Source organism: Podarcis filfolensis (genome assembly GCF_964270895.1).
Source record: "Podarcis filfolensis genome assembly, chromosome: 2".
NCBI lineage: Eukaryota > Metazoa > Chordata > Lepidosauria > Squamata > Lacertidae > Podarcis > Podarcis filfolensis.
In genome coordinates, this window is record NC_139605.1 from 85,446,349 (window position 1) to 85,518,437 (window position 72,089).

Here is a 72,089-nt window from a genome sequence, read left to right on the forward strand (position 1 = left end):
CTAATACCTTAGAAGATAGAATCAGATGACCTCAACAAATTGGAGAACTGGGCCCAAACTAACAAAATGAATTTCAGTAGGGAGAAATGTAAGGTTCTACACTTAGATGGGAATAATCAGATCCACAAATACAGGATGGGGGAGGGCACCTAGCTTGACAGCATGTGAAAAGGATCCAGGGGACTTAGTTGACCACAAGCTTAACATGAATCAACAGTGTGATGCAGCAGCAAAAAAAACAACAAAAAAACCCCCAACCCCTAATGCAATTCTAGGTTGCATCAACTTAGTATATTGTATCTTTATTCTTTTCTCTCTTTTTTGCAAGCCACTTTGAGACATATAGTGAAAAGTAGCACATACTTTTTAATAAACAAATAAATTAGATAACACTGATTAGTAATAAGTATGTATAACCTTGTTGTTGTTTAGTCGTTTAGTCGTGTCCGACTCTTCGTGACCCCATGGACCAGAGCACGCCAGGCACTCCTGCCTTCCACTGCCTCCTGCAATTTGGTCAAACTCATGCTGGTAGCTTCGAGAACACTGTCCGACCATCTCGTCCTCTGTCGTCCCCTTCTCCTTGTGCCCTCCATCTTTCCCAACATCAGGGTCTTTTCCAGGGAGTCTTCTCTTCTCATGAGGTGGCCATGAGGAGGCCATTGAAGCCTCAGCTTCACGATCTGTCCTTCTAGTGAGCACTACTCCTATAACCTACTCTGCATTTAATATTTCAATCCCGGGGGGGCGGGTTGGACAATGAAACAAATATTACAAACGTGCACAAAAAGATAATATACAAAAATTGCAGAATCCATAAAAACAAGCCAGATAAATAATGAACACCTTTGCCCAAGATCTCCACTTGTTAATTTTATTTTATTTTCAAACACAAACTGCCTAGTATAGATAATGGGACGTTTGGCTGGTGTGCCATGTCTGGAAAGAGCAAGTGCCAAACGTGCAGGCATGTGCAAGTGTTTAACAGCTAATGAGCTGCTGGCTTTGGAGCCAAAAGGTGAAGCCAACCCAGAAATGTGTTGGCTACCAGCCATTCTGGCAGCTAATTTTGCCAGAGGGCCACTTTGACAAGCAAGTGGAGAAGGTGGCCCCCTTTCCAAACCCCCAAAATGGCAACCTCACAGTTTCCACTCTCACAGATGCTGCTCCTCCTCTGTGCCCTTCACTCTGAGCTGGTGATTAAGAGGCCAGATGGCATCACCCAAAGAGCTGGATTTGGCCCATGGCTACCAGTTAATGACATCTAATGAATATTAACATTTCCAAAAACTGCAAGCTTCAGGGAGGACGTAATAGTAACTTCTAGCCTGCGTGCTACCTCTTAGTACGCTTTGTCTTCAGTTTCACGGCTACGCTTCACTGGCTTACTGCTGAGTCTATAGTCTCCCTTGTGTCTATTCTCATGGATAGAGTGTTTTCAAATAAAATAGAGATGCAACCAGAAAAGCTGCCCTCCAGAGGTTTTAGGCTACAGCACCTAACATCCTATTGGCCCAGAGGATGTTTTTCAGCCCAAGGGCCTCATGGCGAGTAAGTGACTGAGGCCAGAGGGAAAAGTGGGCGGAGCAAAGCTCAACAACTTTGAGGACAAATGCCCCAAAAGTTTCCGCTGCCACCAATCATCTGGATTTTCACTTCTAGAGATATGGCAAAGTCTTACCTTTGGGTTCAGAAAAATAGGGGTCGTCTCATACATGGGGTCATCATATACACAGAAAAATATTATCAACCAAGAATGTTGAATTTCCCTCCAAAGTAGTATTTATACCAAATACTTTCCTTCAAAATTTTGTAAACGTCAGACATTGCATGGACATATGCTTCAAAGAGGCATTATCATGATTACATCTCCAGTGAAATGTTGTTTGTCAAAAGATAAACAACCTTGACAAAAACAGCTTCAATGAGAACATCTACAAGAGATGCTTAAACTTTTAAATGAAATTTCTTGTGTCTCCATTCATCACACTTGCACACATATATGTTTAAATGATAATACAGGGGGGGGGGTCCTGACAGGGGGTAATGAGGTGCCAGTATTCATATAGTGCTGTGGGCACCAGCACAAAATGGCTCCTATGGGCAGCAAACAAAGAGGGGCTTGTACTCCATTCCATTGAGCTCGCTCTCGCTCTCGCTCTCGCTCTCTCGCTCTCTCTCTCTCTCACACACACACACACACAGAGACAGAGAGAGCCCTGGATGAAAACACTTTTAACATTTTCATGCAACCTCTCCCCCCCACCCCTCTCCAAAGGTTACAACCCCAAAGGAAAATGCAGCAAAATAAAATAAAGAATAATAATGTCTGTCTTTACACCATAGCCTGCTTCCAATAGCAGAAAAATTTATCCCCATCACACCGCTCTAATTAAATACTTTAATTAGATTGATACCAGGGAATATCATTCAGATTTAAAATGTCAGTTTTCCGCATTACATAATGCTTCAATAATTTCCACAGGTTCAAATAAACCCTTCCTCCCTGAAAAAAATAAATGCATTTTTGCTTGCCTTGTGAAATGGCCCAAAAAGTGCCTACCCAGAATGATTTAATGCGCATTATTCTGTGCCTTCCCCCTCCAAAGAAAGTCTGGAATTCATTTCCAGCAGCTGGCAAGAAGTTGTTTTCCCTGCTAGGTTGGTACAAACAGGATTTGTTGGCTTGTTCATCCTTGGGTTTTGGTGACCAACTGTGAAGGCTTGGAAAGCAATTTACAGATTACAAAAAGAAACCCAAAGAATTATGCAGCCAGTCCATAAATATGCCCCTTCAGCATATTTCAGCCCTGGTCTTTTCCAGATGGAAGGGTTGGACTAATATTTACCTGTTCGTTAGATGACATCTTCTGCCTCTATTCCAGATAAGTGAAGTGCCAGCTAAATAAAGGAGGTGCAGATTCAGATTAGGGTCCAACTTGTTTCATTTGGGTTTGCTTTGGAGATGGTAAACCAAGAGGAACACCCTGCCTGATCATAAGTAAATACATTTAATATTTCCCCTGCTCGTGGAAAAATACCAGTTGCCAAACAACAGACCAGCAGAACCAAGCAAAATATAGACACACAAGGCCTGTGTGTTGCACAGAGGAGCCAACCCTCAAAGCGCTTCACTTCCATGAGTGGTTTCATGTTGTGAATTCCCTGCCATGGCAAAGGGAGCAAATGCAATGCAAGCCAGCATGGTGTAGTGGTTAAGAGCAGTAGACTCGTAATCTGGAGAACTGGGTTCGTGTCTCCGCTCCTCCACATGCAGTTGCTGGGTGACCTTGGGCCAGTCACACTTCTTTGAAGTCTCTCAGCCCCACTCACCTCACAGAGTGTTTGTTGTGGGGGAGGAAGGGAAAGGAGAATGTTAGCCACTTTGAGACTCCTTTGGGTAGTGATAAAGCGGGATATCAAATCCAAACTCTTCTTCTTCTTCAAGTCAGGGGGACAACATTTGAGCTAACCTTCAAATGCCTTACTGCATGCTCAGAATTCTCCCAGTGGTCTTGAGCAAGCCCAAAATACATGCTCCACTGTAGAAACCATTTAAAACAAAGCAAAACACTTCACCATATAGGATTGCAAACTAGGCATCACCATTTCACGGCAGGGGTAACCAATGTGGTGCCGTCCCGATAATGCATCCCCTCCAACATTTCTCCGATGAAAATAGGGACATCCTATTCAACAGCAATAGTAGCAGTAATAATTTATACCCCTCCCATCTGACTGTGTTGCCCCAGTCACTCTGGGCAGCTTCCAACATATATACAGTAAAAACATAATAAAACATCAAACATTTTTTTAAAAAACCTTCCCAACAGAGGGCAATACTTCAACTGATGCTATTGTGTGAGTGGCAATTTCAGATCAGTGAAAATCCCAGGGGTAATGACACTGATATGAAATGAAATATTTGTCATTAGGATCAGTCATGAGAGCTGCCATGTTTCCCTGCCCTCACCCTCCCTGACTTTCCAAACCAGCTTTCTCAAGCCTTGGCAAGGGCAAACTGCTTTCCTGTTGTTTCCGAGGTCTGTTTGCAAAGGCCCTGGGTCGATCGGATCCAACAGCTTGATGAAGAACAGCTTGTAGGCACTTCGGCAAAGCGCTGCAGGCTGCATCTAACACTTGAGCGTCTTTCCTTAAACATTCAGTTTTGTTTTAATCAAGCGTCAGGTTTCAAAGTGAGTGAGCAGCCTATTTTGCTGTGCTAACTAACCATCAAATTCTCCCCTTCTGCATCTGCATTCCATTATTAGAGAATGTAAATCTGTTTATAAGGCTTTTAACCTCCTAAAGCAAACACTCCTTGGAAATTATGTTGCTGCAGGGACCATATTAGCGACACAGCCTTCCAACTCCCAACCCAAAGACAAGCAATGTAAAAATATGATGGGAAGGAAGCCAATGTTATAGCAAGACATCTCGACCAAGCAGAGGCTGCACCCTTTGACCCTCAAAGGCCCCCTAAACCCATGTGGTGATGAACATTTATTCTTATGATCTCTCTTCCTATCTAATTAAACATTTTGCCATTTCTTTCTGGATTTCTTTTTTAAAACTTGAGCTGCTTTCATTCCATTCCAAGGGTAGCACCCCCTGAGAGGTCACCTCCTGGGTGCAACGTGCCAATGGAGGCAAGGCCCACTGTGATTCTTACTTTTGTATTTTATATTTCCACCATGCAAAAACCAGAGAGTTCTCTGCACATATATACCTGCACACATCTCTCCATCCCCAATCCAGGAAAGCAAGAGTGTTCAAGGACATCTTCCAGTCAGGCAAAAGCGCTTGGAAAAAGGCACAGAGCAGAGGCCGTGATAGGGTATGGGTTCATTGGAGACCCATCAGAAGATCTTAGAAATTGAATTGAGGCATAAGAGATCACACAGTCTTCAAGGTACTTTGTGTATTAACCTGACCCAAAAGTGAATTGAAAAACTACAGTATCTCCGATGCTGGTGTGCTGGTGTAGCAGAGTAGATGCAAAAAAACCCTAACCCATTCTCAAAGCCAAGAATACTCTTTTTCAGTGGTGGTGAACTCTCCTTCCCTTGAAGTTTTTAAAGCAGAGGTTGGATGCCCATTTGTCTTGGATGCTTTAGTTGAGATTCCTGCATTGCAGGGGGTTGGACTAGATGACCCCAGGGATGCTTCCAACTGTACAATTCTTTGATTCTATGTTTTACCTTCTGTTGCTCAGTTTGAAGGGGGAGTGGTTTCATTTTTATTATTTATTTATGTATTATCATTAACTTTGTTGTTGCTATTAATAATGTTGTTATTATTACTGTCATACCTTATGATATGTTGTACATCACCTTGAAGGGCCAGATGTGCTTTAACGGGCAGTATATATTCAGGTCATATAAATAATGTAGTGGTTAACTCCTCCAGCAAGAATGTCTGAGCATCCTGAGTTATTCCACTTTAATGTTTAGAACATGCTGCACTCCCCCCCCCAACACTGTAGCAAACGTCATCCTTGACTTAAGGAGAAGTAACGAACCGCCACACAGCTATTCCCTGAAACACCTTGTTAAATGAACCTAATTACCGGTAGTCTGGTTGTTGTCTGTTACCTAAAAGCACAGAGAGGAAGTCACCTGAATCTTTGAGTGGACACAAGCTAAAGGCTTCTTTGCACTGACCAACTCCTACCTTTAAGCAGTTGTTGACCCACTTCAGCCATGCATATGGGCCTAGCCAGGATTTATTGGGGGGGGGGACAGGCAGGATTTATTGGGGATGTAGAACCGAGTTGTCTGCGATGCAATTGGTCACTTAAAAAGTAAAGGTAAAGGACCCCTGACAATTAAGTCCAGTCGCAGACAACTCTGGGGTTGCAGCGTTCATCTCGCTTTACTGGCCGAGGGAGCCGGTGTTTTTCCGCAGACAGTATTTCCGGGTCATGTGGCCAGCATGACTAAGCCGCTTCTGGCAAAACCAGAGCAGCGCACGGAAACACCGTTTACCTTCCCGCCGGAGTGGTACCTATTTATCTACTTGCGTTTTTATGTGCTTTCAAACTGCTAGGTTGGCAGGAGCAGGGACCAAGCAACGGGAGCTCACCCCATCACGGGGATTCGAACCGCCGACCTTTTGATCAGCAAGCCCAAGGCTCAGTGGTTTAGACCACAGCACCACCCGTGTCTCTTTTTGTTGCTTCCTTTAGTTGCTTCTAATTTCTTCCGTTATGATGGATTAGTCATGTGGGTGTCTTCAAACAATCAGTGATCACATACTGAAGAGGATGATATCGTGGCTCAATGTAGCAAATCATATTTGGTTATATGATGGCATCAGCAAGGGTAAGCAAAGTCAGCTACAGAAGAAGAAAAGGTAAGTGAAAATAGTGTCCCAAAGAATGCAAAAAAATATTGTCAATGTTTAAACAAAACAAAAAATGCTATGAAAATGTTTAAGGAAACTTATAGCAGTTTCAGCTTAGTGAAGTTTCTTTCTCTTCCTTCAATTCATTTGCTGGAAGGGACCGAACATTTCCCAAAATCTTTCTGAATTATAAGTCACATAAGAGCCAACAGGATTCTTGTCAGCGATCTTTTTTTTAAACAAAAAACAGTATGTATCTCCATCCCAAACTGCCCCAAGTACCTTCGTACTAGCTTTCGACTTAACTGTACTTTATCCTTCTTGGGGTTCTGTGATTTTATAGCTATGGAACAAGCCAGAAACCATTCCGAAAGCTTTTAAAAGGTCTTTTTAAAGATGCCAAACCAATTTATCCTGCTGACTGCCTGAAGGCAAGCAAGGAAGCCTGCATGCTATGTGTGGAGAGAGGCAAGAGAGCCTTCATTAGCATTGGGTTTTGGCATGCAGGTCACTTTAGCCTACTAAGAAAGCCCAGTCGAAACCGCGTTCAAAGCTATTGGCACCATGGAAGAACTGGGTAGCCAAGTCTGAGTGAAATAAAATTGTTTAAAACAACATCTAAAGTGCACATATGACCCGGTGATTTTTTAAGAAATGTACCTTTCTTTCAGCACGTCTTTTTCTTTCTTCCAAGGCCTCATGAATTCTTAGCTGAGCAGTTCTGGAACATTATGACACTGCCTATTCCATCCATGGGAAATGTTCTGGGGAAATTCATTGTTCTTGTTTAGAGCCAGAGCATTAGTTTTTCTTTGAACGATTCAGTAATACTGAACCATTCAGAGACGAATATAAAATGTTTCCACATGTTCAAGCGGATGTGTTTCTCGATGGCACCAAATGCTCAGCATAACTTGTCGCTTCCTCTGTAGGAAACCAAGGGCACTTTTATGGAGCGTTTTAAAAAATCTGTTGATGGAATGACTGGAATACCTATGTCTTGGAGCAGCAAGGTAGTTAAAGTTTAACTGTGGTGTTCTAGGTGTCTCTGGCCAAGTCATCACTCACACACAGCAGGTGCCAATGTGCCTTTCTCTCCCTCATTCCTTCTGTTGATTGACAGCCTCTTTTTAGCCATGGTGGATTTTAATTTCCACACCCATGTCCTGTTCAGTCATTGGAATGGTGGGCTCTTTCAGTCACCCACTTCTCCTAGATGCTATAGCACCATGCAGAACTTAAAGCAGTACCTTGTGCAGCCTTTCTCAAAATTTGCCTTCCATATATCTCGGACTATGGCTACCATCAATCCCAAGCAACACACTAGTGCAGCAATACTGGGCACATTAGTGAACATGCTCACAACATTGCCTAAGACCTTGCTGAGGCCCCATTTCACCACTCACCATAAGCGGTCCATGCTGTTTGCTGCCATTTTCAAATAAGCAGGGAAAGAGGAGTGCTCACATTGAGGTGCTATGATCAGTCCAGAGATTAGGTGGGTAGCAACTGGAAAGGCAGCCTTTTCAGTGGTGGCACCCTATTTGTGGAATCCCCTCCCTACCTGACAAATTGCAGAGGTACTTGCGTTAGAATTGTTTAGATGCCAGTCAAGGCAGTTATGCTCACAGGATGCCCTTTTAAAAAGATCTCTCAAGAGCAGAATGCACAGCAAGGGTTTATGTACATGTGGGCACACTCATATAAATATCCAGGTCAGACTTTGGTGTCAGGGCAAGAAGAATGTGAGTCTTGCTCTCCTCTCCTGCTTCTGCCTCCTCCTCATGCTGCTATACACAGTCTTGCCTTACTCCCTGGTCTTCAGAGGAGGCTCTGACAGCAGGGCCACAACCAGGCATTCTAGACAACTGGAATGAGCATTGTTACTAGTGCTACTGATGCGCAAGCATCATTGGATTAGGGCCATTGCACTGAAATGTGCAAGTTGACTCCACCTAACAATGGAAATCACTACAGAAGTTCAGCTTTGCAGAACATCTTACGGAATGCCCTAATTTTGAACCAAACGAAGGAAGCACCTGAACATTTTTTCCGGGGGGAACAGTGGTTTAAGCATATTTCTGTGTTCACTCAGAAAGGTGTTCCTTTTCCAGAAACACTAGCCTTTTCTGTAGCAGCAGCTACTCTAGATATCTGCTCAGAAGCAAGTCCCATTTAGTTCAGCATGACTTACCCCCAGGTAAATGGGTTGCAGCCTTGATTATTTAGCTTTACTTTCTGTTTGAAATAAATCTGCTTTTCCAATAGCTACCTACATTGTGTCAATGGAATAGATTGAATAAGATGCAGATTTAAAGAAACAGAATTTTGGAGATCAAGTAGGATTAGAGTGCTTAACCGTAGACCTTTCTGAAACACTTTTTCTGATTTTTCTGGAAGTGCATTGCATTTACAGCAAACACAGCATTAGACACGTGGACATGTATGTGCAAGTATGATGATTCTTCTTGCCCAAGTAGTTTGCTAAGCCCAAGTAGTTTGCTAAGGATCACTAGCAAGCAGCTGACCCTTTAGGCTTTCTCCTCTTAGTCAAACATTAATCCTCAGGAAGTGCCCAATAGCTCACTGGTAATTACTTATGTAAACTTCCGCTCCAACATGTGTGAGGTGAAGATTATCTGCCCCCCTTCTCTGACATGCACCAATAAAGTTTTATTTAAGGTAGGATAACATTGGCTTTATGTGTACAGAGATGACTTCCACCTGATTAAACAATAAGGAAACATCATCCATGGATGGATGACTCTACCCCCCAAAAATGTCCTTTGTTTATCCTTATTTCCAAGTCTATGAAACACAGAGGAATTGTCTCCAAGTACATGGAGCACAAGCAAAGCTGAGGATGGGAAACAGCCTGTAACTGCCGTCTGAGTACCCTTGCAATGCTCTGTATACCATTTTTTCTCATAACTCAGGGCATTTCCATGTTCACCACACAAAGCAATTTGTTAGGCAAATACTATTTCTACAAAAACCAAGTCACAAACCCAGCAAGAGAGCAGACATCCCATTTCCACCACCAGTAAACAATTTAGTCAAAGGCCTAAGCAAATGGATGTGTTTTTACCTGGTGCTAAAGAAACTCATTAGGGTTGAGTTATGACTTCCATCAAATATCATTGGTAGTATGTCCAGGGTGGACAAAGGCAACTTACAATTAACTTCTGGAGTTCAATACAACAAGATAAAGTTTTTGCCTCAATGACGCTTAGTTCTATGGTTTTTAACAGATTTGAAGATTATGTATTATTATTATTATTATTATTATTATTATTATTATTATTATTTCCCCAGCCACTCTGGGCGGCTTCCAACAGAATATTAAAATACAATAGTCTATTAAACATTAAAAGCTTCCCTAAACAGGGCTGCCTTCAGATGTCTTCTAAAAGTCTGGTAGTTGTTTCTCTCTTTGACATCTGGTGGGAGGGCATTCCACAGGGTGGGTGCCACTGCCGAGAAGGCCCTCTGCCTGGTTCCCTTGTAACTTGGCTTCTCGCAGCGAGGGAACCGCCAGAAGGCCCTCAGCGCTGGACCTCAGTGTCCGGGCAGAACGATGGGGTGGAGACGCTCCTTCAGGTATACTGGATTGAGGCCATTTAGGGCTTTAAAGGTCAGCACCAACACTTTGAATTGTGCTCAAAAATGTACTGGAAGCTAATGTAGGTCTTTCAAGACCGGTGTTATGTGGTCTCGGCGGCTTCTCCCAGTCACCAGTCTAGCTGCTGCATTCTGGATTAGTTGTAGTTAGCATTGCAGTAGTCCAAGCGAGAGATAACCAGAGCATGCACCACTCTGGTGAGACAGTCTGTGGGCAGGTAGGGTCTCAGCCTACATACTAGATGGAGCTGATAAACAGCTGCCCTGGACACAGAATTGACCTGCACCTCCATTGACAGCTGTGAGTCCAAAATGACTCCCAGGCTGCAAACCTGGTCCTTCAGGGGCACAGTTACCCCATTCAGAGTCCTCCACACCTGCCCACCTCCTGTCCCCCCAAAACAGTACTTCTGTCTTGTCAGGATTCAACTTCAGTCCATTAGCCACCATCCATCCTCCAACCGCCTCCAGACACTCACACAGGACCTTCACCGCCTTCACTGGTTCTGATTTGAAAGAGGTAGAGCTGGGTATCATCCGCATACTGATAAACACCCAGCCCAAACCCCCTGATGATCTCTCCCAGCAGCTGCATGTAGATGTTGAAAAGCATGGGGGAGAGGACAGAACCCTGAGGCACCCCACAAGTGAGAGCCCAGGGGTCTGAACACTCATCTCCCCCCCCCCCCACTTTCTGAACACAGCTCAGGAAGAAGGAGCAGAACCACTGTATAACAGTGTTCCCAACTCCCAGCCCCTCAAGACGGTCCAGAAGGATGTTATGGTTGATGGTGTCAAAAGCCGCTGAGAGATCCAGCAGAACTAGGAAACAGCTCTCACCTTTGTCCCTAGCTCACCAGAGATCATCGACCAGTGCAACCAAGGCAGTTTCAGTCCCATGATGAGGCCTGAATCCCAACTGGAAGGGATCCAAATGGTCCGCTTCTTCCAGGCGTGCCTGGAGTTGTTCAGCAACCACTCACTTAATCACCTTGCCCAAGAATGGAAGATTTGAGACTGGGTGATAGTTGGCCATATTGGCCGCATCTAAAGATGGTTTTTTTTAAGAAGTGGTTTGATAACAACCTCATTCAGCAGATCTGGGAAGGCTCCCTCACAGAGAGAAGCATTCACCACCCCACAAAGCCCATTGCCCACCCCTCTGTGTTCTGAATATCAGGTGTTGAGGACAAAAAAATTAGGAGGCCTTACCTGTAAGATTTCCAGAGGAAGCTGACTAGCCACTACCAGAAGTAACATGTTGGATGAAATGAACCTTTGGTCTGATTGCACAGGGCTCCTCTTATGTATGTCATCCAGCCTATCCAATACTCAGATTCTACTGCATATCAGCCATATTATCACAGCCCCCCTCCCCCAAACTTGACATATGAGTATATATTCCCCTGTATTCAGGACGCCTCTGTTGCAGACATATTTCATGTTCCGTAAGGCTCTCAGATAAAAGGATGCTATAAATCTCTTCTTCACCTCATCTTTGTTTAATTCACTGCAGTAACATCAACATAAATCAAAGCAGATGTTTAGGGTATCACATGGACCACAGATATAGAAACTATGGCTCAACCACAAGTAACATAATCCCAGATTCACAAATGCTGAATAACAGAATGTGAATTCACAAATCGCATAGCGACAAGACCCCTTTGTGAACTTTGAAAGAGGAGTTCCTAAATGTGAAGATAATTTGAAATTCAAATGTGCACCAGTGATTTGGAGCACATTCAAATGTTGTTCCAAATATTTGCTTCAGCTGTAGAAACAACAGAATTTGACTTGGACAAAGATCTACATAGTGGGCAAAGCCATTAGGAAAGGGAGCAAAAGGCAGTGAGTTCATCATATGAAAATCTTACGCCTACAAAAGAGCTAAGGTCGGGATTTCTAAAAACAACACAGACATTTCCAAATAGCCTAGTTTACTAATCAAAATTGCTTGGAATTCAGTCACTTTATCACCCCTTCTAATATGCCAATCTTTTTTTTATTATTCCACAATGCCATGGAGGCAAATTCTAGACCCATATGTACTGGGCAGGGAGGACCCACAAAGAGACTAGATTTCTGGCCCCACCTTCTCAGGGATTGCTTTATTTTGCTAGCAAACTTTTTTGTTAAAGGTGTGAGTTGATTTTCTCAGTTCTGTTCCTTTATTGTTCCTTTGCTTTGTTCTGTCCTGTCACTCCTCTAGAATTGCAGTTCAACTAGGAGAATATCTAGGGTTAGTTCCAGAATTGAAGAATGAGCAGTTTGCTACATTAAGCAGATCCCCAATCTCAAAAGATGGTTTACTCCATGATGGAGTTGTTTCTCATGTACAGAAGGAACCTCATTTTATTGTAGGACATACTGTGACTAGATCTGGTTTTAACACTGAGGGCCATGTCATAGGCTGGGAGGCCACTGTTGATTTGAATACTTTAGTTGTGTGGTGATGGTAAAAGCATATATGACACCTACCTTGTTCCAAATGAATGGAAGCATGTACACAGTGCATTCTTATATGATGCTTGGCCTGATATTTCTGCATTTCTGTAAGGTTCACAAGGTCAAGCTGTATATTACCCCACAGGAAGTTCAAGGGAGGGTTTGTAACCTCCAAATGCTGACATTTAGCACAACGATTTGACCTTTACACCTCTCCAATGGAAATGGTACCATGCTGCCCTGAGCTTTACATCTGCAATATGTCAGTCAGTGAAACCAGAATGGAAAACTTTAAACCTAATAGTCCAAGCAGGGACTGCTAATCACCTCAGCTCCCTAAACAAACTTGCCCTGAAGAGGGGAACTGCCTGCCAATGAGTGTGGATTAGTTAAAAGCACTGAACTCTGTAATAGTTATTCCTTGTAGTTTCATAATATATTGTGACATCCAGGATACCCAAGTAACTGAGTAGCTTGGTGCGCTCTTACACACACACACACACACAAAACCTCCTTTTTCTACTACTCTATTTTCCACAGGCTACATTATGTGTAATGCGCACTCTTTTCAGAGGCTCAAAAACTTCTCAGAATGCAAGCCTGGGTCCACACTTACCTGGGATTGAATCCTCTGGATGGTCTACCAAAGATCACACAACAGAGAGATTGCCAGAGGAGTGCTGGTTCTTTTGAGGTGAAGGAAGTTCGCAATCCACTTTAGGCATGTGAAAAAGAAGTTGGCCCTCACCTTGTATTCCCGAAAGCTATGGATGCATGGGGGAGGGGAGGCAAAAACACCACCCAAGGTCCCAATATGGATGCCAACTGGGATGGAACTTGGCACCATCCTTAACACTAGGGAAGGGAAATAAAACACTGACATGACACATATGGGCATCTGGAAGAAATACAACCGGCTTCCCCATTTTTCAAAGGCAACCGTATTTTCTCTGATTCTCTTGCCTCTTCAAAGGGAATGAAGCAAATCAATTAACACTGCCCTTATTATATTCCTCTGCTGTGCATATATCATGTTGAGAAAGGATATGAATGATACCTCTAAGAGCTGCAGATCCCACTATGTCTGTCTGCCAGTGTATGTCTCTTTAAACAGCAAGGGGCTTAAGATCTGAAATTCAGAGCCTATGAGAAGAATGTCACAGGTGGATCGTAATTGTTAGGCTGGTTATTCTGGGGATTGTTCTTTTTTGTTAATAAAAACTATGCATTGAGAATATTAAAAAAAAACAGCTATAGGAATAGGAAGATGTGACACATGGGAAGCAAGAATAAAAACCAAGCTTAATTTGGAACATTGCAGGATATAGATCATGTTTCATTAAGGTGGCCAATAACTCTTTTTCTCCCTCCTGCACAGTCCTGGAAGCAGATGGAACTCACAGTGCATCTGAATATGTGGGCCATGTCTGAAATCATATTTAATAAGGGAATTACTTTATATTTTTGAAGTACCAACTGATTATTAAAAGCACATTTACTGAGGTTGGACCACAGAGTTATACATGCCTACCTCTCGCATAGCTGCTAAACCCCAGTAAATAGTGATTATTAAAAACACATTTATCGAGGCTTAACAGTGCCATAAGATGCATATCGCTTACAGGATTCAAAAAGCCTGATCAGCACATGCCTAATCCATATTTATTGAGGGTTTATAGCTCTGCACAATATCTACATATCTTCAAGTGGGTCGTTAAACCCCATTGAGTGTCCACATAATCCTTGATGGATAAGTAAATCAAATTAATAAGTATGAAAATACATACTGAATAGAGCTTTGTGCAGATGCTTAGGGCACTAGAGTATATCACTGAGTGTTGCAAACTGGAGACTCACAGCTGAAAGGCTGTCACCACGTTACCCAACTAAAATGGCTGTCACCACGTTACCCAACTATAAAATGTGGCTTAATCTATGTGGCTAAAGAAATCAAACATGCCCTAACCATATCACTCCCTTATGCAACTTATGCTATGTACGTGATGAAGCCTGAAGGACTGAAAAGAGGTGATGGGTGGAACTTCGCTTTGGAACAGTTGATGGATGAGCTTCAGACTTGATGCCAACAAAAAGCAGAGAAGGAGTCTTGAAAAGCACAAAGAGGTAAAGGAGGAAGTGGGAAAGAGCAACACTCTTCTAACTTTCTCCTTCAGCTCTATGTAGTCTTCAAGGAAGAAATGGCAACCACTCTCAACACCACCTGACCAACAGAGACTTAGTGGGCACCAGGGTAAGACCTCAAAGGAACTGCTGCACCCATGAGCACCACATTGACAACCACTGATATACGTACACATATTTTGGCCAATGACTTTTTCTGGAACTAAATGCTCCAAGCATCTAAGAAAATAAGAACATAAGAAAAGTTCTGCTGCATCAGGTCAAAGACCCAACTAATCCAGCACTTTGTTCTTGCAACGGCCAACAAGGAGCCTATGAGAAGCTTGCAAGCAGGACATGAGTTCAACAGCACCCTCTTGGGTGACAATGTATTTTTTTGACCTACATACCACAAAATAAGAAGTCTAATCTGCAAAGCTGAAAGAGGAGGGGACTTTGACAACTACTCCATTGAAAGCTCTGCTTGTCAGTACTTAACCACAATCAAAACTGTAGTGAGAATGAAAATTGTGATGAAACTGACAATTAATTAGAGGCCATTGCAAAGCAGCCAGATTACATCAGTGTCAGCTGCAAGCAGGGTTGCCAGATGTCTCTGTTTTGAAGGCCTGTCCCTTATTCCAGAATGTCACAAACTCACAGAACACAAGCTCCATTGAATACCATACAACAGAACTAGATTTCAGAAGCATATTTTTTTTTTGAAAATATCTTCAGACAATTCCAGTGCCAAGCAAAGATGGAGGATTTAACTATAGGCAAAAAGAACGAGTCCATGGAAAATGCTCCACACATGCACCACCAATAGATGAAGAAAACAACAATGCACAAATCATGTGTGCCAGAACCTCATCTTGTATGGAGAACATTACATATATTTGTGTGATGGAAGAAAAAAGGAGATGATTCCTGCACAGAAAACCTGCACATTCACCAGAAAGAGATATTACACAAAATTTTACAAGAAGGCAAAGCAGAAATTATTCTGATCTGTAATGTAAAAGAGGGTAATTCAACCCAATTAGGGGGAAAAAAGGTCTAAAGAGCCTAAAGAGTATTAAACTGTTATATAATAATACCTGCAAGATCTTTTCACCCTTTATATATTCAAGGAGAGAGCAGATACCATCTTACCCACAGGTTGGTTTTGCATAATGCAAGAACCAGGCCTATAGTGTCGTGGCACCTACCCTTTGGAATTCCCACCCGCTGTTGTCTTTTTGGTACCTTCTGAAAACCTTCCAACAAAGCTTTTTAAGTATAGCTCTTTCCCAGCCTGACAGGGCATTCTGCATGCCACTGAGCGCCACTAGAGGCTGCCACGCACTGCTGTGACTTACTACAAAAGAAGTCATGCAAACGTGTGAATAAATTGATTTGTCAAACAGAACCAGGGACGGAGTGAACAACTCATTATCAGACTCCTTATTATACAGCTCAGTGTCCCTTACACACCCCAAGCCTCAGGATGTTCTCCTAGCTCTGACATATGTAGCTGAGAGCTGACACGTCATATTTAGCTTCTAACAGGCACCATGGTCAGTATTACTCTCTTTGGCAGCTCTGTAGATAGCCTGCATTTTTAATTAACATAATGAATAGGATCTGCTCAACAGTGACTGTTGAACAATCCCCTTGAGAAATTCATTTCCTGACAGTGGACAATCAGATTGGTAATTGGATAATCCATTCGTTTTGTCACATACAACATTTTCCTGGGCTGTGTTCAGTGTGCTGGTGGGACGCTCAGTGCTGAATAAGCTCGGTTCATAGGCTAGGGTCTTTCAAAGCTCTGATGGAGCCGCTTTGCCTTACCTGAAAAATAACATTTTTAGCTGTGATCTGAGTGGGAGTCCTACATTTCCAGCTTCCATATTTATAAGGGCTCTAGATTAATGCTACACAAGTGACTGAACTTTTCATATTTGTTTCCCATTTCTCTGCACTACTCCCTGAGTGTACCTTTAATGGAGTTTTACACCCACTGAGGAAGAGATAAAAAAAATAATAACCACGCTATTATCAATTATCGTAAAGATCAAACATTGTTTCCCTTCCAGGAATTCAGCTTGAATGGAACTCTTTAGAGCAAATAAAAAGAAGCCACTGGAAGTGGAAATGCGGCTGTACATGTAAACTCTGCAACAGAATGATGGGGTGGGGGGCAGCACATACTCCTTTTGGAGAATTGTTCCAAAGAAAAGTGTCGCATCCAGAAGAATGGGAAGAAGGTCTGTGTTCAAGGAAAAGAGAAGTATTTTATTAAAGACTAGCAGCAAGATAGTGATGTATGGAAGTGAGAGCTGGACCATAAAGAAGGCTGTTCACCGAAGAATTGATGCTTTTGAATTATGGTGCTGAAGGAGACTCTTGAGAGTCCCATGGACTGCAAGAAGATCAAACCTATCCATTCTGAAGGAAATCAGCCCTGAGTGCTCACTGGAAGGACAGATCATGAAGCTGAGGCTCCGATACTTTGGCCACCTCATGAGAAGACAAGACTCCCTGGAAAAGATGGGGGAAAGATGGAGGGCACAAGGAGAAGAGGACGACAGAGGACGAGATGGTTGGACAGTGTTCTCGAAGCTACCAGCATGAGTTTGACCAAACTGCGGGAGGCAGTGGAAGACAGGAGTGCCTGGCGTGCTCTGGCCCATGGGGTCACGAAGAGTCAGACACGACTAAACAACAGCAGCAGCAAGACCAGGGGTAGGCAACCTAAGGCCTGGGGGGCCGGATGCAGCCCAATCACCTTCTCAATCTGGCCCACAGACAGTCCAGGAATCAGCGTGTTTTTACATGAGTAGAATGTTTTATCTAAAGTGCATCTCTGGGTTATTCGTGGGGCCTGCCTGGTGTTTTTACATGAGTAGAAATATGTGTGCTTTTATTTAAAATGCATCTCTGGGTTATTTGTGGGGCACAGGAATTCATTCATTCTTTTTTTCAAAATATAGTCTGGCCCACAACATGGTCTGAGGGACGGTGGACCAGCCCACGACTGAAAAAGGTTGCTGACCCCTGAGCAAGACTATGGTGTCCTTTCATGGAAACAGGAGTGCAGCCTCTATCATAGGTTGCTTCCATGCTGAGGCCCTTCAGCACTGCTGGAGCACTGTTTTTCTGCAGTCAGTTTGAAGCGAAATTAAAATGGCAGTTCCTTGTAACAGTCAACATAGTGACATGGTCACTTAAAAAACAAAAAAGAATGCTCATCCCCAAGTCTTGAATTCTGGGTGCTTTCTTGACTTTTTTTTTTTCGTCTGCAGCTCCTCAAAGCAACCTGGGGCAGGAGGATTTCCCCATCCAATATCACTCTGGAAACAATTTGGAATAAACAGGTCAGTTTTCAAATCTGCCAAAAAATTATCTGGACTCTGGATTAGGTCTGGATCAGGTTTCCAGGTCCTGGCACATGGCCTCCAGTATTATTTGTTCTTCTTGCAGCCTTCATTTTTGCCTACAAATGCCTGTACCCTATTTGCCATTCCAGAGAGCAGCTGCAGTGCTCCTCTACTTATTTGAAATCACTCTTCTGTCACTTCAGTAGGCAACTATGGCGATACTCAGCTCCACCAACAGGAACCAAGGTTGCAATCCTACATGCACTCATTTGGGACTATGCCTCATTGAACTCAATAGAACCTCTGAGAAAATAAGCACTGGGATTTCACTGTGAGTTACAATTCTCTTTTAGTCCACACATTCAGAAATGATAAACAGGAAAAAGCTCTTTTTCACTAAGTCTCTTACTCTTCTTTTTTAAGAAGAGAGAGAGAAACTAAAAAAATAAAGATTGTTCTTCCAATTTTTGAATCCAATTATAGAGTGGATCGTATTAACATGTGATTGAATTAAGTAGCAGGCCCATTGTTTCCAACTGTATGAGAAATATGTGTCATTTTATAACTGCTAAAAATAAACCAGAAATGAATTGAAATGGAAAACAGACACACTGCTCATGCCAGTGCCACTGTGGAAAGAAATATCCAACTTTCTGTATAGGAAGCCTGGCTGATTCTCCAGCATATTGAAAGGGAGCAAATTCCTGCCTTACTTTTAACATATTGCTGCAAAGTCTTTGCAGCAGAAATAACAAGGGGTGAGAATTCAATGTGTGAAAGGGAAACTGGATTAAACTGAAACTTAAGGTCCAATTCATACAAAATTTTTGACATGGTGCTAAGATGAGTTCAGTTGCGGGACAAAGGGACTGCTCTTTAAGGATATACGAATCAGTTTCACTTGGCCTGCATCATTTATCCATGTGTTCATCCTTAAATCCATTCCATTATGTTTCCACATTAATCCATGAATTGCTTTTTTAAAGAAAAAAATAAATTAGATATACTACATTTAAACATTTCTAAACATATTTTCTCTCAAAATGCACATTTTAAATCTATTTTGAGATGTTATTATAACGATTAGTCAAGAACTATGTTGGAACATTTAAAAAGTGCAAAATCTAATAGCTAAATTCTCTCACATTAGTCCAGGAGATGCAGATCAAGCATCTTTGTGAGAATTCACAAAGATTTAATTCTTCAGCCCCTCCTTACTGATCATGCTGCAGCACATTGGCCTGGTTTGCACACCATAGTAAGCCAAACTATGTTTCCTGCTTCTTTGCTGCACCTTGCTGTTAGTGAGGAAAGAGATTTACAATGAATCCAGGATCGGATGACACTCTAAACAAAATCTTGGCTTAGCTGAACAACACGGGGAGGAGCAAAGCCTGGTCAGGCCATGTTTGCCTGATAATAAAAAATAAAATAAATCATAAATTTTATTTGTACCCCGCCCTCCCCGGCCAGAGCCAGGCTCAGAGCAGCTAACATCATATAAATAACACAGTATACATAAAAGCAGGCATCAGTTAAATAAAATACATCTTAAAATTAATTCAGAGACAAATGGCAGTTATCAGGTTAAGACTGAGAGCGGTTAATACTTGCCAGGACCAACTGTTTTCACTGATCATATAAGGACCTGTGAACAGGCTGGGAGACTTCCTTCATGCTTGTTCTTATACAAAGGAAAATAGGCCTGGCAGAACAGCTCCGTCTTGCAGCCCCTGAGGAAAGATGTCAAATCCCTCAGGGCCCTAGTCTCTTGTGAGAGAGCGTTCCACCAGGCCGGGGCCATGGCCGAGAAGGCCCTGGCTCTGGTCGAGGCCAGTCTCATTTCCCCGGGGCCCAGGATCTTCAGAGTGTTGTTGTTTGCAGACCGTAAGGTCTTCTGTGGGGTATACCAGGAGAGGTGGTCCCATAAGTATGAGGGTCCTGGGCCGTATAATGTAGTGTGCACCCACCCGGCCAGTGTGTCTTTACCTCCTGCAGCAGTTCAGATTTTGATGGATGCCAAAATACAGTGAACCTCAACATTGCCACACGTGGACTATATGTTAAAGCATTCAAAAGACTAGTCGATACCACTCACAAAAGTTAGTGCAGAGCCACTTCAGCCCATAACAATGGCTATATGAAGCAACTTTCTAAGTGGCTTCCTTTTCTTCTCATAGCCCCAAAGAGCGTCTAAGAAGGAAGGTGCAATCCAGTGGGTGCTGTTGCATCACTTTGTGACATGCAACGATCAATTTCTAGGAGTTTGCACAAGGTTTCCATGGAAATGAATGGAGTTTGCATACCAAGGATGGGCACTTCCTGGCCTTCCAGATGTTGCTGGAATCCAATTCCTATTAGCCCCAGCCAGGCTGACCAGTGATCAGGGTTGATGAGAGTTGGAGTCCATCTACAGCAGGCTTCCTCAACCTCAGTCCTCCACATGTTTTGAGACTACAATTCCCATCATCCCTGAGCACTGGTCCTGCTAGCTAGGGATCATGGGAGTTGTAGGCCAAAAACATCTGGAGGACCAAGTTTGAGGAAGCCTGATCTACGGGCTCCCCACTCCTGTTGTGCAGGCACAGTAGCAGAGCCTGCAAGACTGTGCCCTCAGCTTCCAGCCCTAGTGTGTATCTCGCAGCTTGTTTCTCTCCCTTTCCTTCTTTATACATCAAGTTCTGACAATTGCAAGTGGAAGCTTTCCAGGATAAATAACTTTATCTTGACAAAACCCCTGGTGGCACCCCATGGCAATTCATTATTTTTCAATTAAATTTACCATTTGCTGGCAGCTGCCCTGTTTTAATTTTCTGCTGTTTGTTTACCGAACAAGGAAACACATAACATAAAGCTCTATAAAAGTCAGATTGAGTTAATTAAATGAGGTACTGGGAAGCCCTAACTCAACCTCAAGAGGACGTCGATCACTGGATCTCCTGAAAAATGTATCTTTTCTGGGGATTTATTCTTCACATTTGCTGTGCCGTAATTAATTTGGAGTATTGCCCTCCCTTTTCCTCAATGCTGTGCTTGTCTCACATACAGCCTATCTACGAGAGTTTATATAAGAGGATTGTTTTAAAAAAGAAGACAGGCCTCAAAGCTATATAGGAAAAAAATGGAGAGGGGCAAAAGGATTGTGTAATAAACAAAATTGAAGAAAACTCATAGTTTGTGGTAGAGCACATGCTTTGCAATGCATGGGCAAGGCGCTAGATGCTTTCCAGTTAAAAGGATCTCATATAAGCAGAGGCCCTCTGCCTGAGACCCGGAGAACTGCTATCAATCAGAGTGGGCAATACTGGATGCAATGGCTATTGGTTTGACTCAAGCCCAAACTGAATGCAGCACCTTTGACATGGCAGGGATGGTGGCTCAAGGTGTTGTACATAGTGCTGGTAGCAAAGCTAATGCAGTGTAACAGAGTCTTTTGGGGGCAGAACACCTTAATTCTGGAGTAAAAGTATATTTTCTTAAATATCAGCCATTCCACCTTTTAATATGTTGTTGCACTGGGAGGAATTATTTGCGGGTGGTACCTGAGGTACCACTGTATAAGGCAACTTCATATGATGCTTCTTATGAGATGATAAGCTGTCCAGGTCAGCTGCAGTGATGCTGATACTTGGGAGAGCAGCTCTGCAGTGTAGAACCACCCCACCAGCAATGACCACTTACTTCTGCATGGTTCTTGAAGTTACCATAAAGCCAAATTACTAAAGTAATTGTAAAGACAAATCCATGCAATATATGTTCTTCTCCAGAAAGTGGAGAAGGGGGTGTCTCAACAAGCACTCACTTGCTCATTAATATTGTAGAACAGAGATGGATAAATTGTGGACTTGGTTTCAGAACTGAACCACCAAACTTTGATTCAGTTCAAAAGGAGAGTCCTTGAGTATACAGTGGTACCTCGGGTTACATATGATTCAGGTTACATACGCTTCAGGTTACAGACTCTGCTAACCCAGAAATAGTACCTCGGGTTAAGAACTTTGCTTCAGGATGAGAACAGAAATCGGGCTCTGGCGGCACGGCAGCAGTGGGAGGCCCCATTAGCTAAAGTGGTGCTTCAGGTTAAGAACAGTTTCAGGTTAAGAACAGACCTCCGGAACGAATTAAGTACTTAACCCGAGGTACCACTGTATAGGGAGGCAGCCAGGTTCCTCTTAAATCCTTTCAGCCATTAAAAATATATATCATTGCCTGCCAATATTCTAAGTGATATAAGAGCTCCAACTAAACAGTGATGCTGAGGGTCACCCTTATCTTGAATACTTTCTAGTAGTGAGCAGTTGTAGAGCCACTGGTTTTTAAAATTGCATGTATATGCCTTCAGCAGAACCCATTGGATATGCAGGCATTCAGCCCTCCACCCTTCATGGATTGTCTAGACCAGGCATGGCCAAACTTGGCACTCCAGCTATTTTGGGACTGCAATTCCCATCATCCCTGACCACTGGTCCTGTTAGCTAGGGATGATGGGAGTTGTAGTCCCAAAACAGCTGGAGGGCCAAGTTTGGCCATGCCTGGTCTAGACCTAGATCAGGCCATGCCCCTGAAAACAGGATTTGTCATCATTTCAGATCCTCTCTGGTCTATCTCCTGGACCACTTCTCTAGAATCTTGCACAGTTGCCTTTACTGTATAGGGCTTTACAAATGAGCACATGGCATATAACATGGACTCTAAAGCACAATTCTCCAACTTTATGATTGTGCGATGTTTTAGAGTTTAGAACATAATACAATGCTGACACAATGGGTCACGACTTCAGTAGTGTTGGGGCTGCTTGTGCTAGATGTGACATCATGCTTCTTCCTGTTCCTCACACAGGAACAGAGGAGAAGCGCAACTGCAATAAGAACCATATGCATGACCCAGATATTAGTCTGCCCCGTCTTACAATTCTGGTGCACTTCAGCTGGTGTATCCAGATAAGAGGCTGCCAACAAAGAAGCCGAACATGTGAGAGCAATTTGCCCGTGTATTATTTCATGTGGTCAGCTTCACATTTAAACCAGACTCTCAGCTGTTCATGCATGCAACATGAGCATGTCAGTGTGGCACTTGTCCAGGACGCAGAACCCTGGTGAGCTGATTTGGTCTGAACAAGGCACCAGCTGTGTGGAATGCCAGATCGGTAAGTTTGGTTTTGTATGTGCCTGGTGTCATTTTTCAGTTGGGCTAACACTGCAATTTAGACAAGCAGACCCTATTTCCATGCAAGTCAGGGGCTGACATGGAATGGAACACACACACACACACCAAAAGAGGGGTTGTAGAGGGATGTGCTGCTTTCCTCATACTATGCTCCAGTAGGCATGAGGAAGAAGCAACACAATAGCTTTCCATATTTTCCTTTCATTGATGAACATAAATGTTATTAACCATAACTAAATAAGTGCTTCTTATTTTTTTTTCCAGAAGTGAAACTTTTTTTAAAAAAATAAATAAATTAGTTTACAATGTGAAACATACATTACTTGGAATGTATATTTGATTTTAAAAATGTTCTCTTCCATTTTTCTCTACTTTTTAAAGCAACACAGGACAGAAAAGGTATCTGAGAGAAGCTCAAGAGTTACTTGAGCTCAAGAGTTACTTGAGCAGTGAAAGACAGGAGGGCCTGGCGTGCTCTGGTCCATGGGGTCATGAAGAGTTGGACACGACTAAACGACTAAACAACAACAAGAGTTACTTTAATGTGCTAAAAACACACAATTTAAACTTTCTGTTCATTGAACATTCATCCTGATTTGTTTGCACAAAGTTTGTGGGGAGGGTAGATGATGCAAGCTATTTATTGAGTATTCATTCCGATTATTTGGCAGGGAGGATAAGACAGTCTGGAAGCACTCGAAGGTGCCCTGATACTTTCTGTGTACTTGCAACTACAGTCATACCTTGGGTTAAATGTGCTTCAGTTTGAGCGTTTTCAAGTTACGCTCTGCGGTGACCCAGAAGTAACGGAGCGTGTTACTTCCAGGTTTTGCCACTCGCGCATGCGCAGATGCTCAAAATGACGTCACGCACATGCGCAGAAGTGGCAAAATGTGACCCGCGCACATGCAGACGCGCAATCGCATCTTACGTTCTACTCAAGATGCGAACAGGGCTCCGGAACGGATCCCATTCACATCCAGAGGTACCACTGTATAGACCAAAACTGGTATCACAGCTAGAATAATTTTCTAAATCGATTAGTGTTCAGTGTTCAGATATTACATTAGCAGCTGTGTGGAATAAATGCAGTTGCAAATTTTAGAAAGCCGTAATAGGCAAACACATGCACACACGTACACCCACTCTACCCAAAAGCATTCTGCCTGTTCAGTCTGCAGCTCTTTTCCTAACACCTGCCAGAATCTGACACAGCTTCAGTAGTCTCTCCTGTGTCAAGCTGTCAGGTGTTGTGTGGTGTTAGAAAAAGAACATGTCAGAAAGTTCTGCTTTCAAAAGCAGTCTCCTGACTTACTGTTGTGATCCCACATTTGTGCATGTAACAAAACAGCAGTGGAAGTCAACAATATTTTACAGACTTCCTTTATTTAGAACATTTATGAACAGTCTTTCTGAGCACACGCAATGTGTGCAATTCAAAGCTAAAAGCAAACTTTAACGAACAAGCATTTTAAAAGCAGAAGGGAAGTCCACAAAAACATCAACATAAAAATAACCAAAGAGCATGAGCATTTCAAGGTTCACAAAAACACAAGCATTTAAAAACCACCATCAGATTAAGGGTACTTCCAGACTGTGAATATTTTGCAGGAAGGATGGCTTGTGTGTATTGTAAAGTTAGGTTTATGCATTTTTAGTGCTCTGGTTAATGTGCTCTGACACCCTACCTCAACAAATCTACTTTTTTGCAGTTTGGAAAGTGATGGGGAAATGCACTGAAAAGTGTGAGCAAATAATGAGAAGACATGTAAAGACCACACAAGCAAATCAGGATAAGAAGGAGGCTCATTCTCATATAACTGCCTTTGAAACAAATCAGTACAAATAGTCAATAAAGACCACACATTGTCTAACTACCCTGTAAGCTTTATACAAGCAAAATCAGGATGAATGCAGAATAAACAGGTTATCTGGAGAAGCCCCAAAACTAAGCTGCTGACAATAGAGAGATCAATTAAAACACAATTGCTTTCATTTTGTTTCCTGCCATGCTCATAACTATTTCTGGTACAAAAGGGGGAAAACCAAACTTGCTCCTCATATACAAATTCAAGTACTTGTGAGTGTGGACTACTCTGAAGTCATTTGAATAGCGGGGAAGGGGATTAACAGCTAAATAATGCTCAAATGGTAGAAAGCCCCCAAAGGGGAACAACTGGGGTTCCATTTGCAAACCATTCCAAAGGGAGGTCTCGATTACTGAAAATACTCTCTGCTATTTATTCCTGCAGACTTCAACTCCTCAAATGAAGAACTGGGCTTCACTGAGAGAAACACAGGTAGGGTTTGGCACTTAAAGCAGACTATCAAATATAGCCCCAAGATTGAGGCCCGTGGTTCATCTGTGGGGTTTTTTTCTCTAAACAGATGTCCAAGATTTTTGGACAGACCATTCTTCAGCACTGCAAAAACCAAATATATTTTACATTGTAAGAACTGGCTTGATTCACAGTCCTCTGAGCAACTGGGTGTAAAGGTGCACACACAAAGGAAGAATAAGAGTGTTGCATTCAGAATATCAAAAGGCACCGCTGGCCCAAATCTTGTCCAAATGTGTACAGTACTTCATTATAGATAAGAATGCTGTGAAGAGCAGAACATTAGTCATAGGAGCTTGGCTGCAGCTCTGTGCTGCTGGGAGCAAGTAGAAATTGACTCATACTGCTTTGAGGAGCAGGAGGGCTCAATAGGACCTGGCAGAGGAATGGAGGGAAGCACCAAGTTTCATACCTGGGAAGGCGGTAAGAGAATTCAAGCAAATAATGTACTTCCCTTTAGACCTGGAGCAAGGAACCTAGATAACTCCAGGTGTTGTGGGACTACCTGAACATCCTGAACTCACATGTCTTATACACTGAAGAGCTATAATAAACAATTGTGTGGACTTCTTTGGACATGCAGGCAGTAGCTTCCAATCCCTTAGGAAGGCATAGGAACTTCTGAAACTAATTCATCTCATATTGTTCTGAAACTACTTTCCAAACCCCTAGATGCACAGGTGTCTTCCTACCTATGTGGTCCACAGCCTAGGTAAAGTCAAATTTATAATGATGATGATTTATTCAATTTCTATCCCACCCAAAGGAAGACAGGGTGGCAAACAACAAAACAGCACAATAATACCTTTTTAAAAAATCAAAAGCATTTAAACACTAACAGCTCATTTTATCTGGAGAAGAAGAAGAAAAAGAAGAATTGGAGGAAGAGTTTGTATTTGATATCCCGCTTTATCACTACCCTAAGGAGTCTCAAAGCGACTAACAATCTCCTTTCCCTTCCTCCCCCACAACAAACACTCTGTGAGGTGAGTGAGGCTGAGAGACTTCAGAGAAGTGTGACTAGCCCAAGGTCATGCAGTAGCTGCATGGGGAGGGGTGGGGAAGCGAACCCGGTTCACCAGATTACGAGTCCACTGCTCTAAACCACTACACCACACTGACTTACAACACACAGTGCTGGAGCACTGGCTAGAAAGTGCAACAATCTTGTTGAAATTAAGCTCAGGTCTAGTTGAATGGGAGACCACTTGGGAAGCAAATGTACCACCACCTTGAGTTCCATGATGGAAGAAAGAAACACAGAAGTAAGCAAACATCTTGCTTTTGCTTCTGTACATTAAAATATAGGGTATCTAGGATGACCAAAGAATCTTCTGGTACCTGGAATTCCACAAGAGCATGAATTTTTACTAAGTCAAAAGAGCAGAACAGTTTAATTTTGTCGCATGCCAAATATAGAAATAAATACCCGTCAAGCCACAATATCTCTAAACCAGTGGATTAGGTACCAGTACTACCTAGATGTAAATTTGAGTTTTCCTAAGATTGGAGTAAATGGGACTACATACCTGGGATAGGCTATATTTCTTTGGGGCTCTTCCTTTTCTTGAGCCAAGTCCCAATTTTTCATATATATTGCACCTTTCAACCTGGAACTTAAGATCTTATACAAATGGGATCTCTGGAAATTTGTGTACACCGCTTTAAAAAAAACAACTAGGTGAGTTCCATAGTAATTTGTTTAGGACTGCTTTGTTCCCAAGGAAAGGATGTTTAAAATGGTTTTTTAAAAAAGGAGAGCAAAGGAGTCCTGTCCTCTGATCTTCATAGCCACGCTGCAAAGAGTTACAACAGAGCTCCAGAGAGTTGATGATGTATACTCCTAGCACTAACCCACAAGCAATAGTAAAAATTAGTGGTGAGTAAAGATAAGCTCGTGGTTACTCTCCTTCATTCTCTTGTAACTCTTCAGCTGATGCTTTGCATGCAGGAATGTTTCGCTGCTGCCAATTGAAGACATCTTTCAAGCAGAACCCATAACCAGCTTTCAGCGTTCGACAGAGTTGATACTCAATTAACTGATTAACCCAAAGGGAATTGAAAATGAAGGGGCCATCTTTCAACTTCTAAGGCATCTTCCTGTAAATATTCCATGCACATTTAATAAGACAGATTTATACATTATTTAATTATTCATTGATAGTTAAAAGAAGCTGTGTATGGCAAGCAAATCACAAATGGGCAACTGCATCACACCCACTCGTTATATTGAATTCTGACACACCTGATAAGCAAGGGAACATTATATTTATTGAACAACCTCATTCAGGAAAACTAAAAGAGAAAAAGGACATTGACAGTTTTATGGGGCAGTTTTCTACCCCAGTGTAGAAAGAGGAGCATGTGTTTTATGAGAAGAGAACCATTCCCCTGTTTTTTCTGTGGTGTTTTTGTGTGTGTGTATACATATAACTAAGAAAGTGACATAGACAGTTTTGGGCATACAGTATATTTGACCCCATGCTAAATAAAATGCCTCATGGTGGCAACATGTCCCAGAATAAAGGCAAATGTCAGCAAAAAGGGGCTCTTACCTGCTGGTTTTATTGGGATGTTTTACGTTTTAGGCACTTTTAGCTTACAGGAAGAAAACTGTAAATGGTTAAGCGGGTAAAATGTGAGGACATTGTTTGCTGCCATGAATATGACAATAAATGACACAGTCTCCTTCTGTGCAAATTCTGCAGCAGGAAGTGTACCCAAGTTCAGTTTTAATCCTATATTTCATAAGAAAATATTTCAAAGGGAGATCCACTGGATATTAAAAGAAATAGTAAATAAATATGAGTCTAGTTGCTAATGTTTTGCTTCCAGGAGAACCACAAAAACAGATGAAGTGTGGTGTAAGATAAGAGGAGCACCGTATGGTTTGATTTCTGTAGCCGATTTCAGGCAAAAAGCCAGAGCTATTTCCCAACATAAACGTCTTTCATGGCCAAACTTGTCATTACATGCAGATTCGTGTAACATTACCCACTTTTTAAGAAAGAAAAAAATTAGAAAAGCTGTTTCTGGAGGGTTGAATGTGATTGGAGAATCTGCAGAGGGAGGGAATGCTTAAGCCTTTCCCTGGCCACAGATTCTCCACGTTATTTTCTAGTGGACATTCCTCTCACAGATTTAGAGGTGCATGTTTTCCCACATTTGAAACTGAGTGGAAAGGCCACTTGAGGGTGGCGGTGGAACTGCTAGATTGGACATGGAAAGGTTTGTGCATCCCCTCCCTCCTGCCATGTGCTCTCAATTGCCCCCCTTTGAAAGCAGTTCTAAAAGGGCCAGAGGGCAGGGTTACCTGTACTGCACTGCAGGCAAAGTATCATATAACACTGGTCCTGAAAGACCTACGTTTCCAAGCACAATTCAAACTGTTGGTGCTGACCTTTAAAGCCCTAAACAGCCTCAGTCCAGTATACCTGAAGGAATGTCTTTCACCCCCATTGTTCAGCCCCGACACAGGTCCAGCTCCAAGGGCCTTCTGGTGATTCAGTGCGAGAAGTGAGGTTACAGGGAACCAGGCAGAGGGACTTCTCGGTAGTGGCACCCACCCTGTGGAATGCCCTCCCATCAGATGTCAAGGAAATAAACAACTATCTGACTTTTAGAAGACATCTGAAGGCAACCCTGTATCGGAAAATTTTCAGTGTCTAATGTTTTGCAATTTTTTATGTGCTGTAAGCCTCCCAGAGTGGCTGGGGAAACCAAGCCAGGCAGGCGGGGTATAAATAATAATAATAATAATAATAATAATAATAATAATAATAATAATAATAGGCCTGCAGGTATCTTCCTACTCATTCCAAATTCAGCATGAACTGCATTTCCCATTCTCACTATTTTGATGAAATATGGAAGCAAACAGATCAGCAAGGCACACCACATTCTGTTAAATGGCCAATGTTCTGTCTGTTTCCACCATTATCTACCATCTTGCCTCTACCATTTCTGAACATCATGATCTCACCTAGGCTAAAGTATTACACAGTAAAATTCCATGTTTTGTAGAGTCTCCTTCTACAAAGAGATAAACCAGCAGGGGGGAACAAATCTGCTCAATGCCACCATCAATAGTAGAGACCAGCAGGCAGAAAGGTTGGATTGTCTTCTCCAAAATTTGGCAGTAGTTAACTTGTTCTCACACAAGGCAGCACTGAAAACCAGGATTGGAGGTGATGTGTTCCTTTTCACAGCAAAGCTCCAGCCGCCCTCCCAGCATCTCTATGTAGGCTCTGTCTTCCCTCCTCACTCAGTTCCATTCCAAATATTATTTCTTTCAACTTCCTTTTCTTTTAAAGAGTTACAAAAATAGGAATTTGCCTGCAGCATTGAATTTGTGTGTGTTTGATAGCTCTTCTTTCAGTTATCTCTGCTAGAAAACTTATTCACTTAAATGGGTTTATTGGTTTCCATGTTTAAAATATTTATCTCCCAACATATTTTTAAGAGTAAATGCCTTAAAATCCTAGATGTCTTTTGCAATGTATGTACTAAAGTTTAAGAGGGAAATTAATGCTTTTTGCTTTTTATGTTTCTTTGCCTGTGTTTGTTTGTTTGTTTGTTTGTTTGTTTGTTTACTTACTTACTTTTTAAAATTTATATACCACTTGATTGTAGCAAAAACCTCACAGTGGTTTACAAAGAAACTGGGGGTATTTGTTATTTGTATTTTCAAGCTTTTAAAAGAAGGCAGCTCTATGTCTCCTTTTGAATCTTATGATGAATTTACTTAGAGGAGTTGTATTTTACTGTCTTATGTATTTTGAGTTGACCAAGTTTTCATTTTAGCCCTTTGCAAATATCTCAGGGCCATAAGAAAATTGCAGATATCATGAGATGCACAAACTCTGGTAAATAAATCACAGCAGTATTTATACTTTAAGGGAGCAATCCTATGTTCCTAGAAAGGGTGGCTGAAGGACCTTTAGATTCTGTGAAACTCTCTCTTTTTTCTACAGGTGGGCAGTTGGAAGGTAGGTCTGGTCCAAAGTCAGAGACTTCCTCAGAGCAGCTGCAGAAAGCTCCATCACTATTATTGACCCACCAGCAGAGCTAATAGCATGATGGTATAAGGGCATTTCAGGGGGAAGCTGGAGGTATGTTGATGGAACCCTTAGCTACCCAGGATCCCAAATTTCCTCAGTTCCTGAACACCCACACATAGCCAAGCAGATCCTTTGCAATACACCAGTCTTGGTGCCAGTATACTGAATTCCCTCTCACTGCAGTCAGTGAGAGAGAAATCTCAAGGAGGGGAAACAGAAAGGTCAGAGATTACAAATTTTAGGAATTCTACAGGAACCTTGGTTGAGGGATAGTTGCTAGCCTCTCAACATACCTTTCAGCCCATACCTTACCCTCTCTCCAGCCTGCACTGTCTGTCTGTTCGGTGTGCATATGTTACCGTACAAGCATCCACAAAGGCCCTACTGAATTGATGACGACCATGCTTCAGGTGATTTTTCCAAATTAGCTGTTTTGTTCCAGCTATATTTTGGATGTGAGGCAAAATTCTTTGAGGAATAGAGAATGAGAACGGGTTCCTTTTTGTCCTTCTCCCTCAAAAGCCCCATTCTGGGGTGCTTTTTGACTTTGAGGAAATTCAAAATGGCCGCTGCTGTTTTTAAAAATGGCCACCTCCTTTGCCACTCACCAGGCGCTGCCATTACAGTGGGCATCAGCCAAGCCATAGAATCAGCAAAGTGATTCAAAGAAACAAAGTTAGGAGAGGGGTCATTTCATGAAACTCTTTCCCTTCAAATTTCTGGATCAATTGTACATTTTCTCGATTGAATCACTGTTTCTCTCCAATCCTAACACCCACCTGATTTTTCTTCTAAGACAGCCCAGAGAGAAAGAGTGGGATATAAATTTAATCTAAACAAACATACATACAAACAAACAAACAAACAGCAACGTTGTGAGAAATCAACCTGAACTCACAGAAGCAATGGCCCACAGGAAGCAAAGTAAGAAGCAAGAGGGCTTTCATTTCTCATGCTGTAAGACGTGGGAACTTCAGCTGCATCACTCCTCTGAAGTCTCCTTTGTGGAAACAGCTGGCAACTCCAGGAACACCCAAATCTGATTCATAACCTGGGATAAAATTATTCATACTGTGGATTTTGGGCATCCCTGCTTGTTGTTTATCAACATATGCTGCTGGAAGAAAGGCCATTAAAGCAGATGCCAAGCCCACCAGAGCTAAGGCTGCAATTTTCACAGAGTCAAATTTGCTCCGTCTAGACCAAAGAAGTACATCATGGAGGGAAGAACCCTCCCTTTCGTATACTGCCACAGCATGGCATTAGCAAAAACAACACAGCACTGGCCCTCCAGGAACTGCGTAATATTTTACTCCAGGAAAAACTGTGGGCAAGTGTTGTGACAAGAAGGCAGTCTGTTTTCGGCTTCCTCAGGCTGCCATTTCTGTCTCCAGGCTCTATTATTAAAGGCCTTGTCTTATTTCTTTCTTTTTTTTTCTTTTTAAACAGTACTGATTTTAATGTATTTTCTTTGGATGGTGTCTGGCAGCAGGAGGAAATTGGCTCAAAAGGAAAGGAATGGCTCTCCATAGACTTTTCCCTCACCATGTATTTATTGGGAGGATTTGCCCGGCTTGGATACTCCGAAGGAGCACAATCGACGTCCCAGGCCAGAAGCACCACCTGAAGAGTCAAGCGCTTTGTTTTGTGAAACACATTTCACCTTCCAGTTTTGTGGACTGTGAGGGAAACCATCTGGTTTCTTCTCCAACAGCAAACATATATCCCACAAATGCCACAGGGAGTAATTACAGCAAGATAAATTTTTTTTATCACCTTCTCCCCCAGGTGAAGGGAGCCAAACTAGAGGATTATGGGAAGTATGTAAAGTTGGCTGTCTATGATAGTAGTTAGCTGACAATGAATCACCCACTTCTCATTACTGCTGACCCCTTGGAATTGTAAATTTGGAATAACTTTGGTATTTAAGGCACAGAGGTACTGTGTCAATGATCCCAAATTTGTAAGCTGCCCATTGCTTGGCACACTAGTATTTTAATTTTGGAGGCATACTAAAGGATTCCTCATTTGAATGAGGCAAGTTGCCAAGTATAGAAAAACAGAAGACAGGTAGGGCTTGTTCACACAGATAGCAACGTAGGAGATAATTTTTCAAATCCTTATCACCCACCTTGTGTAGCAACCCGTGTATTGTGACATGACTTTTCTCCTTGAAAAGGTGTAGAAAAGGGCCACCAACATAATCAGTGGTCTGGGGCAACTGCCCTAAGAGGAAAGATTTACAGTGTCTGGTTTTTTTTCTTTTAGTTTTCAAAAACAAGGATAGGAAAAGTGAATAGGGAAAGGTTTTCCTTTCTGTTTCATAATGCTAGAATCCACATTCTGGGGCTGAAGATGAATGGTAGAATATCCAGGACAGACAAGAGGAAGTACTTCTTCACAAAATCCATAGCTAAGCTTTGGAATTTGTTACTGCAAGATGTGCTGATGGCCTTGGAAATGGGTTTTGGGGAAGAAGAGCTGTTACTAGCTGGCCTCCTTTATCTATGTGTTCCCCCAAAAAAGAATTATGATAGATTGCCACAAGACAGGATGAGCCTTCTGCCTAGTCTGGAGATCCAAGTCTGCCCAGTTGTAAGAGGGAGTTTCTGGGCCTTATTTCCATGACCCATCCCTCCAGTCCAGGAGAGAAATATAAACAATGAAGGAAGCTTTAGGCTTGTGTTCACTTCAGAATCTTGAGAACTATTGTTGGAACACCACAGTGTAAGTTAGCCATGCAGCCTTAGCACATAAGGGAAAGTTTTAGTGGGTAATTCCAAATAATTAACTTTGAAAATGCAACAAAGTTAAACTTCACTTATTTATAGGACTCTGAGGTAAAAAAAACAAAAACAGAAAACCACCTATTTCCTGAGACAGATATTTGCTTGATCCAATCATGAAATCTGCTTGATCCCTTATGCCAGTGATTTGAAAAAGAATGGAAATTTTATTCACCATCTTGACTTGAGCAGCATATGAAGTTAATGAGCATCTTCTCTCTTGTGTATATTTGCAGAGCTCACAACCATCTGCCTCGACAACAAAGGTGCCTGTGCGCTTCACAGCAAAATTTCTAGTACACCAAGTGAAAGGAAAAGGCCTCGTTGCTGCAGATGCTGCACTACAGTGGTGGCAGTGAAATATGATGCCAAGTGGCTGAGTATCAAAGGAATGAAGAAACATGACAAAATGGGTGGGTAGATTGTTGATGCTGTTGAATGAGACTCCCAGGCAATTGGCGACATTGTAGAAAGATCCAAACTGTTACAAGTCCTCTGTGGAATTCTGGACATGCTACACTGGGGCTTAGCTTTCCATCCTAAAACGGGGGGTGAGATTGGAAGACATTTAGGCTTCATCGTTCCCCAAAGCAGGGATTTGCAGGCATTTCAGTGGTATAACATTTTATTATGCAGAGATCTTTTTTCCTTTGAAAAGCTTTGCAGAGCTAATACCAGGTGAAGACATGGCATAAATCACAAACAAACAGCCAAGTAAGGACTGCTGAAGTTTTCGTCTCTTTTTCTTGGAATTGTCTCTTCTCAGTTCATCAGTTTTTTATAGCAGAGATTTAGGAGAGCTAAAGACCTAACTCCAGATAAAAGTTGTGGATATTGTGTTAAATCAAGGGAGCTACTCTTACACTACCCTTTCTTGGCTGAGAATCAACAAGAAGGGATTTGGATGCTTTGTTTTCTTCTGAAGGGCTGAGTTGGCTTGTTATTCTGTTATAATAGAGGACAACTATTGGAAACAGTTTCTCTGTACTATCAAAAGGATGGTAATAAATCCTAATAAGGTGTCCATCCGAAGATAAATGTTCTGTTTTTCAACTAGGAACTTGGCTTTTGTCCCCAGTGGAGTAAGCAGCCGCCTCAAAGCCTTGTTCTAGAAATGTGCAAACACTTTACTATATGTATGTGTGCGTGTGTATCTATAGATATATACACATGAACATACATGTGTATACACACACACACCACTGCACGACCATGTTAGATATGTTCACAAACCGAGCACTCCAATTTCTGCTAAGTCAGCTAAATAGAAGTTAATGTGAGTTAAGGTAAAGAGTATGCCTAGAAAACAGCCATTGTATATTTTCAACCGAGTTCACAAATGATCAGCATTTCCAAAGGATTGCACATGTTGCCCAATGCACTGTAACTGATGTAAAGGGATCCAGAACAACCATCCAGTAAGAGGCTATTTCTCACATTTCAGGATTCATATACCCAGAGTTCAGCCCCAGAACCTGCCTTAAACTATCCAAAGGCCATGGGACATCTGAACTCAGAATACCTTTTGCTCACCAATAAACAATCAAAATCTGTCTAGAACACATCAGAAAGAGTTCTAGGTCCAGACATGTTGGAAATTAAATGTTGCCTTTTTATCTTCAGGGCCTTGGTACTCAGATTTCCTATATGCTTCCTTCCTCCCATTCCTTTTTCATCTCTTTCTCCCTCTCTCCCCTCTGCAGTGCAAAGGTCCAAACCTATGCCATTTAGTTGGCTCTGGGGGAAAATAATGAAACAGGAAGGATGCTGAGCTCTAAATCTAGCTGAACTATATCCTGAGAATGTGACCCACATTACGAACATATTTGCCATTGAAACTGTTCTCCACAAAATGCAGCACTCGATCAGGGCAGGGAGGGCAGTGCACTCACCTCTACATGACTCACACACCTGATTGAGGCTGCCACTTGTCAAACATCACTCTTCACCTCCCGGCAGGTCATCACCCAACCATCTGTACTGTGTATAACCAATGCCCTGGCTCAGTCCACATACTACCTTTCACTCACTTATTCAGTCTCTCACTAGTTAACAGGAAGGAAGCCAGCAAGATTCTGTGCCCCTAGACTGCCAAATTATGCAGGAAATATGGAAGGTGGGAATGAAACATTTCTTCCTTTATTTCGCACCTGTTCATTTTTCAACAATGATTTACTAAGAGAGAAGCCCAGCACTGAATCCACCCTTGTTGTTTTAGCTTAAATTTAGGTTTCAGTATTACATAAATAATTAGGGCTACCCATTGGCTGGTAGGTTAATGGATATGTTTGCACTGATTTTAAGTTTTATGTTCCTTTTCACATGCATAAAGTTATGTCACATTTTCCTACATTATTCTTGGTTTTGCTTAACACTTCTTTATTCACCTTCTTCACAGCTCTGGGCCAATTAAAAAAACAAACCCAGAAACTCCCTTGTGAACCTCCTTGCCATATAGAGGATAGGTTTGTAGAATACTGAATCTTCTACCAAATATGGTTGTAGAGCTGAATCTTCACTGAAGCCACATCCACAACATGCATTAAAAGCACTATGATACCACTTTAATAGTCATGGCCTCCCCCAAGAATGCTGAAAACTGCATACCTCTCAACTGTCCCACTTTGAGCAGGACATCCTGGAATTGCTGCCCCATTTTAGCTCGTGTGAGCTATGGGGAGGTCACACTCTCACATGAGTGGCCCCAAAAGATGTGCATCCTGATTTTACTTTGTGGCATCTTGGACAGTATGAAACTGTAGTTTATTAAGGGAGCTGAGAGTTGTTAGGAAATTCCTAGTTCCCTCACAGAGCTACAATTCTTAAGAGTCCCCTGGAAAGAGGAAGTGATTGTTAAACCACTCTGTAAATCATGGCTCTGTGAGGGGAATAAGCATCTCCTAACGATTCTCAGGACTCCGAAAAAACTACAGTTCCCAAGATACTTTGGGGGAAGTCATGGCATCTTAGTGATATCACAGTGCTGTAAATGTATGCTGCAGATGTGGCCTTGGTTAGGTTCCACTGAAATCAATAGAATAAGTTAGTCTCATGCCTTAAGTCTCATTGATCTCAGTGAGAACTAAATGAAGCTGCCATACTTTGGATCCACACCGTTGCATGCATCTGGATCGGTTCTGTACGCAAGTATGTGATTGTGGATTCTTATAACCAACATCATGAAGCTGAGGCTCCAATACTTTGGCCACCTCATGAGAAGAGAAGACTCCCTGGAAAAGACCCTGATGTTGGGAAAGATGGAGGGCACGAGAAAGGGACGACAGAGGATGAGATGGTTGGATAGTGTTCCTGAAGCTACCAGCATGAGTTTGACCAAACTACGGGAGGCAGTGGAAGACAGTAGTGCCTGGCGTGCTCTGGTCCATGGGGTCACGAAGAGTCGGACACGACTAAACAACTAAACAAGAATAACAACAACAATAACCAACAGCAAAGATCTCTAGCTGTAATTAGTATAATTCCACATTTCCACATTTTTGTTCTAGCAGGGCTCTTTGCCCTAGAAATATGATTGCTGTAGAGTTAGGTGCAGCCATTCTTGGCATGGGAGTACAGTGATGGAGAAAGCTGCATGTGTTATTCAGCTGTCTGTCATGCAGCTTCCAAAGGGAAACAAAAGATTAGGCACTGGATCGCTAGCTTGCAATCTCTCTGGAAACTTCTGATAAAAAAAATGCATTTAGGCTACGTGAAGTGAAAAGTTAAAATGGGGAGATGAATAATATGATTTGCTGGGGCAAACTCTAGTAACCAGTTGCAAACACCCAAAGAGTCATGGGAGAGGCATGGCAGGATGGGAGCAATGTTGGCATCTGTCTGTCTTGAGAGAGAATGGAGTGTGCCTCCGGGGGTGAAGTCAAACTGCTGCATTAGCAGCACCAAAGTGACCTCCCCAGGGTGCAAGCCTGGGTGGTGTGTATGGAGGTCCTGGACTGCCCAGATGACAAGACTCGCCTCTTGGCCTCGCTGATGTGATCCAAAGGAAAGCAGAGCAATACACGTGGCACCAGCTTGGCTGCAGGAGTTGCCAGAAGGAAGCATACCAGGCACCATCCAACAGTCTTAAAGACTCCACTCTGGATTTGTGTAGGGTTTACTTCTTAGGCCTTTTTATCCCAAAAATATCCCACAGACTTTTTACTTCAACGCATATATAAAGGAATAACAAAGCTGGATGTTGGAAGGTTCAGGACAGATCTTGAAATGCACATGAAGGCCAACCCAAGTGAAGCCATTGCTCTACACCCATACTCCATTCTGCTTTGCTGCAGATGACCCACAGAGGATGAGACACTTAGGAATCTGGCTCCCAACACGTCCCCCCACCCCTGCTGCCCTAGAGGACAGGCTTCCTCATGGGATTCTCCTGCCATGTTGACTGTAGTCCTTAGGCCTGGCTAGATTCTCTGGGTAACTGAGACAAAGCTTGAAGATCTTCAATGCCTGCTTCATTTGATATTGTCTTTGAAGACCTCAGCTTTTGTTATGTTTTAATCTAATTTGAATTCAAATGAAGGTGTGTTGTTGTTTTTTAAACCAATCCACTGCTGCCACCCCTGGGTCTTTGGGACAAGTTGGGCTATGAATTCAGTAAATGAATGAATAAAAAATTAGGTCCCAGGGTTTGAATACAGTTTCCTCTTTATTACAAAACATTGATAATTCAGCATTTGTTTCTGTCCCTGGCTCCTAATTGACAAGTGCCTCCTGATTTCACTTGTGTCCAGCCATATGTTAGTGGTTTTTTTCCTGAGGTTACCTGTCACAGATAGATCTTTCAACTAGAATCTGTAGCACATATGGTTTTAAGCTAGACATTAATTGGAAACGTTTAGAGTGTCAAGCATGTGATTAATGCTCAGGATTTTAATTGAAATGAATCAGATTTCCTAAAATCGCCTTTCCTTCCCTGTGTAAGACTTTTTTTGCTGGATAAAGGGATTTAGAAAATTGGGAGGGGGGAATAATATAAAATAAAAAAGGCCGCATTCTAACCGGGTGTAAAAGAGTACAACTTAATTGAATTCATCTTATTTACATCTCCTGGTCTAAATCCTGCAGGCTACGTTAAAAAATAATAAATATTACCGTAACAGTGACCTCGCATGGTTCCTTATTAACAAACATAGCTGAAAGGATTTTGCAAAGATGATTAACTCTGCTCCCTCTTATTATTCAGCATCATGTTTAATGTCATTTTAATTTCAGTAAGAATAATCCTACTAAAAAAAATTCTGGATTTTGGCTAGCTCATCTATCCTCCTGCTTTCTGCTCCGTAGCTTTGCAGACTTATATTGTAACCATTATTTAACCTTTTGTTAGATTGCGGTATTTTCACTCTCTCCCAGCTGGGTCATGGTACGGCCACTGCCTCCCTCTCCTGCTATTTCCAGCTTCCACAATTCCAGCCACATGACTGTGAAAAAGGAGGGCACATATTGTTGAACTTCCTCTATGCTCTCACAATACATGGGGTGCGGATTTCTTTATTAAGTTCTATAGGTGCAATCTGAAGTGTTTCCTGAGGATCCCAGATCTGGAAGAAATGAACTTCCTGAGCCAGAGATGGGGAATGTAGTCCTCTGAAGTTGCTGGACTCCAACTTCCATCATCCCTGACCATTGGCTATGCTTGCTAAGACAGATGTGCACTGAAGTTCAACAACATCTGGAGGGCCACAGGTTCCTATCCCTGTTCTAAACCCTACTATGTTCTAAGCACTGTCATAAATCTGTCATGACAGAACAATATTGCCTGATTGGTTGTGTTCTGAGTGGCAACCCCAGGTATTGACCACATAAAGGCACAAAGGGGAAAACTGTCGGTTTCCGTTTCTCTCATCTTCTCCTTTTTTTCAATTTTATGTTCAGTTCTCCACTTTTCCACATAAGTTTGCAGATTATTATTTTTAAGTCCTCATGAAATTTCCTCAGCATTTTAGTGAGAATTTGTCCTAACGTTTTTGCATGCAATTTGATATAATATAAACATTTTGCAAAACAAATTTCAAAATATAATGTGTGTTATTGTCACTAATGCATGCCTTTTCATGCACACTTCACCCTGGGTGCCTGCATTTCTGTGCACCTTACTTGGCTGGAGAACTACATTGCAAAATTCAAGGAAATGCAAATTTTGAAGGGTGACTATGTATTGGTGTGCGTATTGTTTCAGGAACTGCAGATTAGAGAGATTCTCCTTTAAATACAGACAGAACTGACTTTCTCCCACATCTCTGACATTGACTTGCTATTGCACTGCACCTGCTCCCATTCCCTTTTCCACAGTGTGTGTGTGTGTGCGTGTGTGTGTGTGTGTGAGAGAGAGAGAGAGAGAGAGAGAGAGAGAGAGAGAGAGAGAGAGACTTGCTGGCTTGCTTCAACTTCGTCACAATGCTTTAGAAGCATACAAAGACTTGCATTTCATATTTTGAAAATGCACACCATCAGAGGACTGTAGCTTTCATCTGCTATAGCTCTCCAGCCCTAATTGTATGCTGCTTGCTGAGTCAAAAAAACTACACAGTTTTTCGCAGTGCCTTCTTAAGTTCAAAAGGCTAAAAAGGTACCAATTCTTAGATTGGGAAAGAAAGAACTAATAAGGGATTCCCTGCTGTCTTTTGTCCTTCTGCCCTATGTCCACCAGGTTCCTTCCATGCTCTTTTGTTCCTTGGCAAAAAAATCGTGATGAAAGCAGAGATTTTTAAAAAAGATGATTGTGCCAATAAGTTGCCAGCTGAGTGGATCACGGAGTGGATCTCCATCATTTGCCTGCTCCTTTTTCCTGGTGAGGAAGAATAAACATACAATCCACACTGAGGAGAAGCATATGCTTTAAAACAGCAGTTTTAATTTAAAACAAATAAGGTGTCAAGTTTGTGATTAATATCTTTTCCCACTGAAATGAATATGAAGGCTGGTTATTATTTTTTGGTTCCTCTATGTTTATATGGAGTTGAACCTGCACTGTAAATGAATGAATAATGGTGATGACGGAAGGCAGTTAAAATAGCTGAATGAAATGGATTGGATTTTGTCCAGGGCAGACTCCTACTATTCTGACCTGAAATGCGAGCTTTATTTACACACTGGGCATCTGATCCCTTCCCATGATTGGCTGCTGCTGCCCCACCAATGAAGATGTTTTGCATCACTGCCATGTTACTCCGCAAGGGTGCATACAATCTGGAAAGCTCAGGGGGATCAGATTACAACTCCAAGACAGGCTATACAACAAACTCACCCCAAGGGAGAAAGGAACTGCCAGGGCATGGGCTGGCTGGGTTACAACAACCCATTCTGAGCATGCTATCGTGACTTGGAGTTAGTTACAGCTGGCAAACATCTTCCCCAGAGCTGGGGGGGGGGCGGAGGGAGGAAACCGATATGAAGCCTTGACTTTGATGGGTGGTGTGATAGTGGCCATTTCTCCTGGCCCCAAAGAGGGGGTATGTTTGGCTTAAAATGGCTTAATTTACATAATGTATTCAAATTCCAGAGGGGCTGCTGTGTTAATCTGTTACAGCAAAAACAAAAAAAGAGTTTTGACTACAGCGCATTTGATCAGATGAATAAAGTATGCCCATGAACGTATTTTATTTATAATGCCACAGTAAATCTGTTAGACTTTATGGTGCCACAAAGCTTTCTTTTTTATGGATTTGACCAGGGTAAGGGAAGTGAAACATAAAGGCAGAGTGGGGAAAGTTGAAGAAGCTTAAGGGAGGGGAAACTGAGTTAAGCAAAGTACAGAGACCCAATCTCTGCCTTGTAGTTTGGCTTGTCCCAATCTTATCCACCACTTTGTTGCAGTGGTCATAAACCTACTGTTTTGTAAGCTTAAATGTAGGATGGAAGAAGTACAGCAGCATTTCCCATTTGGTATTCAGAAAAAAGAGGGAGGGAGTGCACTCTGGCTGGTTGCATGAGCCCTCAGTGTATGTATGGTAACGATAGATGGAGGCTGCCTCTATGTCGTCTTCTCTCAAGCTTTGATGATATGTGCCCCATCTGTAAAAAAAATTACAAGACTTATTTCTAAATTTGCAACAAAGCCTATAAATCTGCACATGCAAATTGCATACAAATTTGTGGCCTCTTTTGACCTTTTTATTGGCGATGCATTCCCTCTTTTTTGGAGCTATGTTAGTGACCATCATATTCCTAGGAAATAAGGAAGTAGTTTGTGTTTTACAGGTCACAACTAGGGGAGTGGAAATCTAGCAGAAGGAAGTTAGAACCCCCTAAACTACAAACCCAACAAGCTGGGTAGTATTTCGAACTAGAGAATAGGCTTCAGAGCTTTAACTAGTAGTTAGATCACTTGCTCTCTTGCAGTGACACTGCTCCTTTAAGTTTCTGATCTCAAAAAAAGCAGGGTTTATTTGTGCACTTAATTAAGATCATTAGGCAGCCCAGAAATAAACTTGCATCTAGCAGTTCAAAAGGTCCTTGGAAAAATAAATAGGGCTACTTCTCTGGGGGGAAAAGAAGTCTTAATATAAGCTTGAACTCTGTTCATTGTGCTGTTGTTTGAAACTTGGATACAAATACATTTGCAGTTATTCCAGATTTGAATTTCTAAAAGGCAAAAATTCCATCCACATTAAAATGTCATCATTTTAACATTAAAACTGAATTTTGAATGAGGATGTAAACTTCCATACTTGGAATTGTATGCTAACGTGCAAGGTTTAAGCGATGCAATTTCGATTCTTTCTTTCTGTCTGTCTTACATTGTTGAAACTATGCTTACCAGCCAAGATGCTGACCAGCAGAAAAACAACATTCTCTGAGTCAAATCTAGCACCTTGATGCCACATCCCACCACCACCCCACTGCCAATGATGAAACAGGGTACAATGGTGGCAATGACTGTGGCTATAAGACTTGTCTTTGGGCCATTTTATAGTTGAAGTCACCCTGGCCCACACACTATCACCTGCACTCAAGGCGGCCTCTTAGCAAATATTGCTGCTGCACAGAGAGATAGGGTATCCAATCGGATCAGCCTCACCTCACCTATAGTTCTTTTCTCCTTATTAATAGTCCTGTAAGCTTCTGCCATGTAAAGGCCACTGGCAGGAGTGCCAACTTGGCCCCACGACACAGGGTGCCTGGGGCCGTGGGTGGCACGCAGTGTACATGGCCCTGGCACTGAAATTTGTGGGTGCCTGGCCCCTTCATGGGGAATTTTGTGGGTGCTCAGGCACCCAGGGCCCCATGGAGTTGGCACCAATGTCCACTGGTTACAGTAGTATTGTAGTAGTATTGTAAGCATCAGAGCTAGTATTGTAGGTAGTATTGTAAGCATCAGAGCACACTCTTCAAATATATATATTAAAGAATATTCATAGTTTTCGACCTCTGCCATTTCACCACCTGCTCGAGGTCCCATCCACTTACCAGGCAGCATCCCATAAATAAAGCATCAGATCAGTTCACTAAAAAGACCTAGACAGAGTGTTGTTATATTTATAATTTTTTAAAGAAAAAGAAAAAAAGAAAGCGAAAGGGAATGGAAGCAGACTGAATAGGGAAATCATTCTGTCTATACAGAAATATCTAAACCTGCCACCAGAATCCCATTTTAGCCATTAGCCTTCATCTCCACATAAACCCTACCTTAGTGCTATCTCTCTTTTCATTGTTTGTTGCCATTGATGCCACACTTTAAAGTTCATTAAAATCGCAGGCACTATCTCACAGAGAACAACTGTTCAAGACATCAGTGTCACACAGTTGGGATAGTTATGCTTTGAAGTTTCTCTTTTGTTCAGCATTATCAGCTTCTCCCCCCCTTCCCCCCCCCCCCCCGCTTTCCACCCTTGCAATGGGTAAACCGGTTTTATGCTTTTCACAGTTATTCAGGAACCATTTTTCCCCCTGCCACGGAACCAATCCATCATTTCTGGCGCATTTCCCCCTCTCTTTTTTTGCACCGTCCTTCTCCTTGCTTGCTTTGGCTTTCTGCTAAGTTCATCACAGCTTTGTTTTTATATCCTCCTTGGTGAATTTTATAGCTCTGTAAAAATCTAGAAAGCTGTCTCAGGGAAACGTGCACGCCAGCCCTTTGATGTGTGCATTTTGTGTGGCAGCTTGCTGAAATTTGTCAGCTCTCACACAAAGACAAAGACTTCTGAACTCCTCTGCTGTTCAGTCAACTGCTGCCAGACATCAGACTGAAAGCAGCCAGATATGTCACAAATGAACAAATCATTAAAAGCGGCAGGTGAGAAGTTGCCTCGCTGGGCCCAGCACGTTCTTGACTGGGAAAGGAACAACAAGGAATATATATATATATTCCAATTGGCTCTTCATATTTCTAATGGATTTATTGGGAGGTTTGGGCAAAGCATCTCAGAAAGAAGCAACACGGCTGCACGACTTAAATCTTGACCGAAGGGCAGAAATTATGGCTTAAAGGAAGCTATTTTTCTGTTCTGATCATTAAAGCTGCATATTCCACAGGAGGAGAACACATCTTCATGCAGGGAGAGGGCACACATAGATATTTCCCTGCCTCCTTCAAGAGTGAAATCAGTTTTGTTCTTGCTATGCATTTAGCTAAAATTAATTATTTTTACTTGGGAGATTTTGCACTGTGTGTCACACATACACAAACACATTCCTTTCTCAGGTGCCACTGCGAATTCTCCTACTGAAAATAGAGCAAAAACACCATCATGCCTTAAGGAATTAAGACATGATAAAAAGAGATATATGCCCCAAGCGGTGTGTCAATTATCTCCAGAGAAACCAGAGAACAAAGGGTGAGCGATTCATAGACTGTTTGGTAAAGTGTTTATGAGGTAGATTCTTCCTTCCTTCCTTCCTTCCTTCCTTCCTTCCTTCCTTCCTTCCTTCCTTCCTTTTAGTAACATTTTATACATTCCCATTTTGCTTGATTGGTGCAGGCCAACATTTTAGAAATATGAAGCACTTAATAGCTGCTTTGCTCCATTCCACAAAACTAAGCTGTACTGAAACACAGAGCATTCTGGTAATCCAATAGTTCTACTCTAAATAGATTATTGTAAAAAAAAAAAAAAAAATCCCATCAAGATACCCTTGCCTGCCTAGCCTCTGGCATAGTTCAAAAGGACTTGCACCTAATACATTCTACCACAAGCCTCATGCCCTAAAATCAGGCACATAGATGACATATTGTCCCTTCCTGTCACAGCCTACTAGAGTTTCAGTTCAAAGTCCACATAAATCACAAGTTGGTGTGGGTCTGACTATTGCCCATAAATGCCCAGAGCTACAGTGGTACCTTGGGTTAAGAACTTAAATCGTTCAGGAGGTCTGTTCTTAACCTGAAAGTGTTCTTAACCTGAGGTACCACTTTAGCTAATGGGGCCTCCTGCTGCCGCCAGGCCGCCGGAGCATGAGTTCTGTTCTCATCCTGAAGCAAAGTTCTTAACCTGAGGTACTATTTCTGGGTTAGCAGAGTCTGTAACCTGAAGAGTTTGTAACCTGAAGCGTCTGTAACCCAAGGTACCACTGTACTTGTCTAGGAAGCAAGTGCATAGGGACACAGGAAACTGTCTCATACCCAGTCAGATCATTGGTCCATCCAGCCCAATGTTGCTGATCCTGACTGACACCAACTCTTCATGTTTTCAGACAGAAGTCCTTCCCAGCCCTCCCTGGATATAACTGGAGATTGAACATGGGATCTTTTGCATGCAAAGCATTACTCTGCCACTGAGCTACGGCCATTTTACCTGAACTATGGCTCTTCTCCAATGAGTAGTTTCTGTTATCACTTTTGTGGCCTTGGGAAGATTCTTCCGAGGAGAACAAAAGTCTTGCCCTGAGCATCTTGGGACTCTGCCCAGGAATTATTTCAGAATGTGTGGAGGAAGGATTAAAGAATATCCTGGTGTGCTGTCTTTTCCTTTTCTCCTAGCAGCCCATTCATTTCCTATCAATTTATTCCTATCTTAGTTTTTTTTTAGGTGTGCTGATGGGGCGCATTTTTCTCTCACCATTCTGGCCTAAAGATGGCCTCCTTGAGCCAGTCTTCCCTCTCACAGTGCCCCCTGCTTTCATATTATTTTTAAATTATTATTCTTCATTCAGCTGTATGTGCTTTTGAAAGCTCAGATTAATTCTCCTGGAGCAAATGCTTATCCAAACCCCTTAAAAAGTGACGTGTATTCATTTGGACACTTTCTGAATTTTATCTCCCAACTTTCATTCCTTCTGTAAAAGCTCCCATGAGCCTCTTCTAGGATTTTAATGATCATGGGCTTAAAGAATTCAACTCAAAGCCATCTCCTACTGTAACAGCAACATGGTTTCCCATCACTTGAGCTGCAACCAATGCATAATAGCCACAAGTAACTTTCAAGAGAGTTGGGTTGAGTGCAAAGAATATCATGCAACTAATATTGTGCTTTTTCTCTCTCATTGCCTCTGAGCTTAGCATTCCCCAATCTGATGCCCTCCAGATATTTTGGATTGCTACTCCCATCCATCCTGACCAATGACCATGCTGTCTGGTGAAGGCCGCAGGCCTAGCATAGCAATCTTTCCATCTTCCAGATGAAAAATACTTGACCGTTTCCTTCACAGCCTAAATCTTGGGCAATTCATCCATTATTGCTTAAAAGGCCTCATCACAAAGTGGAGTAACTGAAAATGCACAGTACTTTGGGGCAAAAGGTGCCTGACTTACAGGTGATTATACTTCCTTAATGGCGTGCATTAGTGAATGAGCTCTCAGCATTAATTTTGGATTTGTTCTCTGGCTTTAAATGTTAGTTCTATTATTAATTTTACTGTCTTAAGCATACTTCTTATCTGTCGTGGCGAGGCCTTGGCTAGAGGATAAAAAAAAGCCCTACCTTTCTCTTGCCAAACAGAAAGTTCCCAGGGAATAACTATATTAAAAATGATTAAAGGATCTTGACAGTAGCTATAAAGCACAGTTGACTAATTCAGGGCCATTTCATATGTTGCAACCCCCATGTGGAAGCCACTGAAAAGTATTCCTGTTTGGTGGCCCTCTGTGCTTTGGGTGTAACTTTTGAAAGTACCTCACCTCATGTGTCCCTCATCCTGTGCTCTACTGGATATGACCCCATGATGCATGGTGTTGCCCTGGAGACCCTGCTTGCAACTAGGCCAGTGTATACAATAAGTGTCTTTAAACCAATCATTATTATACCCACAGCATGGAATCTCCTCTTGGTAGCCGCTACACAGGGATGGTGGAGGCTGTAATGTTTAAATTGGCGCTTGGTGCCTAAAATAGATTGGCTCGTGTCATTCATGCTCAGCCTCAGCATCACTGCATTCCATAAAAATAATTTCAAATATCAGTGTCAGCACAGTCGTTGCTTATGCAATGAGATATCTGTTTGCAACCTGCGCCTTTCACCTACTGCTAAATGTCTAGTTTTATGGCTGATACGACACCCTTAAGGAGAAAGAATAAAACAACCTGCTGTGACAGCTACAGAGATCCAAAACTATATGGCCAGCTGATGTCACATTCCCACTTATCTCAAAACATTTGATGGCCCACCAGCATGACAGATGAAGTCCAAACCATAGATTGTTGCTCCCTTCAGATTCTGGCCTTTGCTCTCAAGAAAACTGCACATCTTCAAAATTGAGAGCAACATTTAGAGCAGGATGCCAAACCCAGAATCACAAAAAAATGGAAGTGATTTTAACAGCTTCATTAAACCATATTTGCTGAATGAGAAAAGTCCTAAAGTAAGGTTGAGGAGGAAAAACCACAGACCAATGGATCCAATGGTGCTGTGAGCCATATCAACCCATGGACCAGTGGTTCTCCATCCCTCTCCTGAACCATCCCTGACTTGTAGCTGTTTTGTAGCTGTGTATCTTAAAAAACAAAGCAAGAACAAGAACTCCAGAATATACAGTTCCCAAGTTTTCCCTTCTTCAGCCTTAGTGGCAGACACCCTGGCACATCCCTTCCTCATCTCATTCCTCATGTGCAAGTATCAAGGGAGGCGGGAAGCATCTGTTATTCTTTACTTCTGATAAAGTGCTAGATGCTCGGCTGTAACCAGACCTTCCCATCTAATGATGTCATGTCTGTAGCATCCAGCAGATGCCCATGTCTCTTTGCCGTATTTTCATGTCTCGATTCCGTTTTATAACAGCAGCCAGACACTGCATGCTGAGCGCTCTGGCTTAATCATTGCCCTTGTCAAATGTTTAAAGGCATCCAGCCTTCTTGCTTTTTGTCTTCTACTGTAACAACCAAACTACTAGAGCCACCCAGGCATGTGGCGCCTGTCTTCCTATATTGTACAGCCAAAGAGGGACTCAGTGGGAGGAAATGCCAACATTGATTTAATACAGGAAGAGGTTGAGTTTAGAAAATGAACCTCCTTCTAAGTTGGTGGCCACATTTCAGTACAATCACTTGCAATTGCTACCCCACAGTCAGAAGTCAGTGTCAACAACTATGGCCAAATGAAATGCTTTTACTTCTTTGAACTTATTATCTTATTTTTCCTCTAGGAACTCCAAGACTTCAGATTAAGAAATACCATGGAGAAATCAGAATACAGATTACCAAATTTAGATCTTTGAGACCTAAGCTTATTTGTCATTTTAGAGAGCCACTATCTCTCAGTCTCAGTTCCCATGTTTAAAATGGGGATGATTTAAGGGTAAAAAAAAAAAAATATGAACGTAAGTTTTGCCCTTCTGAAACAGACCAAGGGTTCATCTAGTAGTGCTGGATTTGTTCATAACTATGGTCAGCCAGATGTTGTGCAAAGTGAACAGGCAACACATAATATAAAAATTATGTTTTCTTGATGTGCCTATAGCATCCAGCAATCAGTAATACCCAGTGGGAGAGAATACCAGGCCTTTAATCAAGGAGCACTGTTATCCATCTATCTTCCATTGTCTAATTATTTTTTCACCATGTATTGTGGTAACAAATTCCATGTTGAATTCCACATGGAAATCAAGAGTAAAACACACTGTTTATTAAGTCTCTGATAAATGATTGTAAAGAATGGAACTGATGCTGTTTTTCACATAGCTGCTTGTGTTGATTAGAGCTACCGATTGAGGCAAGTAACTTTGAGATCAGGCATACTTTGATGTACGCTACTATAATTAACAGTGCATGCCTAGAGATATCTACAGTGGTACCTCGGGTTAAGAACTTAATTCGTTCTGGAGGTCCATTCTTAATCTGAAACTGTTCTTAACCTGAGGTACCACTTTAGCTAATGGGGCCTCCCACTGCCACCACACTGCTGGAGCACAATTTCTGTTCTCATCCTGAAGCAAAGTTCTTAACCCGAGGTACTATTTCTGGGTTAGCAGAGTCTGTAACCTGAAGCGTCTGTAACCTGAGGTACCACTGTACTCAGAAGTAAATCCCATTGAGTTAAATAGGACATGCTCCCAGGTAAATGGTTATAGGGTTGCAACCTCATTCATCTTTTTATACAGAGTTGATTGATTGATTGATTGATTGATTGATTGATTGCATACATACAGTGAGATAATACAAAGGATACAAAACCACTCTCATCCTTTTAGAGGGAGGGTCGATATTTACAAACTAGGATCCTGATACGGAACAGAAATGTGTAGTTCAGCTAGAACCTTGATAAATTGTGGGACGCTGTAGAAACCATCTAGAAATTACTGGAAACACCAAGATGTTCCTATCTAAAATCTATATAATATGAACGTTATTGAGCCAAATAATCGTAAATATCAGAGCAACTGGGAAAAGAGATGTAGCAGAGTTATATCTGTAGGCTTGGGACATGGTATTCCCAAGGTACAAATCTGAAAGAAGACACATTCAAAAATCTACATCAACGGCATTACATGCCATTTAGGATTAAGGTATGGCAGGGAAATGTTTGCGCCAAGCTTTGGCATTGTAATATGAACAAGTCAAGCTTTATGTGCATATAGAGAAAATGTTAATATGCAGCTGCATACTGCAGGAATATTAGCAGGGAACTTAAGGATATTATTTATTTATGTATTATGTTTATGAGTCATTCTATAACAATGCCCTCTGACAAATGAATGAACAAATAAAACAGCTTAGCAATAAAAGAATGCAATCAAGTGAGCTCTAAACACCAATAACTGGGCCTCCTGGTTGTGAAGCACTCTTAACTCCATCTTAATTCTTCTGGCTGGAGCTCTGTACATGGCTTCTACTCACCCATTTTATCCTCACAACAACTCTGTGAGATGAGTTAGGCTGAATGAGAGTGACTGGCCCACAATCATCCGGTGAGCTTCATAACTGAGCAGGGATTTGAAGATGGGTCTTTCCAGTCCAACAAAACCAATGCTCTTGGCACCACTACACTGCCCTTTCATGGCAAGACAAATGGTGGGCAGATGCAATCTGAAAAACTGACAATTCGGCTAAGGCCCAACTCAACCTGAGTAACCACTAAGATCAATCATGGATGACTCATGTATGGATTAAATGTAATATGATCAGATTTCTCAAACACAAGTTCCCATTTTCACCTCCGCTCCTCCTTGCTTCAAAGGATTAAGAGACTCAAGAAAATATAATTAAGAAAGTTATTGTTATTGATGTTTTAATCTGATTTTTTTATTTTTTTATAAATCAGCAGCTGTAAAAACACTACAGAAACATAGACAAAGCTGTCTGTAGAGCAAGAGAAAAGAGGTCTTGGGAAAATGAGTATTGAATTATGTGTGCCTAATGGGACACAAAAATGACCTGCCTTGCAGCTCTTTTTTAAAGAAAGGTGAGGTGATATTATTCAATGCAGCAGAAAAATACATTATATCTCCTGCAATATTTTTTTTTAGTAAGCATATGCACTTTCATGAAATCTATGCCCATTGCTTCTCATCCGGAGCTAACAGAACTCACACAGATCAAGAGGGGGGAAAGCCTGCTCTTCAACTCAGCCAAGGACAGAATCATAGAATTGTAGAGCTGGAAGAGTCCACAAGGGTCATCTAGTCCCACCCCCTGCAATGCTGGAAGATGGGGCTGTCAGTGGCCATTAGCCTTAAGTGATGTGTACTTCCTCCAGCAGGAGTGGTCAGCTTGGCAAGGCTTTCTAAACTTGATGAGGGGTTTTGATTCATGCCAATATCATTTTAAGCATTGCCTCTTATAAGTTGTGCTGGGTTTCCTCTTGCTCAAACATAGGAGAGGCTCACAAAATGTAAACGTGGCCACCTTCACCCATTAAAACAATCCATATCAGGGCAAAACTTTTATAAGATCAAGCAATGTATCACCAAATAGTGTAGGTAAAGGTAAAGGGACTCCTGACCATTATGTCCAGTCGTGACCGACTCTGGGGTTGCGGCGCTCATCTCACTTTATTGGCCGAGGGAGCCGGCGTACAGCTTCCAGGTCATGTGGCCAGCATGACTAAGCCGCTTCTGGTGAACCAGAGCAGCACACAGAAATGCCGTTTACCTTCCTGCCAAAGCGGTACCTATTTATCTACTTGCACTTTGATGTGCTTTCGAACTGCTAGGTGGGCAGCAGCTGGGACCAAACAATGGGAGCTCACCCCATTGCGGGGATTCAAACCTCCAACCTTCTGATCGGCAAGCCCTAGGCTCTGTGGTTTAACCCACAGCGCCACCCGCATCCTGCACCAAATAGTGTGCAAGCTTCTAAATACTCCAGATCTCGTCATCAGGCTAGTTGGTAAACAAAATGAATGGAGAGGGAGAGAGAGAAATTAGCAACTATAAGTCTTCAGCTTCTAAGAATCATAGCCTGACAGGAACTTCATGTGCTGAGTTTTTATGCAGAGTAACTGAGGGACAATCACATCCCCAAACGCCCTCATTAGTCCAAGTCTCTCTTGGTGTCATGCTGCAAAGCTGCCATCAGCCCACACAGATATCAGTGGTGAATAAACATTGCATTTGGCCCAAAGAACTCATTCTCCAGCCCACCAACTGAGCTCTCTATGAATAGCAGTCTATCGTTCTCACTGCTGGAGTCGCACTGCATCCATTCATCATCATGTTGCCACTTCCCCAGATCTTGGTACTGCAGTCTCCCTTAGCTTTCCCCAAATTTCAGACTTCCTGTTTACCACAATGCAGACATACTTTGATATCTCTTTGCCAGGCTTCTGCACCAGACATCAGGGCAGTAACTATGTAAGATTACACCATCCTTATAATAATATATTCATAACAAACTCCATCCCCAGGTGTGAATCTTTATGTTGTCAAAACAGCAGCATAAATGCTTAAGTGGGAGGGACTAGCTAGAATGGGGGGAAATGAGGGAGGGGACCTAAGAGGACTTTTGGGTGTGAAAGCTTTTCTGTCCTGCAATTCTCATCCATGCATTCAGCCGAGTATTACTCACTTTATATTATATGCAAAGCATATCCATTCTGGATATCCATTTGGGATATAAGTACAGTGGTACCTCGGATTAAGTACTTAATTCGTTCCGGAGGTCCATTCTTAATCTGAAACTGTTCTTAACCTGAAGCACCACTTTAGCTAATGGGGCCTCCTGCTGCTGCCGCACCGCCAGAGCACGATTTCTGTTCTCATCCTGAAGCAAAGTTCTTAACCCGAGGTACTACTTCTGGGTTAGCGGAGTCTGTAACCTGAAGCATATGTAACCTGAAGCGTATGTAACCCGAGGTACCACTGTATTTTCTTCTGTTATTGAGGCTTTATGAGACTTTTATGTGCCCTATTTCCTTCTTACTTTCCAAAAAGGAAGAGTATTATATACTTGCTTCCTTACAGCTTGAACTGAAAGGATATGATCCTGTGCAAGTCTTTTTCTCTGTGTGTTTAAGACCAAAGATCATGCCAGTGTGGCGTAGTGGTTAGAAGTTGTTAAGGGTGATGGGGTTTGGAGCTCTTCGAGGGGCAAACTTCAGGCTGCAGTGTTCTTTGGAGGAAGCCATGTGTTTTAAATCTGCTTTAAATGGGTGGCACAAACATCACCCCAGGTTCTAGTATCTAATGAAGCCCACTGCATGACTTCAGGCCAGTCACTGACTCTGCCTAACTGACCTCACAGGGTTCTTGTGAGGATAAACTGGAAAGCAGGAAAACTATGTATGGCACCTTGACTCCAAGAAGGAAAGGTGAAATATAAATATAAATTTAATATTGTTATAATTATCAGCAGTAGCAGCAGCATCCCACTCTTATACTATAGGGTGTCTTTCATGTACAATAAGGTGTAAGATCCTGAGCTGGATTGCCTCTGAGTCTGTTTTCTTTTCTTTTTTTTAATTTTTAATTTTTATTGGAATTTTATTTACAACATAACACAAACCCCCACCCCCAATACACAAATCCACCCTCATTAAACGTGAACATAACATACAGTGAGCATAACATACAACAATACAAACAACCAAATAAAAGATTTCCTTTATCCTTTTATACAGGGCCTCTGAGTCTGTTTTCATCCCCTTCTGTAGAAGAGATAATGCTGACTTTTCCAAACTTTCTTGAATTGTGTTTAATTCATTCTCCCTGTAGCTCTATGGGGCTAAAGCTCAGGTGCTAAAAGTCAGCAGAATGCCATAGGAGCCAAGAGTCGATTTATACCTTCTATGGATACATACAAGGTTTTTATACTTGGGGGCAAGTGGTAAATGGAATATATATCTAAAGTATCTACTTCAGGCTCTTAACATTCAAACTGAAAAGCTGAACCCTCCTGAGGAAATATAAATGCGGAGAGATTCCAAGATTCCATTAGCAAGGGAAAGGGAGGGTCAATTGCAAGGAGAAAATGTGTACCGGCAGTAGACCAACTATAGAAAGAAAACATGCTGAAGTGGACTCCAGTTAATCACTGTCAGCAAGTAGGCAAATTCAGTTTCTTCTGAGATATCTTCACCTCTTGAGCAACTTTCTCAGGGACAATCTGCTCCTTCACTGTGAAGTTCTGGAAGGACCAGATCCCAAGGCTACCATAATCAACTCTCAGAGCCCCAATAGATTCTGGCTTAAGGTGGTTGTGATTTTCACCTTTCAAATCCAGGCCTCCAGATTCCAGATTTCTGCCGAGACTCTGAGCTTTCTTTTAAAAAATATAAATAAATACAAGTCCTCATGAAAAGAAAGTTATGAAGCAAAATGTGCAAGTCCCCCGTCTAAGCAATTTCTGTGAAAGGAGCCTGCCTGCCTGCTCCCACACAAGTCTACCTGAACCTGCAACTTTCTCAGAAAAGTCTGAAGGGGAACTCTTAGCATGTTCAGCTGAACACACTTAGAAGTTCCTTCACAATCCGGAACATAGCGTTGTTAGAGTCCCCAATTGCAAAGAGGCTTCTAGTGTTTTGACTGAATGTGGCTTGAAACCCCTTTCAGACTCTTACACTCAATGTGAGAAGACGCCTTGCATAGAGGGACACTTAGGGAAGAGTATGTGTGTATACTCACGTGTGTATACTCAGACTTTATGCCAGCACACACTCCTGCATGTGTGAAGAAGGCTCTCTAGTGAAATTGCTATTCTGGCAGTGGATACAGAGTCCTGTTGTTTCCAAAGTGTTATTTAAAATCTAATGCAATTGGATGCAGATAGTTTGGCTAATAGGATATGTCTAAGCAGAAAAAACCTTTTAAACACCATTAAGTTTTAACTGTCATACCTAACAAGTTTTTTATTCAACATACAATCTTTAAAAGTGACATTTAGCATTAAAGGAAGGTTTACTTACTAGGTGGCGGCTTTCCTCCAGCACAATCTAGACTGCTTACTAACCCCTGACTCATGCAAACTCTTTCCATGACTAGATAACTTGGAAAAGCAATGCATCCTTATAATAAGTTTACAGTGGTATCTCGGGTTAAGAACTTAATTGGTTCTGGAGATCCATTCTTAACCTGAAACTGTTCTTAACCTGAGGTACCACTTTAGCTAATGGGGCCTCCCGCTGCTGCTGCCACCACGCCGCCGCCTCACAATTTCTGTTCTCATCCTGAAGCAAAGTTCTTAACCCAAGGTACTATTTCTGGGTTAGCGGAGTCTGTAACCTGAAGCGTCTGTAACCCGAGGTACCACTGTATATTAAGAAGGGTGGCTATTGTGCAGAGAACAATGCTGCAGGGCATAGTGTGAGACCGTGTGCTGCTGGGACATGCATGCAACACAGTATCTGGCCTTTTCAGTGGTAGCCCAGTACTTGTAGAATGCTCTCCCCAGGGAGGCACATCTGGCACCAGCTTTCCCTAATTTTGGGTGCAGAACAAATACTTTTCTCTTTACCCAGACTTTTGGCCCTTCCCTGGGATGTGTGTATTGGTGGAGTAATGGAGGCACTTAGAAGCGAACAGCTATGACTGTGGTCACCTAAGAGGTGGAGGGACATTCACTTGGGCAAGGAGTGAAGAGGCGAGACTTTTCTAACCATTATATAGGAAAAGTGCACTTGGAAGAAAAGGGGTCCTTGGCAAGTGGTTTTGGGGAAGCAAATGCCTAGAGATGGTAATCTAGGATTTAGAATGTCAGTCTTACCTCCAACCTGACTGCAAGCTTTCCAGAATAAAGAACAGTGTTAATTTATGGCCGGTAGGATTTGCTAATCACTAGTGAGCTATTAGAATGAAATATGCTTCCTGACACATGCTGGTAGGCTGCTTTATATAATAGTTCTATATTTGACCATTGAAGTAATTTGCCATGTGACAGGCAGAAAAACTACTCCTAAATCTTTGAGTACTTAATTACCTCAGTGGCTTCAATTCTACTCCCCACCTTTTTTTTATATAAGGGACATTTGCTTTAAACAACCAGCCTCTATTGTGACTGGGAATACAAAAAAGAACCAGCTTAATCACAGTTTATCTCTTAGGCAAATATTTTGTTGTGAGCTTATCATCAAGGGGTCACTTTGGGTTCCTGTAGCTCCAACTTAAACTATTACTTCCCCCATTGCCTTTCTCATGAGCCATAAAGTTGAAATTGGAAATACAGGATGCCGACTCACACAGGTGAGATTGTTCTCCATGTTTTGGAGCCAGCAGATGCTTAGCCTTTGAAGAATATTGTGATGGACCTTTGCGGTCCACCAGAGCCAGATAAAGATCCTTTCAGCCTCCTAAGCATTCAGAAAGTGAAACCAAGATAAATAGTTTATGCTTTGCTTTCAACTTTTCCAGCTGTCAAATGAAATGAATATTTTGTTTGCAGCTTCCAATGCTAGCATCAAAAGGTCTGTTAAAAAATTGATTGATGATAATATGCTAGTGCAAGGAGAATGCTCATCATAAAATAACGGTGCTATGGGTTGCTAAAAATTAGACACTGCAGATTGTGTTCAAGTATTGCTAAGCAGATTGTCCCACTTGCACAAAGGGAAATCCTGTGTTGACAGAACAATCTTCCCCTCGCCACCCCCTGTGCACCCCCTAAATCTGTTATTTTTCATTATTATTTATTAAATTTGTATACCACCCTTGATCCATAGATCTCAAGGCAATTCGCATACATAAATATAAAAATTATTTTCACCCTCCAGAGCAGATGTGGGGATAGTGCAGGGTGTTTGCAGAGGGAGATGGGGAAATCCTTTTTCATAGAATTATAACTGAATACCACCTTGCATTCATATTTCAGAACAACTTTCCCAATTCATTACATTGCTGCTTTCACAAATGTTTCACATTCCATTTTGCCATTCCCCCTAAATACTGTCAGAATCCATCTCAGGCTATTTATCCCTGGATGTTTTGCCCAAGCAGAAACTTCATTTTAAATAAAATGCACTCCGTGATGATTTAGAAGAACAGAGCCTAGCATATTCTACAGTGGAACCTTTGGATTATGTTGGGCAAATTCTTCCTGTTTAAAACAGGAATCAAGCACTACTAGGGGCCTTGTGTGAAGGCAAGAAGATATGGGGAATGTATACGAAAAGCTATTAATGATAATTTAGAGAAAAGCTTAAGATGATCAAGGTTGTGGGGTTGATCTGCACTTTAAGGATCAATATGGGTAAGACCGGATGTGCAAAGTGTCAGTAATTTTGAGAGCGATTGGAAATATTTCAAAGCACATTGCAACATAGTATAATTCTTGGCAGACTTCTTTTCCTCTATTATAATGATATGTTGTAGGTATGTTTAGCAAGCCTTGTTATAAAATAAACAGAAGAGGAACTTTTTTCTTTTTTATATAGTTTTGGCTTTATGTTTTGCTTTAAAGCCAATACAAAATGCAGGGGATGGAAATGGGAAATGGGAATATGAATCATGTTGACTGGGACCTGAGCTAGCCTCCTTGTGTGTGTATTAGAAACCCCGATTGCTTGCCTCCAGTTACATGACTTGGAGTAGGTTTACGTGTATGGTTTATAAAAGAAGGCGCTCAGCTCTCAGACCATTGGACTGAGCTTGACTAGTTAGAGCTCAAAAACAGCACAGTTTCCTGTAGAGTGTGGCGCAGTTTGTCTTTATTTATTTAACAGCTTTTCTAAGCCATTTAATAAATTTTTAAAAATCTCTAAGTGGTGTACATTAAACAGTAAAGTTATTATCAATAAAGTGCAGTTAAAATCAGCACAATTTAAAAACAAGTATACATGACTGAATTATGTGCACATATAGGCTTACTGAGCAAAAGACAGTGTTAGGCAATAGTCTTGTTATGTCTTTAAGGGCAGTTTCCTTTCCCTTGAAGACTGGGAGATTTGAATGTGAATTCACAGTGTGGAATTTGAGCTGGATGTGTATATTTGGGAGACAACAATAGGCATGCTTGTTTAAAGTGTTTGGTGTTCCTCTTTAAGAAGACTTCAGTGCCCATCCTTTGGTCTCTAAATAGAATTAGAAGAAACCTTATGATGTATTTGGTGTGACACTTCACACTTATCTTGTGCCAATAGCTCTGAAATTCCCCTCTAAGCCTGATTCTGGAAGAGGTGTGGAGATTTCGCCAAGCCTCAGAGGCTACACAGTTCTCCTGTGTTTGGAAAGCTCCATCTTGGCTCTTTAAGCCAGGTCCACCCAGGAGACATAATAATTCATTCTCCTAAGATGAAAGAAACTGTGGTCTTACCTAACCAGATTTCACAGAGATCGCTAAACCTAGCACAATAGGATGACAGTCTTAGCACAGACCCTCCACGTGTCCCTATTTCCAGGGATAATGCTGGATTGACAGAATCTGTCCCAGTTTCTTATTTGATCCTTATTTGTCCTTAGGACACCCCTATTTTCATTGGAGAAATGTTTGAAGATATGGAGTTATGTGACCCCCCCCTTCCCCAGGCCAAAGAAATAAGTACTGGTTCTCTGGTTGGCCTCTGTTATTTTCTCCTACCAATAGGGAACCTATGTAAGGACTCTGTATGGGCTATTGGATACCCCATAAGGGAAAAAGGCAATCTTTGTTTACAACAATAGGAAGGTTTTTTAAATGTTTAATGTTTTATTATGCTCTTACACAGTGGTACCTCAGGTTAAGTACTTAATTCGTTCCAGAGGTCCGTTCTTAACCTGAAACTGTCCTTAACCTGAAGCACCACTTTAGCTAATGGGGCCTCCTGCTGCTGCCACGCCACCGGAGCACGATTTCTGTTCTCAGCAAAGTTCTTAACCTGAAGCACTATTTCTGGGTTAGCAGAGTCTGTAACTTGAAGCGTATGTAACCTGAAACGTATGTAACCCAAGGTACCACTGTATATGTTTGAAATGACCCAAAGTGCCTGGGGCAATGCAGTCAGATGAGTTGGTATTATTATTATTATTATTATTATTATTATTATTATTATTATTGAACAGGACATCCCTATTTTCATCACAGAAATGTTGGAGGGTACGTTAGCATATACCAGTGCTTCTAAGTCCTTTGTGGAGGCTTGAGAAGGGGATTTGATAGAATGTAAAAGTCTCTCCAGAATCTCAGTTGATATCTGTTCTCAAAATTTGGTCTCTAGAGAGGAACATGTTATTTCATGAAATGCTAGCTGCTTCCCCCACCCTTCCATCAATAAATGAATAATTTCTGCTTTCTCTGTTAAATATTTGCATGCCCTGCATCAAATGAGATCATTATCACCACCCCCTATTCCAAATATCTGCTTGACGGCTGGGTGGCACATTAATCAGTCAATATTTACTCAGATCCTTTTCTCCCATTTAATCAATACTTATTCACAGATGAAATAAAAGCATTATCCTTCTGGTCACACATGTGTAACAGCATTTCATCTCTGGAAGCTAAATATGCCCCCTGTTGCTCCATAAACCTTCTCAGGCTCCTACCAACCTAAAACAAAGAGCTCCTGTTTGCTCAAGAGGCACTGCCAGGGTCAGAGAGAGGTTAGGAGTTATCCCTATCTCAAGGTCATTCTCTATCTGAAGGGCCAAAGCGGTCTTAGAGATCAGGTTGCAAAGATTGCAGCAAACGCTCATTCAAGCTCAATCACTTTCAGCAGGGAGCCAAGTAACACCAGGAGCCTTGGGTTTTTTCTCCCCACTTCCAGATGTGAACTCACTTGCTGCCCCAGCCCTTTACCAATGCTGAGCCTACTTGGTTTTTATTATGAATCCTGTGGGACAAATTTGGAAGGACAGGGCTGTCAAACTGCATGATACATGTCAGGCTATAGGAATGTCCATATTGGTAAGAACAACTGGTCCATCTAGCTAAGTCCCACAGAGGCAAGGATAGAGCACTACAGATAAAACCTGAGGCAGTGCTCAAAAGTATGTGCTTCAGGGCATATTGTCCCAGAAGGTGTTGGTTTTGCATTGGATCTGTATCCATCACCAGTGGTGGAGACTGCTCAGTTTATCTTGACCAATGCTGATGGTATACATTGGTAACCTATAAGGAGGAGCGAAGAAAACAATTTGAGAACCACAGCACAATTCTAGAAATCAATTTTCAGGCTGTTCTATATATGTAATATTTGTAAAATCATCATCATCTTATTTTTAAAAATAAATAAATTAGAAACGCCCGCAGCTAAATCAAAAGTTACTCAAGGTAGAACAAAAGCAGGCCACTGCAACCCAGATGCCGGTTAAAGTATGAAGCAGCCCTTATCTCCAGGAATAAAAAAAAAAGTATGCTTGCTTCACTGAATTTTGCAAAGTGCTTTGTGTAGAAACTGCTGCATGCATTAAAATGCTGTTATTTATTGCCATTCTTTTATTACCACCTCAATAATTCTAGTGGTTTTGTAGTCAGAGTGCATATCAGTGAAGACTGACTCTAAATACAAATTATCTAGTTCGTCATTACCAATTACTAAATTACCAAGAATTATTAGTAATTCTTATTACTAATTATCAGCATTTTTGTAATTTAGAAAGATCTTTTAGGATATAATTCACTAAGCACTGCACAATGAAAATCTTATTTTAATGAGCAGGGTTGTAAGAGATCAGCACAACTTGTGGATTGTCCCTGTGTACAGTAGACTTCTCAGCAACCCAATTAACCTTGTATTAAAACAAATTAACCCCCACTGAAGTCCAATCCGAAACATTTTTGCTAGCTTGTGAATTCCAGATTTGCCACTCTAAAAGCTATTGCACCCACAGTAAGAACTTAGGCAGGGGGCATAAAACACATCTTGCAGAATTCTTTCTCCAATGAGCATCACTGCCATATATAATGGCAGAAATGTAGAGGTACAATGTTAGCAGGATTAGGAATGCTTTGCATCCCTTGTTTCATCAACCCATATCCATACTTTATAGGCAGGAAACCAAGGAGTGTGACTTATCCAACTGCGCACAATGGCCTGGGTTCACATGCAATACTAAGATTAGCATTAACAAGCAAATGTGCTGGAAGTCAGAAAATCATGGACAATTCATTCCTGCTTCACTCCCACTGCTGCCATGTTGCCAGGAGCTAAGCCATGGCTTGGTTAACATTACATCTGAACCAGTACACATGGTTTTGTCTCCCTCCAAGCAAACCACAAGCTGTAATCAACATTCCTTCTTACCTTCCTGCTTATAGTTTGGTTGAGGGAGATAAACTATGGACCAGGGTTCTAATGTAACAGGAAACCAAACCATGGCTTAACTCTCAGTAGAAGAGGCGCAAGGGAGCAGCAAAGCAGCAATTTTCTAACTGTGCAGCAGTAGACTTGTTTATCCATACTTAGCCATGGTTTGGCTTAGCATTACAATAATACTAATGTCTTCAGTGAAGCAAATGTCACCACAGCACAGATGTTAATCTGCCTATCTTCCTGTGGAAAAACACAACTCAACTAATTTTCACCAACAGTGCACCACTTGAAAGTCCAAGAACTTTTGGAAATATTTTTATAGAATCTTTGTTAGAGTTCTTCAGCAGATTCCCTGACATGGACCTTGTGTAAAAGTAAATGAGCTTTCTACCTGAAGAACGAGTTTCAAAGCTTTACAGTGGAACCTCTACTTATGTACAGCTCTACTTATGTACGATTCCAGTTACGACCTTCAGCAGGTGCTTTGACTTATGAACTTTCCTCTAGATACGAACAGAGGCCTTGCCAGCAGCCTGGAGCTCGCCCAGCTGGCTGCGGGGCAGTGCTGAGGCCTCTGCTGCTGGGGAGAGGCCTCCATCCCACCCCCGAAGCTGTGGAAGAGGTGCCGCCTGCAAGAGGCACACCAGGGCACACTGCAGCCCCAAACCCCACCAAGGAACTAACCTGAGGAAGTCTAGAGAAGAACCTGGCCTGGCAAGAAAAAAAGTGACCCTGGCCAAAGTGAATCAGCTCTTTACTGGCCCTTGCCCTACCCCCAGCTTGTAGCCAGGTAAGCCCACCCACCCTCAGTGCACGTAAGAAAAAAATTAATGTTAATTTTTTTCATCTACAATACTGTCTTATTTATTTTATAGTATAGTACATTGATTATTGCCTTCATTTTATGGATCTATGGTCTCATTAGACACTAAAATTCGTGTTAAATTGCTGTTTTAGGGGGTGTTTTTCTTCGTCTAGAACAGATCAATTCACGTTTCCATTACTTTCTGTGGAAAAGTGTGCCTCTACTTACCTACGTTTCTAGATATGACCGGACCTCTGGAACGGATTATGGTTGTAAGTAGAGGTTCCACTGTACAGTGGTACCTCGGGTTAAGTACCGTATTTTTCGCCCCATAGGGCACACCGGCCCATAGGGCGCACCTAGTTTTTTGGGGGGAAAATAAAGGGGGGAAAATTATTTTCCCCCCAGGTGCGCCCAGGCTTCAGGGTGCAGGCAGCTCTCCGCAAGCCGTGGGAGCCCGGCGGGAACTCCCACGGGCTCCCAAGGCTTGCGGATAGCTTCCTGAAGCCTGGAGAGCAAGAGGGGGGTGCACCAACCCCTCTCGCTCTCCAGGCTTCAGCGAAAGCCTGCATTCGCCCCATAGGACCCACAAACATTTCCCCTTCATTTTTGGAGGGGAAAAAGTGCGTCCTATAGGGCGAAAAATACGGTACTTGATGCATTCCGGAGGTCCGTTCTTAACCTGAAACTGTTCTTAACTTGAAGCACCACTTTAGCTAATGGGGCCTGCCACTGCCGCCGGAGCACAATTTCTGTTCTCATCCTGAAGCAAAGTTCTTAACCCGAGGCACTATTTCTGGGTTAGAGGAGTCTGTAACCTGAAGCGTCTGTAACCTGAAGCGTATGTAACTCGAGGTACCACTGTACTGCAAAAGAGTCAGCATATTGTACCCCTGCTCAGACAACTGCACTGGCTGCCAACTTGTTACCAGGCAAAATTCAAGATGCTACTATTTACTATATATTTTGGAAAGTGGCTTGCCTGTTTGCTATGCATTTGGACAGACATTGTAACCAAGTTTTGCATGATGGTAGCAAGATCTTGCAACAGTCCCCCCCTCCCATATGTTTTGATACAAATGGATGTTATTTTGAATCAAGATGAGTGTCTGGATCTTTAAAAATGAACCATTTTAAACTACAGTCAAACCTTGTTTGTCAAACCTTCGGCTTCTGAAATGTTCAACATGGCTCAGCACGCCTTCTGATTGGCTGCAGGAGCTTCCTGCACTCAAGCAGAAATTGTGTCGGACGTTCGACTTCCGAAGAACATTTGAAAACCTGAACACTTACTTCCATGTTTTTGGTATTCGGGAGCTGAAACGTTCCAAAATGGAGGCGTTTGGAAACTGAGGTTTGACTGTATTGATTTCAAAACTGACTGGTTGTTTTTGTTTCTTGGAATTACCAGCTTCTAGTTAGTATAAATGCCTGTTGTCTTTCATCATGTGAAAGGCTGGACTGGGTGGATCTCAAGCTGGAATTAAGATTGCTGGAAGAAATATCAATAACCTCAGATATGCAGATGACCCAAGTTGGATGGCAGAAAGTGAGGAGGAATTAAAGAACATTTTAATGAGGGTGAAAGAGGAGAGCACAAAATATGGTCTGAAGCTCAGCATCAAAAAACACTAAGATCATGGCCACTGGTCCCATCACCTCCTGGCAAAGAGAAGGGGAAGAAATGGAGGCAGTGAGAGATTTTACTTTCTTGGGCTCCATGATCACTGCAGATGGTGACAGCAGTCACGAAATTAAAAAACACCTGCTTCTTGGGAGAAAAGCAATGACAAACCTAGACAGCATCTTAAAAAGCAGCGACATTACCTTGCCGACAAAGGTCCATATAGTAAAATCTATGGTTTTCCCAGTAGTGATGCATGGAAGTGAGAGCTGGACCATAAAGAAGGCTGATGGCCGAATAATTGATGCTTTTGAATTATGGCGCTGGAGAAGACTCTTGAGAGTCCCATGGACTGCAAGAAGCTCAAACCTATCCATTCTGAAAGAAATCAGCCCTGAGTGCTTACTGGAAGGACAGATCCTGAAGCTGAGGCACCAATACTTTGGCCACCTCATGAGAAGAGAAGACTCCCTGGAAAAGACCCTGATGTTGGGAAAGATGGAGGGCACAAGGAGAAGGGGACGACAGAGGACGAGATGGTTGGACAGTGTTCTCGAAGCTACCAGCATGAAACTGTGGGAGGCAGTGGAAAACAGGAGTGCCTGGCGTGCTCTGGTCCATGGGGTTACGAAGAGTCGGACACGACTAAACGACTAAACAACACAAGTTAATATAAAAAGCCATGGACCATCTTCCTTGAATGATCACATTATCCCACATGTGCCCACTTTTACAAGTGTCACATGATGTTCATTCCACGCTTGCTAGGAATCAGTCCTTTAGAGTGTAACCACCTGCTTTTTGGAACTCCCTGCCAATCAATATTAGAAAGGTACCTTAGCTATGTTGTTTTCAGCACCTGATAAAAAGAAACCCCAAAGTTTTCAGCAAACCTATCCAGACATGTATGGTTAACGTGTGATTGCATTATGTTTAATTGTCAGCACTTTTCTTCTCATACAAGTTGCTTTACTCTCCTTACATTTTCCCACTGTCACAACTCCGATTAAATTAGATCCCTCTGGGTTCCCATTTTCTTAGAGAGGGAACTGAATCTGAAAAGCAGCAGCTTTCCCTTTCAGTGAATTCATGCAAGATTTGAACACAGAACACTATCCACTCCACCACACCTACCAACAGTTCTGTTACATCTGAGCAACTGGGAATGTATCAGCCAAGTAGGCTCTACGCATTATATTTATATACGTATATACATCTATACACAGACACACACACCTTTGCATAATGTCAGCAATTATTCAGTTGCTTTCCAAAACAATGTTCTGTCTCAGATAACTTTATCCTTGTCTCTGTCTTGCAGTAAAACATTTTAGGAATCAAACAACAGAGGAGTCACTTAGTCTGCTATAATAGCTATTACCTCCTGCTTCTTCATGAAATGTCATTTCTTTCCATTCTTTTTCTCTTCGATGGGAGTCGAAGAGAACAAACTGTAACAAATATCAATAGCTCCCTTTCCTGAAACCACCCGTCAGACATCAAGATTATAGAAGGGTGGTTTTGTTTTGCTTTTCAAAAAAAGAGAGAGAGAAGCAAGTCTCAGATATGGAAATGCCTGTCTGTAATAGTGAAATATGCTATGAATTCTTCTGAAGCAAGGAAATTCAGGCAAGATTTAGCAGCAGATACGATCTCAAAAACTCACTTAACATCAGCTCCAGAAACATTACACTAATGTGTTTTAAAATATGATTTACAATCTGAGAGCCGGCAGTGCAAGGGAGAAAGGGAAATTCTCACAAGGCATGAGATATGTATTTCAGGAAGCAGCAATACTCTGTTTCCCAAGGTATGCACACCTAAAAGAAAGAATAACACTGAATTTCAGAGACACACACTGTTAGCATGAAAGATCAAGGGAGTAGCCTCTCCTTATCCTATTTTTTCCAACTGAAGGAGGAAAGAGCCTTTTTGAGTGTGGGCCTAGCTTGTGGAATAACTAGGGCTGGCGATATCTTTAGGGTGAGTGAGGCAGCCAGCTCAGGCAAATGATCTTGGTCGTCATGAAATGGCAGCAAAGCAACAACACCACAACAAAATTGCTGCTCATAAGGGGGAAGAATCACTTATGGGATTTGCTGCCTCAGGTGACAGAATAACTTGGCTGACCTTTGGTACCCTATCTCTTGACTTGCATACACCATTTGCTGCTCTGCCACATGTAGCAAAATGTCTTGGGCCACCCTGGAAACAATCTCCCCAGAGAAGTGTGTGTGACCCCTTCATTGACTGATTTTAAGCAAGGTGATGTTGCTTCACTGGACATTTTATACTTAAGGCCTTTTGGGATTTATTTTTTATTGTATTTGTTCTATGTTGCTTCGATTATCTTTTCTTCTACTGTATTTTAAACTACTTTCTGAAGGGGGACATTTTTAATTCTTACCCCGTTTTGTTTCTTGTAAGCTACCTCATGTCTCCTTTGCAGATAACATGAGCCAGAAGTAGGGCAGGAAGACACCTGAACTTATTTCGGAAGGGCTGTGTGGGCGGGCACAGACCTATATTCCCTTTGTCATGGACCACATGTGATTATCCCCCTAGAGGACTTACATATCATTCTGATTACTCTGGGGTGTAAACTGCAACAATGAGCAATTCTCTTCAAATACACATATGTTTTGCAGTTTAACACTGAAGGGTGGTGCTGTAGGTTAAACCACTGTGCTGCTTGGGTTTGCCGATCAAAAGGTCGGCAGTTCGAATCCCTGTGACAGGGTGAGCTCCTGTTGTTTGGGCCCAGCTCCTGCCAACCTAGGAGTTTGAAAGCACACAGTGCAAATATATAAATAGGTACTGCTCAGGCGGGAAGGTAAACAGCATTTCCATGCACTGCTATGGTTTCACCAGAAGTGGCTTAGTCATGCTGGCCACATGACCTGGAAAAACTGTCTGTGGAAGCAGAAAAACATTGGCTCCCTAGGCGTTTAAATCAAGATGAGCGCCGCAACTCCAGAGTCATTCGCGACTGGACTTAATTGTCAGGGGTCCCTTTACCCTTTACCTTTATGTGCAATATTAGCTTTGATGAATATTGCTGTAAATCTTATCCTTCACCACTGAAAACTTTGTCTCTCTCCCCCCTACAGAAGCCTGAAATTGCGCCACATTTAAATACAGATGGGATCTTTTTAAAGCTTTAAACCATTGATTGGATTTTGGACTTAGAGAGCACCTGAACAGAAAAAAGAATTTCCTCTGGTGTTGGAAATAACACATTCTGAAGCAACTTAACAACCTGAAGTTTTCAAAATATAGGCTTGTGATTTTGCCCAATGTAAGAGTCTAACATAATGTGCCACCTAAACAATTTTCACCTATCTAGGTGCAGATTTTTTTTTAAAAAAAACAACCCCTCATCCTAATTAAAATATACTGCCAAATGAACACCTACTCAGCTGAATGCTTTTGTTTCCAATTTATGTCCATTATGTGCTAATTGAATACAATAAATAGAGATAAGTACATTCCAGCAAGTTGATAATGTGTCACTGTCCAATTCTTCTGACAGCAGGCTTTGAATTATTCCTGGTCTTTATAGCCATATTCATCATCACCTTTCATGTCAAGGTATTTCAAGAGGTATGGAGTTTTTAATGAGCCTGCAATCCAAAACAACAAGGGGGGAAGCATAGCATGCCCATTGCATACCCCTGTAATGATCTAATTAGTGTTATCCTTCTGCCTGGTGTGATTTATGGGTTTAATTGACATAAAACTTCATTTCCTTTGTTGAAAGTGCTTGCCCCCTCCCCAGCCCAGCCCTTGAATCAAAATATAAAATGAAAGGCTGCATTTAGAACACAGTTAAAACATCTTGCATTTACTTTTAATACTGTGAATGTAAGAGCCTTTTAATTGCTTATTTATCTCAGGGCTTAACTACACATTTTGTTAATGATGTGATTAGCAACAACACTGTGGGTTTTAAAAAACTTAAATGCCAGGCATTATGTTGGGGAGGGGTACAGCGATTGTTAACAGAAGTGTGCCATGCAGGGACAAGGGGCTTTAAGCCTTCCCCTCCCCAGCCATGATTATGGTCAAGTCACACACACACACCCCGACAGCAATTAGCATGGCAGGAACCCTCCCACTGGTGCCAATCAAAAGTTTCTTCATAATGCTAATTGCTACCATGATTGCTGGAATAAATTTCATCAAGATCTCAAGGGGCAAGGGGGAAGAAGGCTTTATTATTGTTTCCCCACAGCCACGGTGGTACCAGTGACCCTCTTTGTACACCTAGTATTTAAATTTTTTAGAAGCCCACAGTGTGATTGCTCATCAGTCATTGCACTAATGTAAGGTGTAGTTAGGCCCGGAGATTGGAAAGTTCATTTCAAAATGGAACTACGGTAGTTCTAGTTCAACATATCCAAAAAGGAAATAATCCTGGTTAATGTTTGTTCATTCGCGAAACAAACTAGTTCATTTCACATACTGTTCATGGTTCAATTTAAGTTCATCAGCTTCCTCGCCCCCACTATTCAGAATGTTACAAGCTGCTGTGCTGAAGTATAAAATATACTTAAGAAGACTAAGAAAACGTTTTATTAAAATTTTTAAAAAAAACAGTGGGATGTGAATTGTTCATTTTCCCCAACAATTATGAACCTCAAACTCAAAGGCCCCAAAAGGAGAGAGAGAGAAATCTAAAAGAATGAACCTGAAGACGAACTAGAAAGTTCTACCCCTAAATGAACCGGGTTTGGTTCACCCAGCAATTATGGGAACTACTTTCAGGTGTAGTTTTTGAACTAATTCAGTAGAGTTCATTAAACCAAACTAGTTCATTCCAAGCACTGGTTAGGCCCCCAGGCCCCAATAAATCAAAGCTAAGGTTTTACCTATAACAGTTTCTCCAAATGACATGATGAACAAGCACAGTATTGTTGCAAACATTTATGTATGTGCTCTCTGCTACTGGACATATTACATTAATAGTCCCAAGGGGAAGCTCAGTTAATTACAATAAAATGTTATAAATATTTGCTTAGAAGTAACTCCCATAGAGTTCAGCAGGACTTCTTCTGGCTAAGTTTGCAGATAGCAGGATGACAGATATACATCCTTTTGTTCTCAATTTTTGAAAGAAAAAAATATATAATTAGTGTTGGGGACAAATGCCTTAATGCCCTGCAGAAAGCTTGGAAAGCATGGAAAGCCCTAAGAAAAGGTGGAGTTCAGGGCTGCAATAATTTTCACTCATATTTTACCAATGATTTATCAAAGGGACTAGTTTTGGATGTATATTTCCAGTGTCATAGTAATATATGGACAGATTCTAAAGGGCTCAGGGACTGGTAACACATGCCAGCCCACCAAATAAAGGACTAGGGAAATGTAAATAAGATCTGTTTTAATGCCAGAGACTGCAGCCATTAAGGTTCTAATATACTCCAACAATTAGAACAAAACCTAGACTTCTCTCATACCTACATAAACCTGGCAGCCAGTGATTCTGAACGTTAAATGTAGGCATAGCAACTGATCAGAAATCTGCCATGTTTTTCGTTCCTCCCGCTGGAATGCTATATTGCTGAGCTGTGGTTGAAACCTTCCATATTTTACTTTTCCAGCTCTTTGAATTGCTTTTCTTCACCCCATTGTCTGTCGTTCTGGGAAGACGAGCAAGCTCTATCTGTGCCCAAAGGATTTAGCTAGAGGTCATGTATCCTGAACTCTGGCTTGACTGTTAAGTCTTGCCTTCAGAAAATGCAGTGGGTCTTCATAAATTACTCAAGATGGCACCTCCAGCATAGGCTCTTAAACAGTAATTTAAAGGCATGTCCAAAAAGCAGGAAAGGCAGAAATTAGAGAGTAATTCATCCGAACAAACTGCCACTAGGCAGAGCTCAGGGTTGAAGTGAACTTGGAAAATATACAGCAGAACTTGCCGTCTTTGAACAAAGGTTTCCAAAATGGCAGGCCACCGCCAAGCATTCGACCTCTGAAAAATCAGATGCTTTTAAATCTGACTTTTTAAATGTTTTGGGGCTTCCCAGTTAATTTATCTGCATTGTCCCCCAAGCAGCTTATCATTTACATTTCAATAGTGAGGACTAGAGGGTGGGGGCAGGGGTGAAAGAGAGGAATGGAGAGGTAACACACACACACGCACACAAACAACAGAAAATAAAGAGGCGTGTGGGAAAAGCAGAGGATGAATATTAGCAAATGCTGCTACACATAGGCTTGATTCAGACATAACAAGTCAAGCCTGATAAACCATAGCTTATTGGACCAATATTGTTATTCCTGAACAATGGCATTCTTAGCCTATATTTTAAAAAGGATTCCGTTTAAAAGAAGATGAACAATATGTCAGCTCATATACATGCCTTATTTTCAGTTTTAAATCATTGAATTCTCTTTTATAAACAACAAAGAAATAGAAAACGATGTGTGTGCTAAAAGCATTTATGTATACAAATTCATAAAAACCTAGCATTCTGATGCCAGTGAATACCACTCATCATACTATATTCCTTACCAAAAAAATCGTTCCTTGAGTTTAATTACATATATATCCCAATTATAAAGCTTCTGTGCAGAAGGCACATTATTATAAATGGGCTTTGAAATAAGAATGCCTTCAACATTCCTGTGAGTGGTATCAGCAGCCAGTCTGACTCTGAGCAGACATCAGGAGATCTGACTCCACCTTGCTATCAATATCAATTAACATTGTGTTGGTTTTTGTGATTGATATTGTGCAGCTTGTAACGAATTAGAAATGCCATAATGTTAATATTATTGAAATAAACAGGTTTTTTATTATAATTATAATAATTTATTATTTATACCCCGCCCATCTGGCTGGGCTTCCCCAGCCACTCTGGGCAGCTTCCAACAAAACATTAAAAGTACAATAAAACATCAAACATTAAAAACTTTCCTAAACAGGGCTGCCTTATTGGGAAATTTGTCCTCGTTGCAACAGATGGCTTTGCATTTAGCAACTTGGTTGTTTGAGCTCAACTCCCCCTCCCACCCTCTTCCTGAATAGTGGAGACTCTGAGAGGGAACCCCCTGGCCTAGTGATCCATCACCTTCTCAGGGAGCTTTCACCTTGGACATTACCTATGCTGGTGACCAGGTAGTGGGGAGAAGAAGGCTCCTCAAGGGAATCTGACTCACAGGATGCTGTCTCAGATGAGGCTCTGGCTCCTGGTGCTCCTGGGTGTTAGGATCTACTTTAAGCTCAATGTCTAGCACCTCTGTGGCTTGGAGCCTTGGTCTTTCTGATCCAACTGGTCCCTCCTCCCCTGAGTCCTCACTGCTGCTCAAGATTGGAGTCATGACAGCAGGTGAATCTGTACAGAAACACAGCTTTAGTCTGCAATTTAGACACTGGCAGAGGAGCAAGTGCCAAGTGTACAGCACATGCCTCATAAAGGATGGAGGTATCACCTTTTGGTACCAACCGTCAAAGATCAATCCTATGGACTATCATTACAGCAACTATTTTAGTTAGAATGATATATCTAGAGTTATATGAAGATCAAACAGCATATAGTGGTATTAAGGATGTTAGGAGCTGGCTTGTTCCAAGCTAGAACAGCCAACAAATATTCCATATACCAGGGATGGGAATCCTAGCATCCTCTCAATGGTGTTAGACTGCAACTCCCAACTGATGGGAATTGTAGTCCAGCAACATCTATAGGGCCATAGGCCTCTGATACCTTAGGGAGAGGCACTATCTAGGCACTGGCACATGAGATGCTTTTCACTGAAGATGTCAGGAGTTTAACCTAAGATCTTCTACATACATACAATGACATTGCCTTTGCCACTAAGCTCCAGGACCACTAATTTACTAGCAGAGCTAGAGGAGCCCATGGGAACATGTTTCCCTACTATGTATTTGCTTGGTTCCCAATGCTACCTTATTTGCTTTGTGTGTGTTTTTTATGATGGATATCCTACCAGCATAGTTCCAAAAGCCTTTAGGTCTGCTTTTAGAAACGTGCAATCGGTTAAAATCTAGGGAGGTTCTTTTGGCTTCCTCATTATAAGGCTTTGGGAAGCGAGGAGATGGTGATATTGTTTCAGAGAGCCTTCCAGCTAACTGATTACGCTGTCGGAGGCTTCCGATCGATTTCTGCTGCTTGTTGTAGCTTCAGCATTTGTGTTTCATTGCCTGTGATTTATTGCTTACACTTGATTTGAGTGTTTTATTAGTGTTTGATCTTCTTTTAATTACTTTAGTCTGGCAGGAGCCCCTGTGTGCCCAGAGACTCCTCCCCACTGCATCAAGGGGAGAGTCACCTAATCATCAGCTCAGCTGTGATTTACCCTGCTCATTAGGGCTGGCTGTATGTTACATAGCCCCTAGGTAGGCCTTCCCAAGGCTGGAACACCATTACAAGTGGGGGTTCTTCTCTGGCCCCTGCTGTCAGCATTTCTCCTGGCAACTTGTATGATGGGCATGTGCCAGTGAATGTTATCACTCCACTCCCATTAGGTGCCCTCCCACATGAGTAGGTTGAGAGGAGCAAGCACAGGGGGCCATGTGTACGTCTAGTCAGTCTGAACATGTGCCAAGGCCTTCAGAGAGCCCATTGAGGGCCACTTTTGACAAAGCGTGTTCTCCTTCATGGAGAGCACGTGTTGCGGTGGGGGCCACCAGGACACTCCAAAGTTGGGGGGCGGGCTAATTGATCGTTGGCCACTGATGCGATTGGGGCTTCCCTTGTTGTTGGGAAGAAGTTAATGTTGCCATTTATTGATTGACAGCCAGAAATACTAAAACTCCTTGCACAAGGCTAAGGCTTCCTCTTTTCGCCCGTGCATCGGATTGCCCGTCCCTCCCTCCCTAGAATAGGGTTGTTCGCTTTGACCTTGCTATGCCTGTCATGGGGTCGTCTGCTTTGGAGCGGGGGCCTGGTAGGAATTTTGTCCATCTGGCTGATTGGCTGGGGCCATTTGGTTTTTGCCTACTGCGTAGCAAATCGTCACAACTTGTAAGGTTCGCGGCTAGGCATTGGTTTATGGTTTGGCTGGTTGAGGGGCATGGATTGGCTGTGCCTACCCCTCTAATGCTGCTGCTGCAAGGGATTCCGTTAAAGGAATTGGGGGCTAACTATTGCTTGTCCACTCTGTCAAGGGGGCTCGGGCCATAGCAATGAGCTCCTGGTTGCATTTGGGGTGAGGGCAGGTTCCCTGCTCCGTTGCTACCCCCAAGTGTATTCCCCTATTCTGACTTCCGCATCGTGCGGAATGTCAGTCTGTCCCCCATGGTGGGGGCAGATAGTCGAAACCAATGCCTAAGCAACCACTCACAAATTTGTATTTTAATAAAGTTGTGGCCAAAATTATGCCAAAAATCTTAAACAAAAAATTCTGTGTGATGTGTGAGTTATTGGGGTGGACCTGGGGACCTCGACACGCAATTCAGC